The 72,089-nt window shown below is 35.5% G+C and overlaps 4 protein-coding genes across 4 annotated transcripts; 2 read left to right on the forward strand and 2 right to left on the reverse strand.

Moving 5' to 3' along the window:
* Window positions 1-11,322: 11,322 nt before the first annotated feature.
* On the forward strand, window positions 11,323-14,829 carry LOC126974645 (uncharacterized). Its single transcript, XM_050822179.1, has 2 exons — window positions 11,323-11,615; window positions 13,309-14,829. Exons 1-2 carry the CDS (start codon window positions 11,323-11,325, stop codon window positions 14,225-14,227), a joined length of 1,212 nt encoding a protein of 403 aa, XP_050678136.1. The 3' UTR covers window positions 14,228-14,829.
* On the reverse strand, window positions 11,610-15,696 carry LOC126974649 (uncharacterized). Its single transcript, XM_050822184.1, has 2 exons — window positions 15,330-15,696; window positions 11,610-13,272 (listed from the first exon to the last, which is right to left on the reverse strand). The coding sequence occupies exons 1-2, from the start codon at window positions 15,505-15,507 to the stop codon at window positions 12,677-12,679; spliced, it is 774 nt and encodes a 257-aa protein (XP_050678141.1). The 5' UTR covers window positions 15,508-15,696; the 3' UTR covers window positions 11,610-12,676.
* A 45-nt stretch (window positions 15,697-15,741) lies between these two features.
* LOC126974648 (uncharacterized) lies at window positions 15,742-19,892 on the forward strand. The gene is made up of 2 exons (XM_050822183.1): window positions 15,742-16,172; window positions 18,230-19,892. The coding sequence occupies exons 1-2, from the start codon at window positions 15,995-15,997 to the stop codon at window positions 18,823-18,825; spliced, it is 774 nt and encodes a 257-aa protein (XP_050678140.1). The 5' UTR covers window positions 15,742-15,994; the 3' UTR covers window positions 18,826-19,892.
* LOC126974643 (uncharacterized) lies at window positions 16,673-20,179 on the reverse strand. The gene is made up of 2 exons (XM_050822178.1): window positions 19,887-20,179; window positions 16,673-18,193 (listed from the first exon to the last, which is right to left on the reverse strand). Exons 1-2 carry the CDS (start codon window positions 20,177-20,179, stop codon window positions 17,275-17,277), a joined length of 1,212 nt encoding a protein of 403 aa, XP_050678135.1. The 3' UTR covers window positions 16,673-17,274.
* Window positions 20,180-72,089: the final 51,910 nt, after the last annotated feature.

Here is a 72,089-nt window from a genome sequence, read left to right on the forward strand (position 1 = left end):
GGATCGAAATTGAATCTCAATTCTCAAACAAATCGAGCAAATTAATTTCGATAGGTTTGAAATGTTTTCTGATCTCGCTGTCGAAATAATTACATACATTTATTATTACAATATTCATAGCTACGCTATTATACGAAATACGATAAAATATTAATTATTTGCTTAACAAATATATTCATAATTAAAAAAAAATATGCTTTGAAGTGATAACCCTCAATAAAGCTTTTACTTGTGTAATTAATCTAATAACTTGAGAGTTGAACAAAGTATACAAGATTTTATCAACGATACTCGAACTGTTGGCTCAGTTGGAAGATCGCTCGCAAACGGAACGCGAGAGGTCGCGGGTTCGAGTCCCGCATCGTTCACAAAATTTTGTTTTCAAATTTTATTTGTGTCTATATTTTATTTATTTCATTTTCATAAATGGACAACCAGCAGTCTTAAATCTAAAGTGAAATATATCTCTCGTGTAACGGTTAAATCTGACACGGATAGAGAAAACGAGGCACGAATGTGTAAAAGCTTCGCTTCAAAAAACAAAATAATGCACCATTGCAAATAATTTGGTTTGAACATGACTACTTCAAGGCAGAAAAAGGAACTGATGTGAAATCTAATCAGCATCAATATGTGCAAAAAAGCCTTCCACTGATGATAATAGGATGTAGGATATTTCCTCAAAACGATTTTGAATTTGTAACTTATTTTGCTCAAAAGTTATAACAATTTGAAGGTGCCACTGACCAGTACATACACCACAAAATAAAGCAGTATGCTACTGATTCACTTTTAGATGAATATTATAATTCTTTAAGTGCGTACCAAACCAGTCTTTTACAATTTTTTTTATGAAAATAAGGGGCGAGAGGAGCAGGACGTTCAGCTGATGGTAATTGATACGCCCTGCCCATTACAATACAGTACAGTTCAGGATTCTTGAAAAACCACAAAAAATCTGAGCGTCATTACAACTGCGCTCGTCACCTTGGGACATAAGTTGTTAAGTCTCATTTGCCAATTAATTTCACTAGCTACGGCGCCCTTCAGATCTAAACACAGTAATGCTTACACATTATTGCTTCACGGCAGAAATAGGAGCCGGCATCCTGTGCAAAGTACCCTCCCACTTTACAATTTAATGCCATAAACTGATGCCTGTGTTCAACAGCTCTAAAAGTATTGCACCCTTGCAACCCTTGCCTTTTTAATTTAAGTTTTTAAAACTCCAAATGAATTAGTACACACGATTTATAATCGCGATCTTTTTCGCAAGCTAGTTAAGTCGAGGCCATGCGCGAGCCTTGATCAATAACAGTTTCCCATGCAGCAATTACATCGAGACCTTCTATAGGTTTCTACAGCATTCCCATGTTCCGTCCGCAAATAACTTCATACGTTCATACGTATGTCATCATGCCATGGCTATAATCATCAGTAAGAGTACTATCTGCAAAACTCTACCTTTTAAGTCAGATGCTTTGACTCACCATGGATTGGTGATTGATGGCCACGGGGTACGATATAAATTATAAGATGCTTATACGTCCAATTTTTTTCTTTCCTTTAGGGAATATAATAATAATGCTATAGTTATTATAAATTTTCCCCACTTGCATTACAATCTATTAACTAACACTAATAGGTAATTCTTCTGTAACTTAAATTGCTAGATAGATTAAACTAAGAATGTGTCCGTATTAACACATTAATTCTTAAAGTCTCTATTAAGGGGAAGTCACTTTGTTCAAGTGTCTTTTATATATTATCACTATTTTTATATTGTATTACACTTATTCACTAGCACTACACTAACTCAAAAGGTTTTGGGTGTTGTGTAACAAAATTCAAAATATTTTATTCTGGAAGCGTTGTATGATTTGAAAATGTTTGTTTGGTGCAGCCCCACAGATGGATTCCATAAGTCCATACAGGCATTAGGACTTGCTTGTACAATAAAACTTTATTTTATACTGACATTTTAGAGTGTCTTCCTAGAAGTCAGTCATATTTATAAAAACTCAAAAAAAAAATTCATCAAATCGAGGACGAAAATATATGTGTAGAGATAGACCGTATTAGGAGAGATTCTTGTTACTTACTTTTGTCATTTGTTTGATTGTAATAGAATACAGACTTTACTTCAGATATTATTTTATTTACAATAATTACGTTGCAGTTTTAAACTTTAGTTACTTTTAGTTACTTTATAAAAAAATAACTTTATTCAATAAACCCGATTTACAATGTTTACGGAGCTAAGAATACTTTATTTTACGGAAACTTACATTATATAGCTTATTCTAACAAAGAGAGTCATATTTCTGTGGGAAAGTAATTTGGTACATCAGCAATATTGTTTCCAGAAGGTTCTACACGTGTAAGGTAAATGTACCTACGACTTGTTGCTATGCTCTACTTTGGCTGACAAAGCATAAATCTATAGGGTTAGCACCCTTAACTCCTCCCCCCTTAAGAGAGAAATCAGCTGGAGACGAATCTTTTGGTTCCAGATGATTTCGACGTATCTGAAGGATTTTCTTAAACAACTTTAATTTAACAATTACAAAGGCTATTAAAATCACAAACATTATTACTATGATACTTATTGTCCATACATTTATATCCTGGGTCACTGAAATTCTATTTTTATCACCACTTTCACTATTGTATTTTGCACTATTGAGAATATCTTTGATATCGTTAAGGTCTACACCGCGAAGGTCGACCTGGCTGTCTTCTATTCTGATTTCTTGTTGCAGCTCTGGCATCGTTACAGGATTTAGCAGCAATTTCACCTCGGGTGTCCTTGTTTCAGCTACTTTACTGATAATCTTGTCGCCGATTTGTGTTTCACAGCTTTCATTGGGAATTACCAAAAATGTTCCTTTTAGGTTGTATTTCCTGGCTTCCTCTTTGCAGGTCTCAGTAAGAATTACGTTTTTCTTTGTGAAAAGTAACCATTTATTTGCTACTAGGTGACTTCTAAGGTCCTCTATTTGTACAACATTCTTATGACATGAAGAATAGTTTTTAAGAAGCATTATTTGTTCTATGCACGTAGTGTCAGCGTATTGCACGATGTTATCTTCCTTACAAAGTACTCGATCATTCTCTATTTGCTGGCATGGAGTTGACACGGGTCTGTATTTCAATCCATTCACTATGAGGTAAGGATACTCGGGAATTATAACAGATGGTTTTAAACAAATAGGATTATATATAGGTATCGGGATAATTTTGTAATAATTATATGTGATCGTGTCTCACAGGGGAACTTCCAACACAAAAACTAACTTATTATTATCAGAATACGATTTAAGAACTATAGTACTTTCTAATTTCATTAGGTTGTCTTTACCTACAGTATACACTAATCTATGATATTTTTCTATTTCTAATAATATATTAAATAATTCTGTAGAATTGATTATAGATTGGTGAAGTATATGTATTTTACTAAAGGCTATTGCTGTCTCTATCTCTTGTATTACATTATAGATAGTTCGAAAGTTATTTGAGATTTGATAAAGAGTATTCATTTGACTGACTATATTATGTATTGTTGACTGATTATACTGCAATGTTCGTAGCTGCGAAGTTTTAATATTCAGTCGAAGAAAGTTATGTTTTAAATCATCTGAAACATTAACAAGCTTATCGAAAGCCTTTTGCATAAGTGACAGTTTTCTTTCTACCGAATGTTCTCTGTCCTTGAGATGAGTAATCTCGGAATTATATCTAATAGCATCATCATTGTCTAAATTGCCTGAAATTAATTTAATAATAGAACCTAACGGGTTTATTAAGCCTCTTTTTAGCCTTTTACTGGGCATAATTTGTTTAAATCTATCTTTTGTAAGTTGCATAAAAGATTCAATCTGTGAAGCTAATCCTACAAGTTCATTATGATACTCATTTTGCGAGTAAATCATATCTTTTAATCTAAAATACTGGTTTATATTAGTTTCTAAGTATTTAGCTAAAGTTTCTACATCTAACGTCTTAAAAATAGTCCACTGGCTATTCTGAATCACTGCTGTACTTATCCGTAACGGCGCTATTCCCGGATTCTGATTCATATCTTGCAGGTTTACGCTGCTTGCTGATTCCACTAGGACCAGGAGCGTCAAGACTGCTTGCCACCACCTGTGGAGGGCGTTTTACGTTTTTTATTGCTACTTTTGTATTCCTTTTCCCTAATTTTACCGGTACAATATTCCTATCAATTTTCCCTATAACTTTGGCTTTTTCGTACCGTGGCATTTCCTTGCCTTTTCGATTCCTAGTTGTTTTCATGAAAACTTCGTTTCCTTCCTGTATCTCTGGAGGCTTTTCACCGCCTTTTTTCTCTACCACTTTACTTTTATTCTCTATAATCTTTTCGCTTACATATTCATATAATACTTTGAGTCTTTTCCTATGATCCTGAACTAATTTCTGTAATAAATTTTTATCTCTATCTATATCAAACGCATTTCCTGATTCTGTATGTCCAAATACTATTTCAAAAGGTGTGAAATTCGTTACGCTATGAATAGTGTTGTTATATGCCATAATAGCATATGTCATTACTGATGCTGCATCTTGGTCGCTTTTTTCATATTTTGCTAACCTATAAATTTCAAGAATTGTCGAATGAAAACGTTCAACAATACCCATTGAATTGGGGTTGTTTGGTGTCCCTACATGCATTTCAATTTTGTACAAGTTCAGTAATTCTTTAATTAGATTATTATTGAATTCAGTGCCGGGGTCGCTATTTATCTTTTTTGGGACTCCATAGATACTAAAGTACTTAATTAATGCTTTAACAATTTCCGGCGTACTTCTATTGTGTACATTAAATGCTTGCGCTATCTTGCTAAACGCGTCCACTATAGTTAAATAATAATTATTTTCTATATACAAAAGATCCATAAAAACTTCTTCAAATGGCATACACTGTGTTTGAGTGAGTTGTATTGGGGGCTTAATGGGTTTTCTATCATATTTCATTTTCCTACACTGCTCGCATGCATTTATTATGGCAGAAATCATAACTTTCATGTTAGACCACCAATAGTGTCTTCTAAGCTTTGTGAATGTTTCTCGTATACCCCGATGAACAGTTTTGCCCTCATGATATTTAATAACAATCTCTCTTTGCTCTTCTTCATTTGTTACATTAACTATTCTCTCTGTACATTCTATTAAATTTTGAGAGCCTTTTTTATATAAAGCTGTTACTACTTTATTAAAGATTTTCCTAAATATTTCCTCTTCGAAATAAATGAAATACTTTTGTTTAAAGTCTATATACTCTTTTAAAAACTGTTTAACTAAATGTTCATTATTAATAGCAGGCATGTGAACCTCAATTATTTTTTGGCTATTATTAGAAATGTCTTTCACACTGATGTCATTTTTATACCAAATGTAGATAAGTATTTGTCTAGGTTTGGTATCAATGGCTTCATTTAAAATTGGTATGCCTTCATGTTCCCTATTCGTTATTGAGTGAGCAGTAGCTCCGTCATCTGATTCCGATATGTCTATGACAGGAATCTCTTTTCTATCTATACTCATCCTATCTGAGTCCGATTCTGATAAGCAAATTGTTACTTCACTTTCATTTTTATCTTCTAAAGTTCTAGTAGTTTCTTTATCATCTATATTAACTTGCATTGATTTGCTGTCATTATCTAACATATTACCCTTTATTTCCCTAATTTGTCTACCATTTAAACTAACTACGATATTATTACGATCCGCTCTTAAGCTGTTTATTTTTACACGAGATAAAGCATCTGCATTTGAGTTCTGTGACCCTTTTTTATAATTAATTTCAAAATCATATTCCTCAAGTCTAAGGCGCCATCTAGTGAGTTTACTATTTGGTTCGTTAAGTGAATAAAGCCAGGCTAAGGGCCTATGGTCTGTATAAATGTAGAACTTTTTACCCCACAAATACGGTCTGAAATGCTTTACTGCCCAGATGACTGCTAAAAGTTCCTTCTCTATGGTGCTATACCTAGACTCTGTATCACTCAAAGTTCGGCTAGCATATGCCACAGGTTTGTCTGAGCCTATAGTGCCTTGTGAAAGTACTGCCCCGATTGCATAGTTTGATGCATCGGTGGTCAAAATAAAAGGCTTATTGAAATCTGGGAATTGTAATAATGGAGCATTTGTGAGAAGTTTTTTACAAGTTTCAAAGTTTTCTATATAATCAGCATTTAAAACAATACTTTTACCTTTTTTCAAACAGACTGTAAGCGGCCTTGTAATTTTCGCAAAGTCTTTAATAAATTTCCTATAATATCCTATAAGGCCAAGAAAACTTTTGATTTCCGTTGTGGTTTTCGGTATAGGATATTTTAGTACGGCTTCTATTTTATCATTATTAGATTTTAAGCCTTCGCTAGTTATCGTGTGCCCTAAATACAACACTTCCTTACGTAAAAAATTAGATTTATCTAGTTGCACTTTTAAGTTGGTTTCGCGAAATCTTTCAAATACAGCCCTAAGTTTTTCGTTATGCTCTTGAATGCTTTTAGCAAAGATTATTACGTCATCAAGGTATACGAGGCAATAGATACCTTGTAATCCCCTTAGAACGTTGTCCATTGCTCGCTGGAATGTAGCCGGTGCCGTTTTTAGGCCAAATGGCATTCTATTAAATTCGTAGTGACCAAAAGGGGTGCTAAATCCTGTCTTGGCTTTATCCTCATTTTCCACCTCTATTTGATGGTATCCACTCGCTAAATCTAAAGTTGTGAAATATGTACTCTTGCCTAACATATCAAAAAGATCATTGATGTTCGGAAGAGGGTATTTATCGTCAATAGTTATTTCATTAAGGCGTCTGTAGTCTATGACCATTCTCCATTTCTTTATGCCTGAATTATCTACTTTCTTGGGTACCAGATGAACCGGTGCACTCCAAGGTGAAAAAGACTTTTGAATCACGTTATCGTTGAGCATTTTCTCTACCTATGGGCTTTAATATGTATTGGATCTTCATTTTTAGTCCTAATTTTGTGCTTTACCTCATTAGTAAAAGAAAGAGGTACGTCCTCACAATAAAAAATATCTTTAAATTCTTTGCAAATATTAATTACTGATTGCTTTTCCTCCTCATTCATATGATCTACTCTTAACTGTGAGAGATTATCTGTTAACAGTTGATCTATGTTAAAATTAAACTTATCAGTAAAATTTAAATTTACCCTATCAAATTCTAAATTCGTTCCTGAGTACTGTTCGACTTTAAGAGAAGAAGTCACCGTTAATTTCATTTGCTCGGATCTGGAATTTTGAATAACAGTTGTCGCGTCACCATGTATACAGCTAAAGCTGTTGACATTCTAACACCTCCAGTAAATTCTGTGAAGTTTAATATGCCCTCACCATGTAACAAATTTACTGGAAGTTTGACCCTTAATTCGCTACGTGGAGGTAATACATAAATTTCACGTATTGGCGGACTATAAATAATCGGTATGCAAGTGCCCTTTGTAAATAATTTTTTATTTTTCATATCGATATTTGCGTGAAGTTGAGTCAATAAATCACTACCAATTAAGCCGTCATACCTATCATCAACACAGTAAATATAAAATTTGTGCCATTCATCACTTTTAAATAATCTAGGTAAAGGTATAAACACTACTTCATTATGCTTACTACTAGCATGAGTACTAACTACTTCAAAATTTTCGTTTCGCTTGAAGTGGCAAAAATATTGATTCGCTAACTTTGGGCTTATAAACGAGCGTTGACTACCGGTATCAATCATAAAAATAGCATTAATTTCTGGTATACGTATATGCGGGAGATTTAATATAGTACAATTTAATTTTATCCGTTCTCGTGTGTAGGGGCCCTTATGTAAAAATTTCCTACTTGTTCATTATCATTAAAAGTACCTGGTAACACATTATTTTCATTATCTTTATAATCGGTATAGTTTAAACGTCTCGAACTAGCTGTTCTCATGGTTACATCGGTATTGCAACCTGATCCCGTCGCCGGCGTTGGCTGTACGTGTTGCGAGCCGCGACGAGCGTTGTCAGCAAATTGCCGATGTGGGAACTGCGGCCTCGCTTGTTCCAATGTATTATAATTATTATAGGATGGATTATTTTGATTCAAAAGATTATTCTGGTTCCTATTATTGTTTCTTAATTGTAATGAATTATGCGGAGAAAAGTTATTACGGGGCCTATTCCCATTTTCTGTTTGAAATGTATAATGTGGTGAATTATTACGATGAGAGGTGAAATTATTAATAGACCGTTGCAATTTCGGCGAGTTATTGTATGTACTTGTCGATGCTTGTTGATTAAAATTATATTGGTTAATGTTTCGCCGTTGAAAGTTTTGATTAATTTGAGTGGACCTTGTTTGCTTTTGATCATAAACTTCTTGAAAATATTGTTCCTCTAGAACAGCTTTTAATGCGTCTTCTAATGTTGAGACATTTTTCAATCGCACTAACCTTACTAAATATTTCGGCAAATTAAACAAGAAAACTTTCATAGAAAGATCCGTGTATATATTTTGTTTAGATAACCTAACAGCTGCATCATCGACAGTTTCATTAATTTTGGCTATTAAAATACTCCTTCTTTGTTGTATTCGGTTACAAAAATCTTAATAACTTTCGCCTCTATTTTTTTTCAAACTTTTTAACTCAAGGACAAGGCAATCCTCCGTCCTTGGATCCCCAAAATGATCCTGTAATATTTGTTTTAATTCAACCCAAGTCTGTATTGATTCTCTTTCACCAATTAAGTTAGCTGCTTCCCCGCCTAATCTACTAGTAATTGCATTCAAAGATATTCATTTTGTACTTCAGTTCCTCTATATAAACTAATAATGTATTCTGTTTTGCGGATGAACAACGATAAGAGTCTTGTCTCTCCACTGAATACTGGAATTATTTCCAAAACTTCCGAAGGTACAACTACGATTCTACCATTTTTAATTATTAAATAAAATTCAAATACAAAATAAGTAACTAACGTGAGATTTTAATCACTTTACTAACTAAATTCTATATGCAACGTGCTGGACGGGCTTTTTCTAATCCCTATTATTACACGAAACACATATAAAGATCACCAGGAAAATATAAAAGGAAATTTGACAGGATAGTGAAAAGATTTACTCACATAACCCGCTTCTCCGCTCTCCTTCTGTGATCAGTGATTCTGGTCAGCTTGCTCCGCGCCGTGTCTTCTCTTGACAAATTTATTTTTGGTTCGTTGACCCGATTAATCGTTAAAACGAACGTTAGGAGTCTGCTTTGTTGCCCGAAAATTTTTATTCGCGATGGCACAGAGGACCCAAACGACAAGGTCACTTACCGGCTGCGCCAGTCAAGGAATAACTGAATGGTTACTTTATAAAAAAATAACTTTATTCAATAAACCCGATTTACAATGTTTACGGAGCTAAGTCTAAACACAGAATACTTTATTTTACGGAAACCTACATTATATAGCTTATTCTAACAAAGAGAGTCATATTTCTGAGGGAAAGTAATTTGGTACATCAGCAATAATTTCTGTGGGAAAGTAATTTGGTACATCAGCAATATTGTTTCCAGAAGGTTCTACACGTGTAAGGTAAATGTACCTACGACTTGTTGCTATGCTCTACTTTGGCTGACAAAGCATAAATCTATAGGGTTAGCACCCTTAACTCACGCGCTAATACAAGATGGATAGCTATAACATAACTCCGTCCATATTTTTTCACAATGTGCAATAAATACTTGACCGTAAAGAAAAAAGTTTTTTGGTCTTAGGTGAAAAGAGAGCACGACTAATTTCTTGAAAAGATAGAATGTGGATGGATGAAGCTACCTTTATTAGGTCGGCATTTACAAATTATCGAAATGTATACCATTGGTGCAATGACAGATTTTCCGCTTTGAGGCCAAGCTCTTTCCGTCACCTATTTTGCGCCCATATGGCAGGAATTGTGGACGAGTTATATGTATGAGTTACTTCAACCTTTGTGATCACCGGTGACTATACCCTCTTGCTAAACTAGTTCAACTACAGGAGCATTGTGGGGTTTAAAAGGGGTTCCGACCCACTTTGAAGTGGATTTTACACATTTTTTTTAGAGCACTAGAAATGAAAGGTGTGACATATCATGGTTTATGAACGTGACGTCACTCGAACGGCTGGCTCAGTAGAAGAAGAGAGAAGTGAGTTGGTGCACTGAACGCGAGAAGTCGCGGGTTCGAGTTCCGCATCGTTCATAAAATTTGTTTTCAAATTTAATTTGTGCAATTTTATCTTTTAAAAGAGGCCCGACATAATAATTTTGAATCGGTGGTAAGATTCTGCCAATCTTTTTTTTTTTAATATTTCAAATTTAATTTTGAATATTTAAACCATGTTACTACAGATACAATTACGAAGAATGTTAAATTTACTTATTGATGTATAATGTAACGATGACTGCTTAATATGGAGACTACATCTTAATGTTTCTTTAAATAAGTCAAAACGAAACCTAAAATTGCATTTGTTAAAATTTAACTGCGTTATTACAAACTAGTAAAACATGTGTTGAACACTGGTTTAAAAGTTCTATTACAAATCTTTCTGTTGTTTAGCGTTCAACAATCTGTAGACATTGATTGTACATATTTAAACACGAGTTAAAGCTTGTCTAAGATGTGTCTAACAGATAGATCATATTCTTATGAAAGATTTGGATTATATGATGACAGGTAGTTGACAGCTGACAAAAATTGCGTTCCGTTCCTTTAATTGTTGCTGTACACTTCAGTTTAGGTTGTGCTTAACGACGTTTTAGTTACACAAGATAAACACTGTTTTGTAATAGAAAAAGATAAACTCAATGTTAGGCGTTGTTATTGTTAGATCACTGTCTAGCAAAACACGTGTCTAAGCCATGTTTAAATCAATATATTTGTAATAACACCGTAAAAGTTAAATATGTTTCAATTAAGATACGCGCAGCAGTTTCGAATTGAACAAAAGTTTCAATATATGCACGAGTGCTACTCGTTAGGGGCACCTGCTTTAAACTTGATGTCTATTTACATACGAAAACACAAAACGAAAGTTTCAAGACTGAACTTCAACGAAAAGTTAACACATATTTTATTAATATTTTGAGATAAAATTTGAATCATTATTATTCAACAGCACCAGACTGGCTACAATAGTATTAATTGACGCACGCACGTGAGCACGTTCGCGTGCTTATGCGCGGGCATCGGCGCGTGCATCCGCGTACGCAGTTTTCTCAGTACAATTTTGACGTTGGAGGTGTACAGTCGAATAAGTAATAATGGATAAATTAATGTTGTATTATTTATCAAGACGACGGCGACGACGAATTGCCAAAAAAAGACGCCAGCCAGTAAGCCCGTTCGTTGAATCTAGGTTACTGTGCGGGGAATTCGTGGTGAAGTTTGGTATATTAAGAAAAAATGAAAGGTTTTTTTTCAAATATTTTAAAGTTTCATTACAAGTCTATGATGAATTATATTCAAAACTGGAGCCCTATTTGAAGACTAACAATCTACGATTGAAATCTACGTCAATCGTATCACCAATGGAACGATTTGCAATGACATTGCGGTAAGTAAAGACATTTCGATATTAATAATCATCTTTATTCATGTAAAAAAACAGTCATTATTTAACAAAAGTTTAGAACACTCATATTTTTTGCCAATTTATGTAAGTCACATTACTGTTTAGCCACATCAAGCAAGAAAGAAGAAGAAGTTCTTATTGTTTCGGCAGTGACACCTGAATATGGCTTAAAATGTTTTTCTTGATGTGGTTCACGGACCGAAACACATAACCGCACACTTATTAATCATCATATTAATCACAGTTTCTTATATTTATTAATTATATTTTGTTATTTCTAAATTACACAGTTTTATCTTTTTCGTTTTTTTTTATCTATACCTACTTATTCACTTATTTTTTTATATACTTAATCACAACAGTCATCACAGTGTCTTGCATAAACGCTACGTTACAATTAGTCATTGATTATTCATTTGAAATACACTAATAAAATCACAGGTTCAAGTTTAAAATAAAAAAACACAATAACAGTTAAAACAGTACAATAAGTCTAAATGTCTTAATTATAATAATATACCTACCTTACAAAGTATTAATTATAATGACGCATATTGATTGCAAGTTTTTACATATGAATATTTCCCTTATTAATTATTCCCTTCTATTACTAGATCGGGTACTAATATTATTTTAAATTCTTATTTATCATCACAATCATAATCACAGTTTACTACATAAAAGATTAAATTTAAGAAGAGGACATATGAAGGAGCAATGTTATGAGTAGGTTCAAAAAAAAGGTCCATTAAGTAAAAAAGGGGTCTATTGATACACTTTTTTATTTGACCCCAAAATAGGGTTTAAGATAAAAGTGTCCGAATCGACCCCGTTTCTTTCCTTATGAACATGACACCTCAAGGCTTGTAAACTTTTGGCGAATGCCCTTGTATATCATAATAATTGCACATGAGACCAGAAAAATATAAATATAAAATTGCGCTTTTTACTAACTTAAATAGTTCTTCATGTTCTTCTCTTTCTTTTGTTCTTAATAATTAAACAGTCTTAATCAAATCTTCAAAGTCTTTCTTGTTACCTATTTATTCATTGTTCGTATCTGATCTTACATTTAAGGATTCTAAATCATTCGTTACCGTATTTTGCGTTAATGAAAGGTCATCAATGGTAATAATCATTTCTTTTTCAATATCAATTAAAGCTTGTAATACTTTCGTACGAAATAATAATTTTTTAAAGCAACTCAATTTTTTTACAGTTGGTAATAATGACTTAAAAAAATTCAAGTCTTCGTCCATATTATCTGCAGTGTTATTCTTCACGTAATTTAACAACTCTAATTCGAAATCAGTTGGCGATTCGCACTTACGTTTCTTGGAAGATCGTGTTTCTTTGGTAACGCTGGAGCTGGTGCTAGGTACATTAATCAAATCTTCTTCAATAATCGTATTATTTTGTGAAGTTCTCGGTGACGCGTTTTGCTCTACTGACTGATTAAAATTGTCTGCCGATTCTTCTCCTTGAGTATTCGAGTTTGAATCTAAAAATGACAGCATGTTATAGTAAACGTATGTTTTATTTGCCCTGGAACCGGAGCCTGATTTAAGTTTTTTTTTAGTAGACCTCACTCTTATATAAGTGTCTCTTGCAGTTTTCCATCTTTGCTGCAGCTTTTTCACTGAAACAATAACACAGGTATTTTATTTTATTACAGATATTTAGTTAGTGGACATACCTTCGTCGATATTCATCTGGCGTATCAGACAGGACTAACCACGGTCAGAAAAATAGTAACAGAAGTTTGTCAAATTATAATTGAAAGGTTAAAGGAAGAATGTATACCAAAATTTTCCCGTGCGCTATGGGTAGAGACTGAAAAAGGTTTTTTAACGCAAGCCCAGTTTCCTAACTGCATAGGTGCAATAGACGGAAAACATATACGCATTATAAGACCTCCACATAGTGGTTCCCTCTATTACAACTATAAGCATTACTATTCTATTGTACTGCTTGCAATGTGTAACGCCAACTATGAGTTTACCTATATAAACGTGGGAGTGCAGGGTAAAGAATCTGACTCCGCAATTTTCACACAAAGCCGATTGTACGAACAAATCAACAATGACTTAATAGATATTCCTCCTGCCAAAGCATTGCCCGTAATACACAATGATAAACCAACCAACATTGCTGCAACCGCAGCTTTGCCCTATATTATTGTAGGAGATGAAGCATTTGGGTTATCTAGCCATGTCATGCGGCCATATGCTCGAGCTCTCGATTTAAACTACAAAAAAAAAATATTCAATTATAGGTTAACGAGAGCGCGACGTTATATTGAGTGTACATTTGGTATCATGGCTAATAAATTTCGCATACTCCATCGTCCATTGAACGTTGGAAAAGACAAAGCAATTTGTTTTCTTAAAACAATTTGTATTTTGCATAATTTTATAAGATCAAGAAGTCAAATTAATGACTTTCATGATATTGTCATTATACCAGACCATATACGTTCAGTTCGGGGGTTAATTGGAAATACCCACAGAGATTCGTATACATTACGCGATAGCTTCGCAGATTATTTCGTTGCAGACGGACAGCTGTCATGGCAAGATCGCAGTATTTATTGAAGGCTTTTTTATAATTTATGTACATTCAATAATTGAATTTTCACGGTTTTTTACCACACATTTTTTATTAACATAGCAGGCATATTTTGACAGCAGCATAGCAGACATTTTATACCTAATGATTTTATTTGTTAAATTCATCGGATGTAACCAGTTGCGCCGCCATGACAGTCGAAAATTATAAGAAATTCAGTATTCTTACATTAAATAGGTAAAATGTTATGTAATTACGCATAAAATGAAACTTTTTTTCTTTCATTACACATCCAGTGATGTGTAGTTTGTACAGTGTCTAAAAACACAAGTAGGCATCTTTTTTACTAAAATATTATTGGTACTCAAACACATGTAGACGCGACACCGATTGGAGCGTGACTAACTGCATGGTAGGCAATTACCTTCCATTGCTCTTGCCTTTGAAAGCGGGCGTATAACTAATCTAGTTATATAAAATCATAGGATGTAACCAAATAACTTAGATTGTTGTAAACTAAAGTTGAGAGATGTCAAAGAAAAACCTACAAAACTACAAAACGCACGCTTATTTTACAAAGTTACTAGCCCAATTCTAAAACCAATATAATAAATATTTTAGTTGATAATTGTTTTATTTATTTACCTACCGATCCACTGTTTCTGCCCTAAAATGATTTTGAACCCTAAATACACCGATAGTGTGAAGTAGTGTGAAGCTCGCAGTCGTGAACATACTGGTTGTCTCGTGACGCGCAAAATGGCGGCGACCGCGTGGCCGAAAGAAAGAACTTTGGAATTTATCGAGCAATAATTATATAAAACCATACCAATATTATGGGACATTGTTCACACGAATTTCACAATGTTCAGAAATACGCAGTATCTCTGCACTAGTTTTGAATATAAGCATGATTTTATATTTACATAGGTAAATTATTGTAAATATTCCGAGTTTTAATTTTATAGTTGGATTAATTGTTGAAAACATTTAATTGACACAAATACAATTGAAATAACTAATTATATATAACTAATTGCATAGATTATTAAAAATAAAAATTAGGCGCAAAGAATAGTTTACCTAACCTACGTTATTATAAAATAAAAAAAGAGTGTAGGTACTTACCTTGTATGTTTTTTTCTGCTTCACTCCAGTCATCAAAATTTTCAAACAGTACTTTACAAATGTCTAGCCATGCTTTTGATTTAGCGTCCCGGTCTTTAAATATTTCGCTTGATTGGTCCCATATGGCAGGACGACACTGAACTTCAACAATTACCCTTTCTGTATCAAAATTTGTCATTTTTTGTTATGGGCCGGGCACGCGCGTGCGGTCGGTTCGAGATAGCGCTGTCAACTGAACAAGCACGCGCGTGCACCCGCTAGCGGGCTTCGCGCGTGGACCCGTCCAACGTGATGCGTGATCACGTCGCGTGCATGCGTGCCCCATTGCACGGAAGTATCACGCGACGGGCTCACGAGCGTGTGCACGCGCATGGGCACGCGCGGGTCTTAGCCTTAGGGTATACCCTAAGGGTATAAACTGCGTTAAGCGTGCCTCTCGCGTGTCCATACAAAAACGACCCGCGCGTGCCCATGCGCGTGCACACGCTCGTGAGCCCGTCGCGTGATACTTCCGTGCAATGGGGCACGCATGCACGCGACGTGATCACGCATCACGTTGGACGGGTCCACGCGCGAAGCCCGCTAGCGGGTGCACGCGCGTGCTTGTTCAGTTGACAGCGCTATCTCGAACCGACCGCACGCGCGTGCCCGGCCCATAACAAAAAATGACAAATTTTGATACAGAAAGGGTAATTGTTGAAGTTCAGTGTCGTCCTGCCATATGGGACCAATCAAGCGAAATATTTAAAGACCGGGACGCTAAATCAAAAGCATGGCTAGACATTTGTAAAGTACTGTTTGAAAATTTTGATGACTGGAGTGAAGCAGAAAAAAACATACAAGGTAAGTACCTACACTCTTTTTTTATTTTATAATAACGTAGGTTAGGTAAACTATTCTTTGCGCCTAATTTTTATTTTTAATAATCTATGCAATTAGTTATATATAATTAGTTATTTCAATTGTATTTGTGTCAATTAAATGTTTTCAACAATTAATCCAACTATAAAATTAAAACTCGGAATATTTACAATAATTTACCTATGTAAATATAAAATCATGCTTATATTCAAAACTAGTGCAGAGATACTGCGTATTTCTGAACATTGTGAAATTCGTGTGAACAATGTCCCATAATATTGGTATGGTTTTATATAATTATTGCTCGATAAATTCCAAAGTTCTTTCTTTCGGCCACGCGGTCGCCGCCATTTTGCGCGTCACGAGACAACCAGTATGTTCACGACTGCGAGCTTCACACTACTTCACACTATCGGTGTATTTAGGGTTCAAAATCATTTTAGGGCAGAAACAGTGGATCGGTAGGTAAATAAATAAAACAATTATCAACTAAAATATTTATTATATTGGTTTTAGAATTGGGCTAGTAACTTTGTAAAATAAGCGTGCGTTTTGTAGTTTTGTAGGTTTTTCTTTGACATCTCTCAACTTTAGTTTACAACAATCTAAGTTATTTGGTTACATCCTATGATTTTATATAACTAGATTAGTTATACGCCCGCTTTCAAAGGCAAGAGCAATGGAAGGTAATTGCCTACCATGCAGTTAGTCACGCTCCAATCGGTGTCGCGTCTACATGTGTTTGAGTACCAATAATATTTTAGTAAAAAAGATGCCTACTTGTGTTTTTAGACACTGTACAAACTACACATCACTGGATGTGTAATGAAAGAAAAAAAGTTTCATTTTATGCGTAATTACATAACATTTTACCTATTTAATGTAAGAATACTGAATTTCTTATAATTTTCGACTGTCATGGCGGCGCAACTGGTTACATCCGATGAATTTAACAAATAAAATCATTAGGTATAAAATGTCTGCTATGCTGCTGTCAAAATATGCCTGCTATGTTAATAAAAAATGTGTGGTAAAAAACCGTGAAAATTCAATTATTGAATGTACATAAATTATAAAAAAGCCTTCAATAAATACTGCGATCTTGCCATGACAGCTGTCCGTCTGCAACGAAATAATCTGCGAAGCTATCGCGTAATGTATACGAATCTCTGTGGGTATTTCCAATTAACCCCCGAACTGAACGTATATGGTCTGGTATAATGACAATATCATGAAAGTCATTAATTTGACTTCTTGATCTTATAAAATTATGCAAAATACAAATTGTTTTAAGAAAACAAATTGCTTTGTCTTTTCCAACGTTCAATGGACGATGGAGTATGCGAAATTTATTAGCCATGATACCAAATGTACACTCAATATAACGTCGCGCTCTCGTTAACCTATAATTGAATATTTTTTTTTTGTAGTTTAAATCGAGAGCTCGAGCATATGGCCGCATGACATGGCTAGATAACCCAAATGCTTCATCTCCTACAATAATATAGGGCAAAGCTGCGGTTGCAGCAATGTTGGTTGGTTTATCATTGTGTATTACGGGCAATGCTTTGGCAGGAGGAATATCTATTAAGTCATTGTTGATTTGTTCGTACAATCGGCTTTGTGTGAAAATTGCGGAGTCAGATTCTTTACCCTGCACTCCCACGTTTATATAGGTAAACTCATAGTTGGCGTTACACATTGCAAGCAGTACAATAGAATAGTAATGCTTATAGTTGTAATAGAGGGAACCACTATGTGGAGGTCTTATAATGCGTATATGTTTTCCGTCTATTGCACCTATGCAGTTAGGAAACTGGGCTTGCGTTAAAAAACCTTTTTCAGTCTCTACCCATAGCGCACGGGAAAATTTTGGTATACATTCTTCCTTTAACCTTTCAATTATAATTTGACAAACTTCTGTTACTATTTTTCTGACCGTGGTTAGTCCTGTCTGATACGCCAGATGAATATCGACGAAGGTATGTCCACTAACTAAATATCTGTAATAAAATAAAATACCTGTGTTATTGTTTCAGTGAAAAAGCTGCAGCAAAGATGGAAAACTGCAAGAGACACTTATATAAGAGTGAGGTCTACTAAAAAAAAACTTAAATCAGGCTCCGGTTCCAGGGCAAATAAAACATACGTTTACTATAACATGCTGTCATTTTTAGATTCAAACTCGAATACTCAAGGAGAAGAATCGGCAGACAATTTTAATCAGTCAGTAGAGCAAAACGCGTCACCGAGAACTTCACAAAATAATACGATTATTGAAGAAGATTTGATTAATGTACCTAGCACCAGCTCCAGCGTTACCAAAGAAACACGATCTTCCAAGAAACGTAAGTGCGAATCGCCAACTGATTTCGAATTAGAGTTGTTAAATTACGTGAAGAATAACACTGCAGATAATATGGACGAAGACTTGAATTTTTTTAAGTCATTATTACCAACTGTAAAAAAATTGAGTTGCTTTAAAAAATTATTATTTCGTACGAAAGTATTACAAGCTTTAATTGATATTGAAAAAGAAATGATTATTACCATTGATGACCTTTCATTAACGCAAAATACGGTAACGAATGATTTAGAATCCTTAAATGTAAGATCAGATACGAACAATGAATAAATAGGTAACAAGAAAGACTTTGAAGATTTGATTAAGACTGTTTAATTATTAAGAACAAAAGAAAGAGAAGAACATGAAGAACTATTTAAGTTAGTAAAAAGCGCAATTTTATATTTATATTTTTCTGGTCTCATGTGCAATTATTATGATATACAAGGGCATTCGCCAAAAGTTTACAAGCCTTGAGGTGTCATGTTCATAAGGAAAGAAACGGGGTCGATTCGGACACTTTTATCTTAAACCCTATTTTGGGGTCAAATAAAAAAGTGTATCAATAGACCCCTTTTTTACTTAATGGACCTTTTTTTTGAACCTACTCATAACATTGCTCCTTCATATGTCCTCTTCTTAAATTTAATCTTTTATGTAGTAAACTGTGATTATGATTGTGATGATAAATAAGAATTTAAAATAATATTAGTACCCGATCTAGTAATAGAAGGGAATAATTAATAAGGGAAATATTCATATGTAAAAACTTGCAATCAATATGCGTCATTATAATTAATACTTTGTAAGGTAGGTATATTATTATAATTAAGACATTTAGACTTATTGTACTGTTTTAACTGTTATTGTGTTTTTTTATTTTAAACTTGAACCTGTGATTTTATTAGTGTATTTCAAATGAATAATCAATGACTAATTGTAACGTAGCGTTTATGCAAGACACTGTGATGACTGTTGTGATTAAGTATATAAAAAAATAAGTGAATAAGTAGGTATAGATAAAAAAAAACGAAAAAGATAAAACTGTGTAATTTAGAAATAACAAAATATAATTAATAAATATAAGAAACTGTGATTAATATGATGATTAATAAGTGTGCGGTTATGTGTTTCGGTCCGTGAACCACATCAAGAAAAACATTTTAAGCCATATTCAGGTGTCACTGCCGAAACAATAAGAACTTCTTCTTCTTTCTTGCTTGATGTGGCTAAACAGTAATGTGACTTACATAAATTGGCAAAAAATATGAGTGTTCTAAACTTTTGTTAAATAATGACTGTTTTTTTACATGAATAAAGATGATTATTAATATCGAAATGTCTTTACTTACCGCAATGTCATTGCAAATCGTTCCATTGGTGATACGATTGACGTAGATTTCAATCGTAGATTGTTAGTCTTCAAATAGGGCTCCAGTTTTGAATATAATTCATCATAGACTTGTAATGAAACTTTAAAATATTTGAAAAAAAACCTTTCATTTTTTCTTAATATACCAAACTTCACCACGAATTCCCCGCACAGTAACCTAGATTCAACGAACGGGCTTACTGGCTGGCGTCTTTTTTTGGCAATTCGTCGTCGCCGTCGTCTTGATAAATAATACAACATTAATTTATCCATTATTACTTATTCGACTGTACACCTCCAACGTCAAAATTGTACTGAGAAAACTGCGTACGCGGATGCACGCGCCGATGCCCGCGCATAAGCACGCGAACGTGCTCACGTGCGTGCACCAGAAGCGTGGCCCGCGACGTGCTCACGTGCGTGCACACGCTTAACGCAGTTTATGCCCTTATCTGTTTGTACTCATGCTAAGTTTATTAATTAATTAATAATAAGTTTTTCATGGGCATGCATACTGCATAGATATTTATCTGCATAAATTACGCGGCAGTTGTAAAGAGTTTTATTTAAAGGTCTGATACGTGCCCCAAACAGTCTACGAGTGGGAGGCTCCTTTGCACAGGATGCCGGCTAGATCATGGGTACCAGAATGGCACCTATTTCTGCCGTGAAGCAGTAATGTGTAAGCATTATTGTGTTTCGGTCTGAAGGGCGCCGTAGCTAGTGAAATAACTGGGAAAATGAGACTTATATTGCCTCAGAGTTTTTGGGTTTTTCAAGAATACTGAGGGGCACCGCATTGTAATGGGCAGGGCGTATCAAAAACCATCACTTGAACGTCCTGCTCGTATAATCCCTTACTGTCTTAAAAAAAACCTATATATAAATAATAGTCAGAAAGAATATAAAAAGTCAGTCTTAGTCGGATCTTTTATATTTGATATCGTTTAAGTCTAGTACGAGTATGATTGAGCAAACTAAAAGTTATAGAAAGTCAACTTGTGCTTGAAAGTCTCGAACCTCCTTCAAGTTTAGTACTGATCGAACTGATCGAACCGATCTAGAAACTCGGAGTTTGTCTGATCATAAGCTTGGAAACCAGTAAACTCAAATTGTAAGTCTGAATACATATAGCTTATCACAAAACTTGAGCAATACCATTTATAGAAGTTTTGTTAACATAAATCTCAGCAAGTTGAAAGCCTATATTAAACGTTTATTAACGTTTTGAAGATGTTTTTGACGTTCAGTAAGTGATTTTGAATCCTATTTTGATTAAAAATATTTGAATTTGTAACAAAAACTTATAGAAAAACCTTATAACAATTGAAAGGGTTATTTAAAAGATGAGAAGGCTTGGATATGAAATGCCTTATAGGATTTGATTTGATTTTTAATAACTCTTAATAAAAAATATAATGTTACTAATAATTTTGAATTATAACAAATTTAAAAATGTAAAATATTCGAATGGGGACCACGTACCGGAAGACGCAGTGTTGGTGTGTGGCTTGTGGCTTGTGGCTACAAGATGGACCGACGATCTGGTTAAGATCGCCGGAATACATCGGATGTGGGCAGCGCAGGACCGATCGTCGTGGAAGTCTTTGGAGGAGGCTTTTCTCCAGTAGTGGACTATAGCAAATATAAACAAAATGTTCAAATTGTAAGTTGAGGTATGAAGTGAGTATTGCATAATGTTTCTTTGTGGTTATTTGGTTGAGTTTTCCTGATAAGCTGCGACATGATCGCTTGTGGCGCCGACGTGGGGCGGTTCGCTTCCTTCCCTAAAATATGCTCCCTTTATACCCTGTTACTAGAAACTCTGCTTCATGTTTTAAGATTAAAGTTATTATAATTTAAAAAAGAAAGTTGTTATAAAAAATAAAATTAATTAAATCATTATATTTCTACGCGGGTATGGCTAAAAAGCCTTATACATTATTTTTCTTTTCAAAATCTTGTTTTTAAAATATCTTTTGTTCTTTTAAATTTATCTCCCCCGCAGACGGTTTACGAAAGTCAACGGTAGAAGTTACAGATACAAACTGTCTGTTGTCCTGGTGTTAGTTGGTTCATTCAGAATATGAATTTTTTTTTCAATTTTTCCTTTTTTGCTGCCAATATCATTGCTACCCTTCCAATCAAATTATATAACTGTGGAGAATGCATAAAAAGGCATAAAAGGCATTTATTTTCTCAAAATTGATTCCTTTAGAATTCTTTTTGATGTCATTTCTTATACTACTAGATACTACTACCGCTTCGGAAACAAATGGCGCTCTGAGAGAGAAGAAGCGGCGCAAGAAACTCTCCCAGCATTCTTTTTGCGCTCTTTTCAATAAAAATATACAATATTGTACAGTCATTTCTATCGCTATAAAATAATCACAATCTAGTCCCAGGCTGTCCGATCATTTAGATATTCAGCAGTGGAGTAATAGGATTTACGACAGAGCCATTTTTTTTATAAAACATTTAAATTTATTTATAGATAATGCCTGAACACTGGCTGGGACTTTATTGTAGAAGTGTATACATTTACCCTTAAAGCTATTATGTAATTAGTTACAAGCAATCCCTTATTTCTAGTGATAAGATAATGAAAATCACTATTAAGAGCAAAAAGGTGACGAACAGTCAGCAGTCAACAGGTGGCAATGAACAGTCATAATATTTATTTCTTTAAATTTTTCTTTGAGAGACTGTCTATAACCAAGTTGATATATAGCACGAACAGCTCTCTTTTGCAGTGCAAACACTATATCGATGTCAGCAGCATGACCCCATAGTAATATACCGTACGTCATGATGCTGTGAAAATAACCAAAGTACACTAATCTAGGGGTCGCAACATTCGTGTACTCTCTAATCTTTCTAACTGCATATGCCGCAGAGCTAAGTCTATCTGCTAGATGGGTAATATGTGGACCCCACTGAAGCTTTTTATCTAACGTGATACCCAAGAAGACCGTAGTGTCCAAAAGTTCCAATCTCTGGTCGTTGGTTTGTACCTCCGTTGTGTTTGGTGTAATGAACCGTAAACACTTTGTTTTTTTACTGTTTAAGTGCAGATTATTCGTCTCAAACCAACGCACTATCTTTGAGAGTGCATTGCTGACCTCGTCATCAATATCCGCACGTCGCTTCACTTTAAAAATAAGTGAAGTACCATCAGCAAACAATACAATCTCATGGCTATCATATGTCATATCTATATAAGAAACAAGAAAGGACCGAGAATAGAACTCTGTGGAACACCTATTCCCACAGGTTTACCCGAAGACCGTTTGCCATTTACATCGACTATCTGAACTCTTTCGCTTAAATATGATTTTAACAGATTTAGGGCTCTATTTTTCACTCCATAATGTTTTAGTTTTAGGAGTAAAGTTTCATGGTGGACGCAGTCAAATGCTTTTGACCAATCACAAAAAGTGCCCAATGCATCCTGTGACTCTTCCCAGGCGTCAAAGATGTGCTCAATGAGTCTAGTACCCGCATTAATTGTTGATAAGCCCCTAGTGAAACCAAACTGATTTTTGTTCATTAATTTACAAAAATGCATGTGTAGCTGTTGAAGCAAAAGTTTTTCAAAAATTTTACTAAAAACAGGCAGCAATGAAATTGATCTGAAATTAGCAGGGTTAAAAGAACTGCCCGATTTAAACAAAGGTATAACTTTGCTGTATTTCATGAGGTCAGGGAACACACCCTCATCTATGCATTCTTTAAATATTATTGCTAATTCAGGTGCTATAATGTCAAGTATGTATTTTACAATATTAGTCGAATGGCCCCATAGGTCTTTTGTATTTTTTAGGTTAATTAATTTGAAGATTTTTATTATATTGCTACCTGTAACATACTTAAATTTCAAATCAGTGGAAGATACTGGTTCGTGTAATTTAAGCATATCATATGCTGCTTTTGGCGAAGAGTTAAGGTCTTTGGTCGTGACGATCGGGATTTCGGAGAAGTATTTATCAAATTCATTTGCAATTTCTATTTCCGAATTTATAACGCGATTAATAATATTTAAACAGATAGAGGTGTTACGGCAATTCGATCTACTAGTTTCATTGTTAATTACACTCCAAGTCGCTTTTACTTTATTATTGCTGTTTTAACAATAAACCACAGTAGAGGCACACGTCGATATACCCGTTACGTATTTAATTCAATTTCACACTGTCAGAGTTATTCACAAAAGCGGGTCAATAATTCCGTGTGAAATAACAGATGCTTTCAAATTATGTATAAGCTACTAATACTACATTAAACAGATGCGTAATATGTTTCTAAATTATAACATTATCAGGCATAAAGGTTTCATTCTAAATTTTCTGTAGTAAATTACTCCATTTTTATCTAACGTCAATGGGATAGTAATATATCTATGATTTTTATACAATTTAAAGTTCTTATTTCATTAACCGATTTGTTTAGTATATGGAATGGGCATGTTTATTTGATTTAATTAAATTATATTAATAAAAATATAATCGAAACCAATATATAAATTCAAAAAATTAATTAAACATTACATTCTTAATAGAAAACCAGTTAAAATGTAATCCACACCCTAAACATACAGGATATATTAATACTATTACAAAGTTGACTTTGGCACAGACTACATCTACGCCTAATGATTTGACGCAATACTTTTCTCTGCCTATGCGAATATTGAGTATAACTTAGGTAGATTTTTAGTTCTCATATAAGTGAATTGTAAAATTTTTATGAGAATAAATATCTTAAACCTAATTTAACCCACTACTAATTCATATTATAACTACTGTTATAATATGAATGGCGATATAATTTTAGCTACCTACAAACACTTTTATCATATATCCACAAATAATTTTATAGATAGTATTGTTTTTACACTTTTTCACAACGCACAACGGTATTTTTAAAATATTTTATTGCGACGCAAACTGATCTGTCACAGACGTTGGCAAATCTCATAATGGCGGCCGATCGGCTTGTATTAGTGTAATAGAATGCGTGGGGCTATGTATTCACACGTTTACCGGTCTGTTTTGGTGCCTCACTGTTATGTAAGGTGACACGGAGTCCTTCTTATTTTACTCGTCCGCGCCTACAAACTATGTTTTTTGACGTTAAATCGTGTTATCAATCGATGAACGCCGGCTGCTCGCACAAAAAAGTGTCAAGTTCCCCGTAATCCGAGCGTGGAAGCGAGAGCGAGGAACAACCGACAGAGAGGCACGATTTTTAATTTAAATTGAACATCTTTGTATTATACACTAGCTGACCCGGCAAACGTTGTTTTGCCATATAAAGTATAATTCACGCGATAGTTTTATAAGTAATAAAATATTGCCTATATTATAGCCTGTACATCATTTTGTTCTATTGTCAATAGTTTTTGCAGCGCACGCAAAAATAGGTTTTCGATTTTACACCTTGTGTTACAAAATAGCAATTTTATTACGGATCCCTAATTTTGAAAAAAAAAATAAAACATAGCCTATAGCCTTCCTCGATAAATGGACTACCCAACACTGAAAGAATCATTCAAATCGGACCAGTAGTACCAGAGATTAGCGCGTTCAAACAAACAAACAAACAAACACTGCAGCTTTATAACATTATACATAATAATGATAATTCAGTGATAATAATACATTTCAATTCACCATCATCAGCCGGAAGACGTCCACTGCAGGACAAAAGCCTCCCCTAAAGATTTCCATGACGATCCGTCCTTCGCTGCCCTCATCCAACGTATTCCGGATATCTTGACCAGATCATCGGTCCATCTTGTGGGGGGCCTACTAACACTGCGTCTTCCGGTACCTGGTCGCCATTCGAGGACTTTACTGCCCCAACGGCAGTCTCTCCGTCGAACTATGTGCCCTGCCCACTGCCACTTCAGTTTCGCAATCATCATCAATATGTCGATGACTTTGGTTCTCTTACGGATTTCTTTACTGGTTGAGTACTTTCGCCTTCCGACGCTGTGCTATTTGGGACGAAAACATTTTACGGAGCTCCCCATTCGAGTTGGATTCGACGAGTGACCTCTTTCGCGAAATTAGACATGCCTAACTGGATTCTTTGTTCGAGGTAGACGTTTTCGTCAACAATTTCGAGAGTACAGTTCCCAATTGTTACGTGAGTAGGTGTTACATGGACATTTGATATGATCTTCGTTTTCTCCACGTTCATTTTGAAACCTACTCCTTGGGAAGCTGTGTTGAGGCCATCGAGCATATGGCTTGAGTCTTCCATGGTTTCTGCCATGGTGACGATATCATCTGCGAATCGAAGGTGAGTGATTTAATTCATAAAAATATGCAACTTTTCATCAATGTTTTCATAAGACATTATCACTTATAATTATCGTCCATAAACCTACTGTACAGACAACCAATATGCTCTTATGATACTAATGAATTATTAATCTAAATTAAAAGCCGATGTAATTATAGTCTCCAAAGAGTTTAATTAATTTAAAAAATCAGCCACATGACATGTTACTTCAGAAGTCTCAGTGGCCAGTTGTATCAAATTACGCAATGCCTTGTGTCTTTTGTAAAGCAATTAGATCATATTGCAACTTCAATAAGGCATATGCGTAAGGCATAAAGGCATACTTTATGCCTTTATTTTAAAGCATTTATTTTCTCAAAATTTATTCCCTTTGAATTCTTTTTGATGTCATTTCTAATATACTAGATACTACTATCGCTTCAGAAACAAATGGCGCTCTGAGAGAGAAGAAACGGCGCAAGAAACTCTCTCAGCATTATTTTTTTGTACTCTTTTTAATAAAAATATACAATATTGTACTGTCATAGCTATTTGCTATAAAATAATCATAATCTATTCGCAGGCTGTCCGATCACTTAGATTTAATAATAGTAATAGGATTTACGACAGAGCCATTTTTTAATAAAACATTTAAATTTATTTATAGATAATGCCTGAACAGTGGCTGGGACTTTATTATAAAAGTGTATAAATTTACCCTTAAAGCTATTATATATCTTATGAAGATTAGAATTAGTTACAAGCAATCCTTTATTTCTAGTGTAATAATAATGAAAATCACTAATAAGAACAAAAAAGTGACGATATAATATAGTAACATGAGGAACAACTTTGAGGGAACTATCTGTTCATTCTGTCTCTCAATTCATAAAAAAATATTTCAAGTGCAATGATTTTAATTAAACATACATAAATGAGAATGGGACAATTCTAGCTTTTTAATTCACTAGTAAACTCAAAAGGGATAAAATGTTTCAAATTATTTATTACAGGGAAGACTAGGAAACTAATATCTCCTGATGTTTTAGATAAATCATTTAATAGAATCGTAACCTCAATAGATTTGCATTTCTCAGATCAGTCGTCTCTTGCCGTCTCGTCAAATTAACAAGTTAACGTGGATCCATTCATAAGTTTCCTAGCTAGAGACTTATCAAACCAGAATTGTTTATTGGAGTGTTAATAATAATCTGTCCACAGTCTTGTTATAACCATTCCCTAGTCTTATTCACGGTCACTGGAACCTGACACATAAACTCACTGAACTTGGTTATAACATAATGACATGCTCACGAAGCACTTTATTTATACTTTTGAGTTAAATCATGCGTATGTCCACAGCTGGTTCATTCTCATCAGGCAAAGGCCTACAGCCGATATTAAAACGATTTTTGTGCTGCAGAAAAGCATTTCCACGCAATTTATCTTGGTCCTGTTCAGTACTTGAACATAAATTAAAGATGTGAACTTCTAATATGTATATATTATAGCTCTGACAAATTTCTTAATACATTTGGAAGGCCAGTGGGAGGCTCCTTTGCACCTGGCAGATTATGGGTATCACAACGGCGCCTTTTTCGCGCCGTGAAGCAGTAATGTGTACGCATTACTGCGTTTCGGTCTGAAGGCGCCGTATCTAGTGAAATTACTGGGCAAATGAGACTTGACATCTTTTGTCTCAAGGTATAGGTTTTGGGTATTTCAATAATCTTGAGCGGCCCTGTATTATAATGGGCAGGGCGTATCAATTACCATCAGCTGAACGTCCTGCTCGTCCCTTAATTTTAATTATAACTAGTATGCGATGCGTGGAGATTTGATACGGAATTAATTGGGCTTGTGACTTCATTGGACTTGTCAACTGTGAACTGGTTCCGCGCCTGGTGGATCGTATCATTCGTAAAGTGAACTATAAAATATAAATCACAGGTCCTGAAGAATCATTAAGAGACTTTAAGGAAATAAATATTTAGGATATGTTCGCTAAGGCCGGAGTAATAAGATCACGAACAGCATCTTTTTGGAGTCATCACTGTACTTCTAGTAACGAGATTCTCAGTACATTGGCGGAGGATTTGAACTGTTCCATTTTCAAGCACTGACACTCAGTGCATCGGGAGGCGAACAAACAATAGCCCTGATACAACAGGTACCAAACAGGTACAACCAGTTTGCATGAAGAGTGATGACAAAATGCTAATTATGATAAGCTTATTGCCATCGGCAATTTTACATTATTAATTTTTATTTTATATCTTTTATGTTGATACGGAACCATTTATTAGAGAGTCTGTCTCACACTTCACCGGTTTTTGTCAATTCGTTTGAAAATAATTGGACGATACATAAAATCCAAAAAGGATCAGCATTTCAATTTAGCGGACACCACAAGCTAACGATATCATTACCCCATTCATTGCTTAACGTCAAAGCTTAATTAAGTTTCGTGTCGTAAGACGGTATCTGGTAGCTCTATCTAATTATATCTTCAAGCTAGAATTCTGCGTAAATCAGTTTTATTATCTTAATCTTTCCCGCCTTAGTTGAGTGCCTTAATAGTTTATGAAATCTAAAAGTTAAATATTTGAGATCGCTAGTGTAGTTTAAAATCACTCAAGTTCGATTTTTTTTTTATAGAATTGGAGGTCTAACGAGCGTACGGGTCACCTGGTGTTAAGTGATCACCGCCGCCCACATTCTCTTGCAACACCAGAGGAATCACAAGAGCGTTGCCGGCCTTTAAATTTTCGATTAATATACACGTAAAAGTATATGTACATAAAAAAACGAAACGATAGAAAATTAAGATCAATTTTTACTTGGTGTAGGACGTGACTTCCGTCGACATCTGGCACCTTCTCATGTCCAAGCCACGTCTGTTGGTGCTGGGGCTGCTGCTTCGACAAACATGACGGTCTCAATGAGTCATCTTTGTGCCGTTTGGTGTCGAGACACTTAGCCCACGGGGCCCGGAGGCGCGAAGAATGTTCAAAGTAACCTAAGCACTGGCAGCTATTTCGGTCAACGGATCAGCCGGACGGTATTCTTGTACGCTTCCACGTTATGATAGTTTTAATTTAATGCAGTCATAGTATTGTAAATACAGTTAGAGGATTGTAACAATATGTAGTTATATTGATGAACCTTTCGTAATGGGATCGCTGGTGCAACAGTTGTTAATTCTCACCAATTTCCCCTGTGTTCGTTCCCCACCCGCCACGTAGTAAAATTATTGAAATTTTTGAATTCATATATACCTACTTATTCAATGCTTTGTAAGGTCGGTCTTGTGATTCTGATCACAGATTCAAATAAATATCAAATAAATCTGAGCTGCTAAAATGCAAAATAAAATCAAATTCAATCAAAAATCTAGAGGGATGCTCAATGTAAATACTTTCAATGTACAATCTTTATAAATTATTATTTTGAAATATGTTGACTTCCTAGATAATTTATAGTCTCTTGCTGTAAGACAACCGATAAAACAGGCCAGGAACATTAGATAAGTGTGAGTGACAAACTACGTCCTACACTCGCGATTTGTATGACACTTTGTGTTAGTGTTCGTGAATTGCTCTAAATAGAGTTTAGGTCTAAGCATAATTTTTTTCGACGTTTTCACAGTTTTCATAGTCTATCTAGGTCTAGACGTACAAATATTCTAAGGTTAACTTAATGACTGATGATGCATCTCTAGTAATATTACCCTCAACCACTGACGTACGAATATGTTACGTCACCCAAACGGTTTTCCGTTCAAAACTTCATATTACGTAGAAATTTCTGCGCGTCCTTTTTGTAAGTATCCTCGTGTTGCCACGACGACGTCACCAGTGACGCATGTGTAGCGGTAAGCAGGTGAGTTTGAACACCCGACGTATGTGGTACGTTGCGTCAGTGCTAGTGTAACTTAAAAAAAGTAGCTTCGTAAGCCCTAAACAAAATAAAACTTTAATTTTAAACGACGCCTGCCCGCGCTTTTTCCGCGCGCTTGGGTTGTTTTGTTCTAGACGAAGCTATCCCGCTAAAGTCACGCGTGGCGAGTGTTAGCTTGGCACCGACTTCAAACGTATCAGTAGGTGGCACATACAAATTATAGTAGATATTGTATTAATATTAAGGTGGTTAAGTTTGCATAGGAGGTGTATTAAATTAAATGTTTTTTAAGCTATTTCATACTTTTTAAATTTTGAAGACTGTATTTTAACTGTAGATTTATTTTATTTTTTTCTTATTAGTGACTGTAATAAGTGGTTCTGTAACTTACAGTAGAATTTTTCTAGATTACAATTACATCAGGAAAACTATAACATTTCAAATATTGAAGAGTATACTGTGGGTAAGCCTACGAAAGGTGCCAGCTGCCTTAAACAATATAGATCCCAAAAAACGGGAACGGAAAAAAGAAAAGTCTATTTCACGTTCTTGTGAGACAGTGAAAGATCGTGAAGAACGTTTGTTAGCTATGAATGACAGGTAGCCTAAGACCCACTTATCGCGACACGGGTTAATAATAATATATAAGTATAAACTACCCAACTGAAAACTCCTAAAAAGCAGTACACAAACTATTATAACATCATCCATGTAAACAGAATTTAATAATTCATAAAAACTTATCATAAAATTAAAACTACTGGGCCTATATCAAATTTTTATAGGACCAAATGGCAAACATTCTGCAACAAACTAAAGAATCACGAAAATCAAATTTCAGGTTCAAATCTCAACGTAATCTGTGCATACACATAAAAAAAATACCAATCGAATTGAGAACCCCCACCTTTTATGAGGTCGGCTACAAATAGATTCCAGTCAGAAATATTTATCATTATAATATTCGACCGTTGCATAATTTGAAGCATATTCGAATGCCACAAATGTTATTTCACACTTAATAATTGGCACACTTTGGTAAAACCGCAGTGTGAAATTGAATTAATTATGAACATCGATTGTCAATATTCATTTATTACATTTTTGCATCGCCCACACTTTATTGTAGGGTTAAAATGTTGCGCTACCAGAACAAAGAACATAGTATTATTCTATTTGAGTCGAGAAGAATAGACAACAGATTTTGTACTTAGATAATTTTATTTATTTTTTCTTATGCCATTCTAAGGGACGAGAAGAGCAGGACGTTCAGCTGAAGGTTATTGATACGCCCTGCCCATTACAATGAAATAGGCGTCTTCACAATTGCACCCGTCACCTTCAGACATTAGATGTTACGTCTCATTTGCCCTGAAATTTCACTAACTACGGTGCCTTTCAGACCGAAACACAATAATGCTTACACATTACTGCTTTGCGGCAGAAATTGACGCAGTTGTGATACCCATAACCAAGAAGGCATTCGTGCAAAGGAGCCTCCCACTGGTTATAGATAGAACCTCTTTCTGCTAAACAACAGGTTTATTACTTTAGTATGCGTGACAAGCTACGTCTTACTTTATGTTAGTGTGCGTGCATTGCTCAAAATAGAAGTAAACTGGCAACCTCAATTTTTTTCGACGTTTTTACAGCTGTCACAGTCTATCTATACGTAAAAATTATCTAAAATTTTGTATTTGACTGTAAAATTGAAATCTATCTATGTACTAGAAGTGATATAGCAACGTTAAACATGTTTCCTTATAGGTGATTGATTGTTCACGTGTGTTGTAAGTAGTCTGCAATGTCTCAACTCCGAAATTCATTCCATCTTCAGCTATGGGGCTGAAACATGTACACTAAAGAAGGCTTACAGAGATCGGATTGATACCTTTGAGGTGTGGTGCTAGAGGAAGATGGTTCAAATCCCTTGGAAATCATTCCGCACCAACCAATCCATCTTTCACACTCTAGGTGTAAAAACCAGACGGTCATCCATCTTAGACTTCTTTGGAGATATCGCCAGAAAATATGACCACAACCTCGAATAACTGATGGTTACTGGGAAGGTAGACGGACGACGCCCCAGAGCCCTATAAGATCGTCTGACCAAATCCGTACATCTCTGAATACCGGACGTCATGACGCACTGCACGTAGCCAAAGACAGACACAGATGGCGAACTATTGTCAAAAAGTTGAATCCTCAAAGAAATCACGACCCTCAGGTATGAGGAATACGACGCGAGGAGGAGGAAATGTAAGTAGTGATATAATTAATCGGAACGGAGGACGTAGAACAACGTGTAAGTGTGTTTGAGTTTATCTTCTTCTGCTGATACTCTTTCACAGCCTGTTACTTTACCAATCATAATATTATATTTCAAAGATGAGCATTTTTTTGGTATACTGCTGTTTCGTTTAACAAAATTAAAAATGGGACCATTCTTAAATGTGAGATTATTTTATTTGAACAAAGTTGCAGCACACGTCTTAAGGTCTTAAGAAAAAAGACAGCCTCTTTTCCATACAAACGTTCTCAACTCTTTTTTCCTTAGTTTTTAACTGACTGCACCTGAGCTAAGCCTCCACTGGTAAAAGTGTTTATTGAAAAGTAATTCAAAGTTAAGTCGTTAACAAAATAATTAACTACTTTTTTTTTATAATATTTAGTGGCTTGGTATCTATTGAATGGCGACATTTCTATTTATTTGAGGTCCTTGTCATGACGAAATCTATATTTGATTGAAATTCTGTCACTGCTAAAAGGGAGAGTTCGATATTATGTTATTGAACGCGACATTATTGCAATATTCCCAGATGATTCTTATAAATTTAATTGTGCCAAAATATGGCGACCATTTTGTGAAAACATCGAATAAAGAAAATCTTGAAGATGCTTGTTTCAATGTCAATTCTCCATGTCGGTTTCTAATATATACCATACAAAGAAGGATAACTGCGTAAAGAGTACTCCTGTTTTCGCGATCTATGAAGCGATTACTTTTTTAGTCTCTTCAATAGCAGTGACACGTGGCTCTAGAGATAAATGAATCTTAGAACTGCTCTCCATTATATCTGTGCTAATTTTCGATGGAAATTTCCTCTTTGTCCAGCACCTTGTCTATCAAGTCTCAGAAGTGTTCATTTAGTTTCGATGCATGTGTACGCATGTATGGCTAAAGAGGCATATATATTATGTTTTTTAACAGTGTTGCTTTTTTTTAAATGAAAATAAGGAATGAAACTAGCTAGACGTTCAGCTGATGGTAATTGACACGCCTTGCCCATTACAATACAACGCCGCTCAAGATTCTTGAAAAACCCAAAAATTCTGAGCGGCACTACAACTGCACTCATCACCTTGAGACATAAGCTGTTAAGTCTCATTTGCCCAGTAATTTCATTAGCTACGGCGCTCATCAAACCGGAACACAATAATGCTTACACATTACTGTTAACGGTAGAAGTTCGCGCCTTTGTTACCCATAATCTAACCGGAATCCTGTGCAAAGGCCCTCCCACTAGTAAACTTGTTCTTAAAATATCTTTTTTTTATTTATCTCTTCTATATACGGCTTACGATAGTCAACGACAGGAACAAACTGTCTGATGTCCTGGTGTTAGTTGGTTATTGAGAATTGAAAATTTTCTGCAATGTTTAAGTTGTTCAACGCCATTACTGCCCTTCCAATCAAATAACTGTGGGGAATGCAAGAAACGATCAATAAACTACCAATAGCGGCACACGACGACGACAGTAACGTAAAAAATGAAATTTCACACTGCACAGTGCACACGTTATTACGACACAAAAGCGTGTCCATCATTCAGTATAAAATAACAGATGTTGTCAAATTATGTTTAAGCTAATACTTCATTAAGTAAATGCGCAATATGGGCTTCGCGTGACTGGTATACTGGCCACTGTGATCGGTTCGGTACGCAAGCCATGTGAAATGACTAGCAGTTTGCTGGTTATATTTTTGATTACTACCCTCCAATAAAAATAAAGCAATTCTACTTCCGGTACGTCATCGCCATTTGAGTACTTTACTGCCCCAACGGCAATGTGTCCGTCGAACTATGTGGCCTGCCCACTGCCACTTCAGTTTCGCAACCACCTGGGCTATGTCAGTGACTTTAGTTCTCCTACGGATCTCCTCATTTCTGATTCGATCTCGCAGGGAAACTCCCTCTCCGTTCCCCGCTGAGCTACAATGAGCTTCCTCATCAAGCCCATAGTAATAAAATATAATAAAACATAATAAAATAAAAACATATTTTTTTATCAAAACGTTTCACAGATCGATTATAGAAATGTAAAAAGCAGGTACGAGTATTGGATTATATTATCTATCTATAAATCAATCACCAATTAAAGATTACTAAAAAGACTCACAGTAAATAAATTCAGCAACGAACCACCATACACAAATATATATTTTGACAAAAGTTTGTGAACTTGAGTGGTGTAGAACTGAAGGCAAAGCGAAGGGAATGGAATGATAAATTAAATAAAAACTGAATGCATGAGGTTTCCTCAAATCAAGTTATTTAAATTCACTCCAACTTGTTGGCCGAGTGTGAGCCATTGAAGCTGTTAACTCAATTTACGGATTCCATGGGCACATTGCTAAGTTTTCTACTTTAGAATTTTTTGTATACTCCCAGTATTTGCGTCCATTTTATTGCAATACTTCGTAATGTAGGCCAATAAGGTACCCTTACTTACACTGAAGTAATTCGTGGTAACGCTTAAATGTAAGGTGAAGCGTGGATTGCACAAATTCAAATATTTTTATTCAAACTAGGATGTGACATTACTTATTGTTAAGTCAAAAACCATTCCAATCGTTCAATCCATACCAAAAAGAAGGCCTCACACCTGAAAAGAATAGGCGCAACAAACTCTTTAGAATAGGGTTTTTCTTTCATAAAAAAAATTTTTTACAAAGCAATATGGTAAAATTAAACTTATTATTTAATAGCCCTCAGGCTAATTCTCTCTCTCTCAATCAGTTTATTTTAGTTAGGATGGTCGCTCCATTCCCAGTCTGTGGTATCATTAAGAAAGTCATTTATGTTATAATAACCTTTACCACACAAATTATTTTCACAATCATTTTGAATAACGTAATACTTTTGTTTTGAACATTTTCTGGGATCTTGTTGTAGAAGCACATACATCGCGCAACAGTCGGTTGTTCGGTCGATAATCATCGACCGAACATTGAAGTCGTGCAAACTAGCTCCGTATATTTTATAATTTTTTAATTAAATTCGTTAATTTTGTGGAATAATTATTAATTCAATTTGTTACTACAGTTAAAAATTTTAAGTGTAAACGTTATCTGTGTGTAAATGTGAAAGGTAATGTGTGTAAGTACTAAACAAAAGTAAAGAAACCGAGTAACTTTAAACCCCGTGGTGGAAACTTTCAACTTGCAAGTGAAAAGATAATTATTGTTTACATCACCACGCATAGTATTCATCACACGAGTCAGTTTAAATTAATATTTTCACCATTTTATGCTTAAAATAACTCCGAACGTCAAATATACAAATAAACTCTACTTCATTAAAATTCACATCTTCATATTTTGACCCTATCGTAAAAACTCTCAACATTAAAGTGAAAAGATAATTATTGTTTAGATCATCCTGCATAATATTCATCACACTAGGCAGTTCAAATAAACACTTTCGCGACATTACTGGAACAAAAGATTCTTAATTTCACACAAAATAAAGAAACCCTGCTTCATTAAAATTTTTGCTCGTACCCTCATCTTCTTCTATCATCAGCAAAGCCCCTACAGAAAAATAATAGGCAATATTACAATTCCATATATTTGCCGAAAAATCACATAAAGGCTGTAAAAACACTATTGTTGGAGAAGTGACGTCCGAGCGCTGAGTAATTTTTTGTGCACAATTTTTAACGTTCAATCATGGCAAAATTTGAATATGCTGGGTGCCCCAATGCACTAGATAACACCATGTCATTGCAATGTCGCCAATGCAATGATAATTATCATGTTGCGTGCACACGAATTTCTATCCAAGATTTTAGTGTGATGAGCCCTGAAATGAAAAGTTCATGGATATGTGATGTATGCAGATGTAAACAACCAAGAGGAGATAGTTCAAACACTCCAGTTCGAAACTCACCGGTAGATATGGAGTTCGTAACTCAGCGCGTAAAAAGTCGTTCCACTTGCTGTTCGTCTGTTTATCGGCTAATAATGTACGAGAAATAATCAGTGACGAATTACGAAACATTTTCAGTAATGATTTACACCCCAAAATTCAAGAAATAAAAAATACACTTGCCTCATTTGAAACTTCCTTGTCGTCATTAAATCAAGACATAGATAAAATAAAATCTGAACATGCAAATCAATCCACACAAATTCTACACGTTATTAAAGAGAACGAAACTCTGCGAGCAGCAAACCAGACTATTACAACTCGTCTTACGCAGCTTGAACAGCAGACACGAGCTTCCAACATTGAAATCCAATGTGTTCCAGAAAACAGACAGGAAAATTTGGTCAACACAGTACAACATCTAGGCAAAATCATTAAATGCCCAATAGCCCCAGAAAATATACATTTTTGTGCAAGACTAGCGAAGATGAATTCTAAAAGTCCCCGACCAAGATCGATTTTAGTAAAGTTCAGTAGTCCTAGACTTCGCGATGAGTTTTTAGCAGCTACTATTAAATTTAATAAAAAAAATAGCACCGCTAAGCTGAACACTAGCCATTTGGGAATCACAAGCGTCAAGAATACTCCAATATACGTTGCGGAAAATCTCACGCCAGAAGGAAAAAATCTACATGCTGCAGCTCACCTTAAGGCGAAAGAGCTCGGTTTCCGTTTTGTTTGGGTTCGTGATGGAAAAATATTTGTCAGAAAATCGGAGGGATCTAACTACATCCATATACGTAATCATGATACTGTGAATAATTTGTCATAGAGTGGCGCTAAATTTGTATTATTTTCTTATTTTTTACAAAAGGGCACTTTTCAGAATAACATTTCTATTTATTACCAAAATGTTCGGGGTCTCAGATCCAAAACAATTGATGTATTTAATAACATAGTTTGTAATGGATATGATATTGTTATTATGACGGAAACATGGTTAAATGTGAGTGTTTTCGATTCAGAAATTTTTGATGATCGTTATCATGTATATAAACGTGATCGGGAGAGTAATGGTTATCACGCTTCAAAGAATGGCGACGGTGTACTTATTGCAATTTCTAAGCAATTAAATTCTGAGCGGCTCTTTAATTTCGAGTCTGAGTGCGAGGATCTTTGGGTTTGCGTAGAAGTAAAAAATGACCAAGGTAAGCCTCAAAAATCCTTTATATATGTGCTGTGTATATCCCCCCACCCGTCCAAAAACACATTCTTGAGCATTTTATCAATAATGCAAGTCGAGTATTGGAGTCAGTCGATGACAATATAATTTTTGCTGGTGATTTCAACCTAAGTAGTATAACATGGTCTCTGGAGCCACACGGGCATCTTTTGCAAATCACTCCAATAGTTATCTACAGAATCTTTTAACGGACTTCCTCTCGTGCCATGAATTGAACCAATTTAATCATATCTCAAATTCTAAAAATAAGGTACTCGATTCTCGATTAACATTGATTATATTCTACCATGTCCTGATCCTTTGACACGTGTTGATCCCCTTCATCCACCATTGGTTTTCACAATTCATTTAACAAACCCGGCATTACTAGTCCCTAATTATACCGTTACAAAATTTTGTTTTCATAAGGCTGATTATGAAAACATAAGGAAAGGTCTCAATAGACTGGAGGGAATTTTTGAGTGAATGTTCTTGTGTTGACGATATGGTTGTACTATTTTATGGTGAAATTCGTAAATTAATTTTGAAATATGTACCTAAAGCAAAATCACGCAGTTTGGTTCACTCCGTGTCTGATCAAGTGCATTAAAGAAAAATATAAATATAGGATGAAAGTTCAAAAATATAACAATCCTCGCGATAAACTATCCTTTGATTTATTGAAAAAAAGATGTGAGGTACTGCTAGCAAGCTCCTACAGAGGCAAAAGTTCTTATCCTTCAAAAATTAAAAACGATAATAACTCTGTTTCGCTGTATTTTGTAATGTATTGTAATTTGTAATGTTTTCGCTGATTATTTCTCGTCAGTATACAGTTCCAATAATAGTAATAGTAATAATCAAAATTCTAATAGTATTTCAAATCTTATCAACCCTTGTTGTAATGTGTACCTTGATTATATATCTTATACAGAGGACCAAGTTTATAATGTTTTAAAAAGACTTGATATTAGGAAAGGAGCTGGAGCAGACGGTATTCCATCGATATTTGTACATAATTGCGCTAGTGCATTAGCTTTACCACTTGCACTGATTATCAACAAATCTCTTAGGACTAGTACATATCCAACCTTATGGAAAAAAGCCCTGGTGTTGCCTTTATTTAAAGCCGGTGACAAAGAGAAGGTAAAAAATTATAGACTTATTTCCATAATTTCTGTTTTTGCAAAAGTGTTTGAGCTACTTATATGTCCTGTCGTTTCATGGCACTTTAAAAGCTTTGTTACATCTGAGCAGCATGGGTTCGTGAAAGCTCGATCAACAGTTACCAACCTTATTTCCTTTGTGGAAGACATTACTGAGGCTCTTGATACTGGCAAATCCGTTGATGCAATCTACACAGACTTCAGTAAGGCCTTCGACAAGGTTGATCACTCCATTTTACTAATGAAACTCAAAGGTTTACCTATAGTAAAGCAGACCCATTGCTGAACTGGTTTAAATCGTATCTTTCCAATCGGCCATCAACTGTTGTTGTTAATGGTTATGCTTCTGAGCCATTTTTTGCCTATTCTGGTGTACCTCAAGGGTCTCATCTATGGCCTTTGTTGTTTAACATATTCATTAACGACATCAGTGATTGCCTTACGAATTCTAAGTTTTACTTATTCGCTGACGATCTTAAGATCTTTAGACCTGTCTCTTCAAATGCAGATGCAGAGCTTTTACAGGAAGAATTAAACAATTTGTTATTGTGGTGTCGTAACAATGGCATGATTTTAAATGCTAACAAGTGTCATGTTATGTAATTTTCTAGAATGAAAACATCTCTTGCATCAACATATTACATTGATGGTAGTCTTTTGTCTGAAGTTCCTCACATACGCGATTTAGGAGTTACGCTAGACAAGAAGCTCCGCTATAATATCCACATAGATAATATTGTTAGCAAGGGTTTTAGGACTCTTGGCTTCCTCTTTCGTAACTGTAAGCAATTTAAGGATGCTCGCACTAAAATAATTATTTACTCAGCTTTGGTACGTAGTATTTTGGAATACTGCAGCGTTGTCGTTGTCTGTCGTTGCAGTGGAATCCACACTTTAATATTTACTCACAAAGAATCGAAAGGATACAAAAGAGATTTCTTTTGCATCTATCTTACGATCATAATCTAGTTAAAACTCTTAGGAGTTACGAGGATAAATTAAAGTACTTCAAGCTTCAGTCACTTTCGAATCGAAGACTCCTCGATCTTACTTTCTTATATAAGTTGGTGGCGTCATTGGTAGAAAGACGCTATTCTCCAATTAATAGATTGATGTTGAGTTATAATGCTATATATAAATTATCACATAAGAAATGTATTGGTGTCATAACAACTACTGTTAATAAATAAAAGGATAAAGAAAAAGATAAAAAGTTGATATTGATATATTTTCAGACCATATTTCGTCATTTCATTTATATTCATGATTTTTTTTTGTAAATTATAGGCAAAAAGTATATTTTATTCAAATAATTAATAAATACTGATAAGTTTAAGTCTGTTTTATATAATTGTGAAATGATGCATGTTTTAATTATTATATAATATTATTGATCTCTTATTCATTTACATTTAATATTCCGAAAATGTTTGCATTTATTTTAATTAAATATGTTTGTGTCTTTGTTTTTGAAATGTGTGTAACACCTATAATTAAGTCAACACTTAGAATTTATTATTGATTGTAATAATGTTATTATACTTTTGTTAGTGTTTGTCTTGTTGGTGTTAAATAAATAAATAAATAAACGAGTAGTAGGCATTATAAGTATATGTCTGTTCCTTATTATGACTGTTCATAATCCATCGTTATGGATTTCAATATTATTAAAAATTAATATTCGTTCACAAATATCGTCAATCGTTTTCTCGAAATAGTGATTTTCGCGGCTACAACACTAGAAAAGGAAATGTTTTTAACTAGCAAGCAGTCTTTATTAGGTACAAAATAGCTTTAAGGGTAAATGTATACACTTTCATTATAAAGTCCCTGCCGCTATTTAGGTGATAATTAATAATTTAAATGTTTTATTAAAGAAGGTACGGAGCTTGTACTGCTGTAATGTTAATATCATTATTCTAAGCGATAGCTAAGCCTGGTACTAGATTATAATTATGACAATATCTCAGCTCTCTATCAGCATGCCATTTGTTTCCGAAGCGGTGGTACTAATTTAATTGTTATCAAAAAGAATCAACTTTCAGAAAAAAAAAATACTTTTATGTCTTTCGCGCTCAGTTTCGTTTACAGTTCGGATCCGGCAAACTACAGGCCTATAGCTATTACCGCCCTGCTCTCCAAAATCATGGAGTGCATAATTAACCGCCAGCTCTTGGTATACCTGTGGGGTCACCAGTTGATCAACGACCGACAGTACGGCCTCCGCCATGGTCGGTCGACTGGCGATCTTCTGGTATACCTAACACATAGATGGACGGCAGCTATTGAAAGCAAGGGGAAGGCCTGGCAGTTAGCCTGGATATAGCGAAGGCCTTTGATCGTGTATGGCACAAGGCACTCCTCTCAAAACATCCATCATTTGGGCTTCCCGAGATCTTATGCAAGTGGACCTCCAGCTTACTCACTCGGCGCAGCATACAGATCGTTGTCGACGGTTATTGCTCGAATCACAAGCCCGTGAAAGCGTATAAATCAGCATGGGAGATAGCACACGCTGTTTCTTCTGCATATCAAAGATATGATGGACACCTCCAACATACATTGCTATGCGGACGACAGCACTAGTGATGCCGTATACACGGGCCATGCAGGTCTCTCTCGGGAAATCGTCGACCAGTGCCGGGAGTACTTGTGTCTTCTATCGAGTCCTTCCTCGAGAAGGTCGTGGAATGGGTTAAATTGAACCTTGTCCAATTTAACCCCCAGAAGACTCAAGTTTGTGCGTTTACCACTAAAAAAAACCCATTTGTCGTATAACCGCTCTTCGACAACACTTCCCTTACAGCCTCGCCTAGTATCGGAATTCTGTGTTTCGATATGTCGAGCGATTGCCAATTCCGTGGCTATACAGATCCAGCTCTCCAGAGAGCCAAGCCAAATTGGCTTCAAAGAAGCTGGGCGTCATTAATAGAGCACGGCAATACTTCAAGCCGGCCCACATTCTAGCGCTCTACAAAGCGCAGGTCCAGCCAGACATAGAGTACTGCTGTCATCTCTGGTCAGGCGCATCCCAGTATCAGCTTGATCCATTTGAAAAGTGCAACGCAGAGCAGCTCGGGACCCAGTGCTCTGTGAACGGCTGGATCACTTGGCGTTGCGTAGATACGTCACTTCATTGTGTGTCTTCTGCCGCATTTATCACGGGGAGTGTTCCGAAGAGCTGTTTAACCTGATTCCTGCCGCCAAATTCCACTTTCGCACGACACGCCACAAGTTAGGATATCATCCCCCTCATCTGGATGTGTGGCGGTCCTCCACAGTGCGGTTTTCAAGGAGCTTTCTTCCTCGTACTACAAAGCTGTGGAATGAGCTTCCTTGTGCGGTGTGTCCGGGACGATACCTTCAAAAAAAGCGCGTACACCTTCCTTAAAGGCCCGCAACGCTCTTGTGATTCCTCTGGTGTTGCAAGAGAATGTGGGCGGCGGTGATCACTTAACACCAGGTGACCCGTACACTCGTTTGTCCTCCTATTCCATTAAAAAAATAGCATGCTTGCATGCATCTTAGATAAAGGATTAGTCTCCACTGCACTCCAACCAGATAACGCACTACCTAAGAGAAATAGCTTTTTAATTACGGCAACTATTAGATGCTTGTGTGCGTGGCATCTTGACACTCAATGGCATCTTTCAAATTTTATAACATATGCTTCGTGTTATTTAACATTGATATTAATAAAATACAAATTACTTACTGATGATATATGATCCCAGTGTCATTCTTATATCATGTAATATTATTTTTACAAAGTATTACGAGCGCAGCAGAGCGAAGACCAATCCTTAATCTAAGCTAATAATATTAAAATTCATTACTTTAGGTAGAACGCAAATATTATTGAAGTGTATATATTTCTATATAATTCCAGTAATATTATTCCAATTTAATATGTATTAATAAAATTAACTCGGTAAAGTAATAAAAATAAATATCTACCACTGTTAATATAAGACGTAACCCGCACAGAGCATTAAATATAGATAGATGTCCTTCACGTAATATAGAATTGTCTCCAAGATGCATTTGTTGATGAGCATTAGATTAAGTATCTAATGTGTGTTCCCATTACTTTAAAGTTACACAACATTAATTTTCTGTCACACTTTATAATGTTTATAGCGTAAGTATAACAACAAAGCTGTTTTCTGTTTGCTTTTATCTGATTGAATTAAATAATTAAAAAAAAATGTAGAATTGTATTGTATCCTATTTTATTTATTTGTACGACTAAATATTGTGATATGGGATTTTATGCCTGCAATCGCATTACTGCATAATCAACTTAATTTCAATTATTACTTAGCAGTCCCGCCTCTTATTGCGTAGATTTAATATCCTCTTTGGTGTGGGGTAAAATCACTAAACTTGAGTGACCGTCACGCATTTGAAAATCGAAAATTGAATAAATTTACTAATGTCCTTAAATATAAGCTGTTTTAGAGACTGAGCGTAATATTAAATTAATTAAATAACGTACATGACTTGTTGATGTTTCGCAATATTGTTTGGTACATTTATTTTCTTGAAGGTTAAGTTTGGTTGTTGAATGAGTTGTGTTATGCTGCTGTCTCGCTCTTGTGCATTTGCTATTTCGCTGTAGTCGATCGTAGTTGATACGGTTATTGTTTCTATGCGACTTAATGCGTCGGCAATAATATTGTTTTTTCCACTGATGTGTCGAATATCGGTTGTGAATTCACTGATGAATAATAATTGGCGCGTTCGGCGTGGCGTTTCGTTTGCAGTATGTGTTTTATTCATAGCGAATGTGAGGGGTTTGTGGTCTGTGAATATAATTAATTCACGTCCTTCAAACATCTTACGGAAATGTTTCACTGACTTATAGACGGCTGAGAGTTCTCTGTCATACGCTGAGTATTTCTTCTCCGCCTCTGAGAATTCCTTTGAGAAGTAACCGAGTGGTTGCCAATTATTTTCGATGTATTGTTGTAGGACGGCACCTACTGCATTGTCAGACGCATCGCAGAATATTGCGATGGGCATCATGTGATGGATGAGCAAGTAGGGTAGCTTTGGATGTACTATTCTTGCACTCTTCGAATGATTGTGATGCTTCGTCGGTCCATTCAATTATTGTTTTATCACGTTTCTAGACATGGTGTAGGTAAGCGTTTAGCGGAGCTTGTATTGATGCAGCATTCGGTATGTGGTCACGATAGAAATTTAACATGCCTAGAAATCGTCTTAAACCTTCTATAGTTTTCGGTTTTGAATATTCGGTAATGGCTTTAATTTTCTCTTCTGGTGGCTATATACCGTTTTTTGATACGATGTATCCAAGAAATTTGTATTCCGTTTGGCCTAAGTTACACTTCGCGGGGTTGATAGTGATACCGTTTTCTTCCAATCTTCTAAGAACTGTTCTTAGGTGATCGCGATGCTCAGTCTCGTTTGCTGAGGCTATGAGCAAATCGTCGATGAATGGGAAAATGTAGTCTAATCCACGGAGCACTTCTTGAATAAATCGCTGAAATGTTAGTCCCGCATTCTTCAGACCAGGACACATGCGTGGAAATTCGAATAAACCCATTGGTGTGATGATAGCTGCCTTCTCTATGTCCTGTTCCCTGGTCTTCAATTGTTGGCAAGCGCGGTTGAGGTCGATTGTGGAGAATATTGTTTTGCCAGATAGATGATGGGTGAAGTCCTTGACTCTCGGCACTGGATAACGATTGAGTTTGGTTATGCTGTTCAATCGTCTATAATCACCGCATACCAGTATATCGCCATTCTTCTTAGGTACTATATGGAGTGGTGAAGACCATGGACTTTTACTCGGTCTGCAGAGTCCTTGTTGCATCATGTTTTCGAATTCTTTCTTCACTATTTCATAACGATGAGGTGGAATGGGATGAGCACGGCAATGTAATGGAGGTCCTTGTGTTTCAATATAATGTTCCACGTTAATTTTTGGAGATAATTGCATCGATGTTAATCTCGTGGTACCGGGGAATCTGGCGAGTATCGCGTGGTACCCGTACCACGTACGTATATACAGGCCCCGGCCTGTATATCGATACTTCGTATTGTGGGTGAGGTCGTTGACATTATTGGCGCGTTGATTTTAAGATTTGTGACGGCATCAAGTAATCTTCGATTTTTTAAGTCTACGATAAGTTGGTGGTGGTTGAGAAAATCGGCACCTAATATTGGTGTCATGACGTCAGCTACAATAAACTTCCACTAGTATGGTCGACGGAGGTTGAGATCGAGTTCTAATGTTTTCTCACCATAAGTCGATATTGTTGTGTTGTTTGCAGCGTACAATTTAAATGGTAGAGGCGTTGCTTACAGGCCTAGTTTTCTTGGTAGGACGGATATATTAGCACCGGTATCTACTAAGAATGACATCTTTGTTTTCTTGTCTGTGACAAAAGGCGGTATGAAGTGTGAAGGGCGCCGGGTTCCGCCGCAGCTAAAATCCGTTCTAGTTTCCCGATGGCTCTTTCTTGAAGCTGCAGGGCGTAGTACAACATCGTGCTTCACTACCAAACTGGCGATGGTAATAGCAGTAAAGTGTTGGTGAGCTATTGAGTGTGCGGGAACGGTGTTGTGATGAAGTTCTATTGCGAGATCACGAGCGAAATCGGTGGCGATGATAGTGTTGAGATGGCCTTGACTTGATTTCGGCGACTTCTAGTGATAGTTTTCGTATCTCGTTAATAAGGAATTATGTGTGATCTACCTGATTTGACGTCGATGATTCTGGACCTGATGCTGGTGGCTGGCTGGAGACGGCTGGTGGCTGGCTGGAGACGGCTGGTGGCTGGCTGGAGACAGCTGGTGGCTGGCTGGAGACGGCTGCTACCTCCTGGATTTGCTCCATCATCGTGTCAGCAAGCAACGCTAGTTACTCCAGCGTGGACTTCGCGCTGAATGACTCGCTGACGGCGAGCACGGAGCGGACGTGGGCTGGCAGCAGCTTACTCCACATCATGCGGAGAGTGGAGTCGGTAATCTTGTCCCTTGCAAGGTTACGCATGCGTCGCAGTAGCTGTGAAGGCTTCTGGTCTCCAAGCTCCATCTCGGCGAGTAGCTTCTGGAACTTGCGGCTGTCGGATTCTTCATACACCGATATGAGACGTTCCTTGATTGCTGAATATTGTTTCTCTCTCGGTATATTAAATAGGATGTCGGAGATTTGTTCGATGTCAGCCTTTTCTAATTGGACGAGCACCATCTGTGTCAGCTGGGCTTGACTCCTCTTGAGATCATCGGTGGCGGCTTCAAAGCTGTGATACCACAATCGCGGATTTTCCCGCCAAAATGGTGGTATGCGCATCGACAGTGAAATGCTGGAGATTTCTGTCGCGGTTGACGCTGGGAGTGGTTGAGCCTGGTTTGTGTCTTCCATTTCTTCGTCGGGTAGATATTCCTCGAGCAGGGATTCGTCGAACAGGAATTCGTCGTTTCGGCGAGCTGGTGAAGCTGTTCTTCGATGTGTAGCCGGACAGAGGTTCGGTGTTCTTCTGTTCTGGCTTCCTTCCGTCGGCGTTCTTGTTCGGGTTCCTTCCATCGGTGTTTTTGTTCGGGTTCCTTCCGTCGGTGTTCTTGTTCGGGTTCCTTCCGTCGGTGTTCTTGTTCGGGGTCACCACTTTAGAGACTGAGCGTTTGGCGATTAAATAAAACAACTGCTTGACTGTGAGGAATATAGTGTAGAAGATATGATTCAATTGTTTTTTTAATCTTTGAAAGTTACATGATATATATACAAAATCCTTAAAAATAGTTACCCAATTACAATTGTTACTAAAAAAATATTTACAAATCAGAAAATACACACCAATACTAAAGCTTACATTTTAACCAATAGTAAAACGTTTCATTCAATAAGAATTGAGAATAATATTATGTGTTCTATCTCTCTCTAAAACTAATGCTATCGCAGTAAGCCGGCCAGCGAACGCGGTTTGTGTAAACTCGCGTCGAACCTCGATCATACGATGTCAATGAGCATTCAGCGCCTACTCTGTCGCTCATTGATTAAAATTGCATGAATAGCGATCGACCCCCGAGTCCCGACGCGTCAGTCGAGAACGCTCGGCCCTGCTGTGCGGTTGTGTAACGCGGATCATATGACTGATCACGTGAGTATATCTGCGGTCGTCGAGAGAACGTACGATGCTTGTACTTAAATGAGATGACTACTGGTGATCTGTATGATTCTATGAGTTGATGTACAGCATTATGAAATGGTTCTTATCAGAGCTAATGTTACGTTATATGAAATAAAATGTTCTTTTCAGAACGGATCTTTCGGCATGCTCTTATTACAGTTATTATGCACGATTAATATTTCTACGATCTATAATGCTACGTTACAAGTTAGATATTAGATATTTGTATTAATTGATATTATTGGTTGTAGGTACAGCTACACTGTTATGCGTTCTGTTGTGTTTCGAATATGATAACAATGATTGTACTTATGGATGATAATTGGTGAAGACAATGTTGAAAACCCAATCGATTAAATCTTTTGAAATTGTTGTGCACTATAAATTTGTTTGTGTTATATAGGTAATGTAGATTATTATAAGGATATTTAAAAAATAGTATAGCACAAACTTTAATTAAAAAAAACTCTATCAAAATAATATAATATACTCAGTCATTGTAAAATAGGTCCGTAATGTTTTATCACTGTCTTTGTATTTCGTACCAGCATTAGATTTAGACTACATTTTTCAATTACAGCAACGCATACATAAACAAAAGTAAAGCCTCAATAATAGTAAAGCCTTTATTACAGTTAACAAAACACAATAGTGGGAGGCTCCTTTGTACATTAAGCTGGCTAGATTATCTACCACGGCGTATAACTACAACAATGCCTATTTCGGCCATGAAGCAGTAATGTATAAAACATTACGTTGTTTCGGTCTGAAGGGCGCCGTAGCTGGTGAAATTACTGGGCAAATGAGACTTAACATCTTATGTCTCATGGTGACGAGTGCAATTGAAGTGCCGCTCAGAATTTGGGTTTTTCAAGAATCCTGAACGGCTGCATTGTAATAGTAGTAGGTAGGGCGTATGAATTACCATCAGCTGAACGTCCTAAATACATTTTAATTAATTAGCTAACACATCTATATTATTAACTTAATTATTAATTATATGCAGTAACTTTTAAACAGTCTGTGTCCTCTTTCTGTTAACTGCTTTTCCTTCGACAAAGGCCTCCTCCAAGGTCTTCCATTCTTTCCTGTTATTTGTTATTTAAGTCCATAGTGGTCCTCCTACCTGTTTAAGTTCATTCTCCCATCGTATGACCTGTCTTCCTCTATTCCTCTGATCTCCTCTGGGGTACCATTCGCTCTTAATAGAGATTTTCATTATTATAACACTAGAAATAAGGGATGGCTTGAAACTAATTCTAGGCTAGTAGGCTTCATAAGATACATAACAGCCTTAAATGTATACACTTCTATAATAAGGTCCCAGCCACTGTTCAGGCATTATCAATAAATCAATTTAAATGTTTTAATAAAAAATGGTTCTGTCGTAAGTCCTACTACTCTACAGCTGAATTTATAAGTGATCAGACAGCCTGGGACTAGATTATGATTTTGTAGCAATAGCAATGACAATACAATATTGTATATTTTTATTAAAGAGCGCAAAAAAAGGAATGCTGGGAGAGTTTCTTGCGCCGCTTCTTCTCTCTCAGAGCGCCAAATGTTTCCGAAGCGGTAGTAGTATCTAGTATATTGGAAATGACATCAAAAAGAATTCGAAAGGAATCAATTTTGTGAAAATAAATGCCTTAATGCCTTTATTCAGTTATTGCTCTGGTCTATTTTTGTGTTTCATCCCTCATAAAGTGGCCTAACCATCTCCATTTCAATGTGCGTATTGTTTTCTCTATGCTTTTGAACGATAATATCACGAAGATATTAAATGTTAAACATTGCTTATAATACAAAATATACATGATAACAGTTTCAGTTTATAATAAGTTAATCTCAACGGATTCGGACTTCTACACGAAATTAATTAAAAGCTCCAACGCTCGACAATGAACGGGTAATCATATCCCAGCTTAGGGTCTCCTCTAAATTGAAATGATCTACTTTTTTCTCTTTTGAAACGATATGAATTCATTTTGCCTATTACACTTAAGACACATCAGCCCAGGCGCTTGCAACTATTTCGGTCAACAGATCACCCTAGCTGTCCAACGTGGAAATACTGCCAGTATTCTTGGTACGCTTCCCTGTAATGATAGTCTTATTTAATGTAATCATAAGATTTGTTTTGTTTGAATAAATTAATGATAAACATATAAATAAATAAATAAATAACATATCTATTGTAACATACATAAATAATGGAAGTGTGTGTTGGTAACATTTATTTTTATGGAAGAGGAGGACAAAAGAGAGTACGGGTCACCTGGTGTTAAGTGATCACCGCCACTCACATTCTCTTGCCACACCAGAGGACTCACAGGAGCGTTGCCGACTTTTAAGGATTGTGTACGTGCTTTTTTAAGGATACCCATGACATATCGTCCCAGAGAGAATCGTCCCACCGCACAAGGAAGCTCATTCCACAGCTTTATTGTACGTGGAAGACGGCACTGTGGAGGACCGCCACACATCCAGATGGTGGGGATGATATTCTAATTTGTGACGTGTCGTGCGAATGTGGAATACGGCGGCAGGAATCAGATGAAACAGCTCTTCGGAACACACCCCGTGACAAATGCGGTAGAAGACACACAATCAAGCGACGTCTCTACGCAACGCCTAGAGATCCAGCCATTCACAGAGCACCGGATCTCTGACAATTCGAGGTGCTCTGCGTTGCACGCGGTCAAATAAATCGAGCTGATATTGGGGTGCGCCAGATCAGAGATGACAGCAAAACTCCATGTGTGGCCAGACCTGCGCTTTGTCGAGCGATAGAAAGACGGTCCGGCTTGAAGTATTGCCGACTTTATTTATATATCATATTTATTCGAAGCCATGCGGAATGCAATCCAAACCCAGTATTCCGATACTAGGCGTGGTTGTAAAGGAACTGCTGTCGAAGAGCGGTGACACGACAAATGTGTTTTTTTTGTGGTAAACGCGCAGGAGCCTTCTGGGGCTTTAATTGGAGAAGGTTCAATTTACCCCATTCCGCATCTCAAGAGAGAACTCGATAGACTAGATAGATTGTATAGAGAAACGTAGCGGAATTTTACGGCAGAAATAGGCGCCGTTCTGGTTCCCATAATCTAACCGGCATCGAGTGCAAAGGAGCCCCCCATATATGGCTTTTGTATGTTAACATGGAACGTTTCACATATTTTGTGTCCATTCATCGTACATTAAAACTGCGTTGCGTTATACCGCATGATAATGTATTATTACCATCTAAATCTTAGAAGTATTCTTGGATAAAAAATATCTTGGCAATGCCCTACTTATCTTGTTTAATGCTCAAAATGTACAAGTTTTAAGACTTTAATTTATTGTAGATTCTGCTTAACGACTACTTTAAACGAGATGTTGTATATGTTAATTGCCACCGCAACTAATGCTAGTACAAAGCATACAAAGTTGTTGCTGACCCCGAAGATACAGTTTTAACTAGTTTCGGGGTCAGAGGTCTTTTAATATCACTGCAAAACCAAATTTTCAATGTTCAATGTATTGTTACAATTGTTACAAAAAAGTAGTGAGGACTAAAGTTAACCAACTGTGTGGTTAAGGGTTAACATTTTTTTATATATAATTTAATCGTCTGATTTTTATAAATATTTTTTTTTATATTCCCTTTTCTCCACTGTGTAATAAAAATTCGTTTTACGTCTCGTTGTTTCAGTATACCAATTCTATGATTTTTGAACATTTTGACTGTATGTTTGCCTGTATGTCATCTCTCTCAACTCAAGACCGGCTTGACTGATTTTAATGAAAATTGGCGTGAAGTAAGAAACTAAGAACAGATGATCATGTAAATCATCAATCTTGCAACAGCCTGCAAATATATAAGGCACAAATTCAGAGTTCCTCCATGGAGTACTGTTCTCACCTCTGGGCGGGTGCTCCCCAGTACCAGCTTCTTCCATTACACCGCATACAATGAAGAGCGGCTCGAATCATCGACGATCAAGTCATCTCCGATCGGCTTGATTTTTTGGCGTTGCGTAGAGATGTGGGTTCTCTCTGCATCTTTTATCGCATTTATCACGGGGAGTGCTCAGAGGACCTGTTCGGGTTAATTCCAGCGGCCGAATTTCACCACCGTACATTACGTGCAAAGTACCACCCGCATCACGCTGACGTCTGGCACATTTTCCATTCTATGTAACTTTTAAATTCTGTTCCTTGCTGGTACGGAACCCTTCATGGGCGAGTCCGACTTTTTAATTTAAATTTACTTTAAATATGTTCTTTTCAGTCATTTTCACTGAGACACCATTATTTCAATGGTAATGTACGCTAAGAAGAAAGAATTTAGATTAAATATTTATTATTTCCTTTTCAATGCTTAAAATTCTAATACATTTCAGTTATATTGCTAGTCAAGTTCTGTGGACATATTGGAACAACGCTATAACCTCAAACACCACAATATATTACATTTAATTGAGCTTACTCTAACATCAAGCTTACTGGATCGCTAAGGCTAATTAATATCAAATATCAAGCGAACATCCATTGTCAAAGGTTTATTACAAAACTTAGTACGTGTTGAAACCACATACTCAGCTGTGCAAATTAAATATAATATAGATGTTAACATGTGTTTAGTAATGAAAATAATTACGAGTTGAAACTAAGTTAATTGAACCACTGACTTATGGCAAGGGATAGAGATTGATATGGATTATGGTAATTTGTTTCAATCCAACGATTGAAGTGCTGTTGTTCACAATGGCTTTCGCCCCCTGCAGCATTATCTTCTTCAGTTTGGATTAGCATTCTTTTCTTGCAGATGTGGAGGATGCTTTCGAGAGGAAAATTAAGAAAAATACTTTTTAATGTAATACTTCTTTTGGCGCGTTAGGGAAAAATTACCAGAGTGAATTATAAGATGCGCGAGAACACCGTCACGTAAATTCGACACCTTGACGTTAGCTGGTCAACTAGACCATTTGCACCACTACCTACTTCAGCTACTACAATTTAAATAAAAGTTACTTTAGTAAATTGGTTGTATTTAATATGATAAAATATTATAAAATAGCACGAAGAAAAATATTTTTATAGACTTTTGTGTTGTTACGCCAAAGAACCATAACTTCTTGCGTACGTACATAAGTACTCACACACTTTTAAAATAATAAACATTCATAAATGAGATTATGCTCTCCTTTGAGTCCTACCAGTGGAAGGCTCCTTTGCACAGGATGCCGGCTAGATTATTGCTACAATGGCGCCTATTTCTGCCGTGAAGCAGTATTGTGTAAACATTACTAAGTTGCGGACTGAAGGGTGCCGTAGCTAGTGAAAATACTGGGCAAACGATACCTAACATCTTATGTCTCAAGGAGACGAGCGCAATTGTGGTGTCGATCAGAATTTTTGGGATTTTCAAGAATCCATAGCGGTACTACATAGTTTTGGGCAGGGCGTATCAATTACTATTAATTAATTACAATTATTGTTATAATAAAAAATATTACAGGGTTGCCTGTTACTACGATTTAGCTCCACCTCAACTTAGCAATCCCTATTTTGATATCCCCCTCGTGAGGCTCAAAGCCTAAATAATATTTTTTCTTCAGTATATTGATAGCTGTGGTTGACATACGTTCAGTGAAATAGAACATGAAATATCTTCTACCAGATGAGTTGGTATTAACAGTATATGTAACTTATAATATTAATAAACCAAATCAAAGCTTACTCCAACTTACAAATCCTGTTCAAGTCTGAACCTCTTTAGCTAAGTTACAAATTAAGTTGTTATCCCTTAACTTATGCTATTTTTGATGCCGAACTTTGTAAGCAATCCATCCAAAATTGAATCGCTTTTGACCGCTTACTTGAACCGCCGCAAGATTGCTTTGAAATTGCGAATCTCGTTGCTTGTAAATACAGAAACTTGGTCATCACTAGTTGTTGTTGAAATATAGCTTTTTACAATTCGACAAAATAATTTTCATCTTTATGATAATAATCAACATTGTAATCTTTTGCCCTATTATTATTGCAGTGACATGATTACTCAGAACCCAGAACTACATATTTATCACGTTCAGTTCATCTTTTTTTTATAAGAGGGGTGGGGGGACAAACGGGCAAGAGGCTTACGGGATGGGGAGTGGTGAAGCTACCGCCCGCAACCACATGTTTTTAGAAATACGTTGCCGGCCTTAAAGGTGGGAGTATGCTTTTTTCTTGGAGGTCCCTACGTCGTATCACTTTGGGAAAACAACAGCTGGTAATTGATTCGACAAAATGGCTGTGCGGGGCAAGAACTTTTTTGCAAAATTCGTGGTTGTGGAATGCCAGACGTCAGCGTGATGCGGGTGGTACTTTGCACGTAATGTACGGTGGTGAAATTCGGCCTCTGGAATCAACCCGAACAGGTCCTCTGAGCACTCCCCGTGATAAATGCGATAAAAGATGCAGAGAGAACCCACATCTCTACGCAACGCCAAAAAATCAAGCCGATCGGAGATGACTTGATCGTCGATGATTCGAGCCGCTCTTCATTGTATGCGGTGTAATGGAAGAAGCTGGTACTGGGGACGGGTGCTCCCCCCAGAGGTGAGAACAGTACTCCATGGAGGAACTCTGAATTTGTGCCTTATATATTTGCAGGCTGTTGCAAGATTGAAAAGGAAATAATAAATATTTAATCTAAATTCTTTCTTCTTAGCGTACATTACCATTGAAATAATGGTGTCTCAGTGAAAATGACTGAAAAGAACATATTTAAAGTAAATTTAAATTAAAAAGTCGGACTCGCCCATGAAGGGTTCCGTACCAGCAAGGAACAGAATTTAAAAGTTACATAGAAAGGAAAATGATATTAAATTATTTGAACTGTAAAGGCCAAAAACCTCTCAATATTTATACGTATTAAAAAAAATCTACTTACTAGATCTCGTTCAAACCGGTGAAAGTGTGCATGGCAACATTTTTTTTTTAGTTTTATCATTCTCTTATTTTAGAAGTTACAGGGGGCGGGACACATTTTACCACTTTGGAAGTGTTTCTCGAGCAAAAAAATTATATATTAGAAACGTCATTATTATTTTCAACCCTACTAGACGTATCCATAGACACGGAACCTATACAAGGTTTGATAAAAAAAAATTGAGTTTTGGGGGTTCCCCATACTTAGAATTGAAATTCTAAAAGGAAGGGAACCCCCAAAATTTATTGTTTATTTTTTCTATTTTTAACCGACTTCAAAAAAGGAGGAGGTTCTCAATTTCGTCGTTACGTTGTTTTTTTTATGTTTGTTACCTCAAAACTTTCGACTGGGTGAACCGATATGATAATTCTTTTTATTTGAAAGCTGGTGCTTCCCGTAAATTGGTCCAATCTTCCAATCTGACAATGGGATCCATGAGAAAACCATAAAAATCTTAAATTTGCTATACCTACGTATAACAAAGTGGAGGATCAATTTACGAATTACTCAATATCGCGCAAACCGATTTCGATGATTCTTTTTTTATTGGAAAGTATATACTTCAAAGATAGTTCGGTGAGAGTTTGGTTAGGTTCTGATTACGGAATCCATAACAAAGTTACAGAACTCTACAATTCTTAGGAGCAAATCAACGATACTCGGCCGAATCTTTTTATGCTGTCTGGATATTTAAGTCTACCATAACATAGTTATGGTCAAGTAATTGTAGTAGTCGAATATGATGATCAATGGGACTCCTCTCCTCTCCTCTCGACTGGATTGTAAACATCGTTTAGTGAAGCTCCGCGCAATTTATAATTTAAAATAGTTAAAATTACAAATTGCATTGAATATCAGAAGTAAAATTTGAATACACATATAAAATAACAATTTATTAAATGTGTTTAATAAGTTTTTTTTAAGAAATAGTTAATATTTTCCTTACATTTACGAAATCAAAATTATAAGTGTATGATGTGTTCGCAGTAAAAACATTGACCTAGTTCGATCCAGCAGTCTTTTAGTGTTTTGTAAATTCAAAATAGTGTAAATTAAATACTTTTCTCTGTGAAAGTGAATGTATAAGAAGATAAGTACTAAAAAGTGTTATATACTATTTATTATTTACAAACCAAAAGTGACTATTGTGGGTTGTAACTTGTAGGTAGTTAAAAAACTTTGCCCTTGATTCGACCTAGTAAGACGTGTTGTTCGTTCTGCTCGAATACTAAACGCCTTTTACAGTCTTGACGTCACTGGCCTAGTGGCACACTGCATTACTAGAGAGTTTTCAATCAACACTGCATCGAACCGAGCTCGAATCCCATCCGCATGTTCCGTCCGTTAATTTAATATATTTTGTTTTTATTACATTATGGCAAATAACTGTAATGCGTGCAATAGCAAAATTATGTCACTTGAGTATTTCGAATGTGCCTCATGTGGTAAACTCTATAATCTAGAATGTCTCAAAGTCAATAGCAAGCAGTTTGACACCTTTTCTCAAGAATATAAGGACACTTGGATCTGCCCTGGGTGTGTATGTACAAGACCGAAAACTGATAATTCCACAACACCTATACGAAGCAATTTGAACTCAACCTACACGAACGAACAAGGAAATATAAACTTAATACGGGGAAGCCGAGGCAGTAAGGCTGAAGAGAAATCAGAGCTAGCATCTGTTTTAACCGAAATCAGACTTCTGAGACAAGAGTTACAAGCATTAAAGCAGCAAAACAGTGAGATATTTCAGGATTTAAAAACAGTTAAATGTGAACTACATTCGGTTACCATCAACAGACAGAGATCACAAACCTCAAAGGGTCTCTCCAGCGCATTGAGTCAACAATAAATAACTACGAACAAAGTCTTTTAAAAAACGAAATAGAAATTGTTGGTGTTAATGAACAGAAAAATGAGAGCATAACTCATATAGCCATGCTTATATCCAAAAAACTCGGAGTATCACTTAGCGAAAATGATGTCGACTACGTAGAAAGAGCTGGCCCAAAAGCCTCGCAAATGTCTAAATCCCGATCTTCTCCAGTTACGCGCCCAATTGTTATTCGCCTTGTTCGACGATCCAAAAGGGACGAAATACTACAGGCAGCAAAGCTAAGACGTAATCTTACATCCGAAGGAATAACTGCTGAACAACTATCATACATATTATATATTAACGAACGCCTTACGAAATTTAATCGGCAATTATTTCATGAAGCACGTCAACAAGCTAAGGAACATAATATTAATTTCTGTTGGGTCCGAAACGGAACTATATATGTCCGTAAAGCTGAAAAACTCCGTTACGTCACCATCAAATCTGGCGAAGATCTGCAAAATTGTTTCAAAAATAAGGAAACACAACAAAACATTTCAAACATTCAATAAAATACATCTTAAGAGTTCTATTTTGTTACATTTCATAAGTATTAGTTTCCCCACCTTGAGGTTATATAATTGTTATAGATACAATCTGTTCTCAATCATATTCAAAGTATCACAACAACGTTCACAACACACACACACCCTACGCACACAAAAAACATTATCTTATACACGCATTATCTTATACTTATTCACAAACCCATATTCACAAGCATTCACTATCCAACACAGCTCTTATAAAATTCAAAACGTAATTAAAAGAACCCGTAATTATTCGCTGTCCGACAACTTTTGTATCTCTCACTTCAGCAATTTAATAAATATAATTGTCTCTTGTCTTCAACCAACAACCCCAAAATACCAAAGAATATATTATATTTACCACAACTCAAATGGCTAGTAACATGATAAGTGAAATTGATAACATCTTGAATATAACGTGCCATAAGGTTGAAGACATAGAATCGTGTAACGCTCTGCTTCAGTTGGGAAAATATAATTTAAAAATTTTAACATTTAATATTCGAAGTCTAAATAAAAACTTTGACCTATTCAGAGTAAATCTGCAACGTTTTGTTAAAACTTATAACGATGTGATTATTTTGACGGAATGTTGGCTTGATGATTATTCAATAGTCATGCAGTTAGATGGATATGATTCGTTTTGAACTTATCGAGCATTAAACCAGTGTAGTGGTGTTGTCGTTTATGTCCTAAACGGAACTTCAGTGTCTGTATGTGAGCCTGAACTGAATGACGCAATTTGTTTACAAATTGATATTTACAAAGGTCCAAAAATCATAGCTATTTACAGATCCCCATCAGTAAAGGACACCACGAATTTTTTAGACGGCCTGGAAAGCCTCCTTAAGAAGGAATCCTCAAAAAGCTCACTAATAATTACTGGTGACATGAATATAGATATATGTCCTACAAGTGTGGACCCACGACGTCACGAATACCTGTGCCTGATGGCCGAGTTTGGTTTGTTGCCTGTATTTTTAAAACCAACTCACGGCAAAACTTGTTTGGACCACACTTTCATAAAGAACAACATGTCAGCAGAGGGTTTCATTTGCAGCGCGGATCTGACTGATCACGATATGACGATTACGTGTTTAAAAACTAAATACCCGGTTGGTCACAAACACTGTAGAACTGTGAGAAAAACTGACTATGACGCAGTCACGCGCGATCTACTAAATACAGACTGGACGGCAGTGTATGATACTATGGACGTCTCAAGGTCAGTAGAAATTTTCTCACATACAATTAATACAATTATATCTAGACACAGATCAGAGGTCACGCTCAGTAGGAATAAATTTAACATTAAACCCTGGATTACGCCTGGTTTAACCCAATGTATTCGAAACAGAGACAAACTCCATCAAAAGTACAAAAATAATCCAAACGATGAAATTAAAAAGGTAATTTATATAAAATATAGAAACTTCTGTAATAATCTACTACATCGACTAAAGTACAATTACGAACGCTCACTTTTGACAGAAATTAAACATGATAAAAAGAAGCTATGGAAGGTGATTGGAGATATTACTCATCATAAACGCTCACAGCAGAATGCTGAAGACTTAATTAAAACGTCTGATGAAGTAGAACATTGTTTAAAGTTGCATAACGAATATTTTGCATCTGTGGGTAGACAACTTACTAAGACAATTCTTGACAACATCAAAAAAACTGAGGAAAATTTAGCATCCGAAACAAAACATATAAACACTCCAATAAGATCATTTTTCATGAAACCAGCTGACGAGACTGAAATAAAACACTGGTTAAACGATCTACGAGTAGATAGTGCTTCAGGAATAGACCAAATAGGAGCAGTAGTACTTAACCAAAACTCGGACCATATTACTTTACCGCTGACTCGTATAATAAACTTGAGTATCACTACTGGAGTCTTTCCTGAATCATGGAAGCTAGGTAATGGTAATTCCAATATATAAATCTGGATCAAAAGAAGTGCCTGGAAACTATAGACCAATCTCATTGCTCAGTGTAGTATCAAAAGTTTTGGAAAAGGTAGTCAATTCCCGACTCACTTGTTATCTTGAATCTAAGGGCCTACTCTGTGATCGTCAATTTGGTTTTCGTCGAAGAAAATCCGCAGAGGATGCATGTTTACTGGCAACAGAATTGATCTCACGTTACATGGACAGTGGACATCGATCTGTTGGGGTATTCTTGGATCTGTCTAAGGCATTTGATACTGTCTCAGTTCCAATACTTTTGAAGCGACTGGAATCTATGGGCATCAGAGGCCTTCCTTTGAAGTGGTTTGCTAGTTATCTAACTGGCAGGAAACAGTGTCTGCGTGTAGGTAAACTCATTAGTGGATTGCAAAAGGTCACAGTGGGTGTTCCACAAGGCTCTATCTTAGGACCAACCCTGTTTTCAATTTACATGAACTCCCTACTTAAATTGAACATTGAAAACGCGGATATCGTTTGTTATGCTGACGACACCGTAATATTATTTAAAGGTAAGTCATGGGAAGAAGCAAAACACATGTCGGAAAAAGGCCTCTCCGTAGTAGCTAACTGGTTAGATAACAACCTCCTGACTCTTAACCCCGGGAAAACGAATTACCTGTCGTTTCACATAACAAAAGCTAGTGCTCCAACCGACTGCGAATTCATTCAAATACATAGATGTGATAAAGCAGCAGACGCACCATGCTTTTGTCCAAAGATACAGAGGATGACAGAATTACGGTACCTGGGAGTCCAATTGGATGAAAAACTCACCTTCTTGCCGCACTTTTTATCCTTATCTGGAAGAGTTAGAAAACTCATGAATATCATAAGGCTACTCAGGAATTCAGCTGACTGCCAATTGCTTAAATCAATCTGTATTGCACTATGTCAATCAATCATTATGTATTGCATAACTGAGGAGGAGCTGCAAAATCTCATCTAATAATATTAGAGAGAACTCAACAAGCCTTTCTAAAAGTCATGTGCAGGAAGCCACGACGACACCCTACGGACAGTTTGTATACGGAATGCGGCGTGCTAAGAGTTCGACAATTATTCATATTGGCTAGTGTTATGAATGAACACAAAAATGTTCTCAATACTCCGGGTTTTGCCACTAACAAATTGAAACGCACGTTTAACATAACTCGCCCAAGAATTAATACCAAGTTTTCGGAACGACTGGCACCTTATATATCTAAATATTTATATAATTTTATGCATAAACATGTTGGTATATTAGACTTAAGTACAAAAAATATGAAAATAAAAATCAGTTAATACCTAGGAGAATTAGATTATGAAAAAACTGAAAATATTTTGATTCCTTGTATTTAATTTTACACACACATACACATAAATACACACACACACACACATAAACTTACACACACACACACATGTTGTTACTTTAATTTTATTTTACTTTCTTTTAAATTTAGTATTGATAAATTTGTAGTTTTTTTTAATTAAATTATTATTTTACAGTTGTATATAGTGTCTTCAAAATTTGTAATAGTAATGCCAATGATGACAACCAAGATAATGGTTTACTGTTAATCATATCTTTATTTGATCCCACGATACAGTCTCCGACTAGTGTGGTGATTCAATGGCAATAATAATTTAGTCATACTTATATATAAGCTTGTAAAATATTTAAAGTAAATGTGATTTATGTAAAAAGATCAATTTAAATAAATTATTCTTATTCTTATTCCTTAACGAGTTACAGAAAGGGTGCAATCTGTGGCAGAATTTCCAACTGTCTGTAATCAAATTGCAAAGCGCTTACGTTCATTTCAGCATTGAAAAATTTAGTATATCTACACATATTTAGACAAATTGTTAGTTAGTGTACTTCAATTTCACTAAAAACCAAAAAAATAAATAACAAAAAGCAAACGACCCACTCCCGCCTTCTCACGACTCAAGCACATCTCATCACATCCTATTACTATGTATGTAGTTACACACCTGTCTTGATGAAACCGATTCCAAAAATAACAATAATCGTAACTAGAATTAGATTTATTCATTAGATTGTAAAAAAAATATACAATAATTTTATATTTTCTTTATATATATATCTATTGTTTTGGAATAGTGGTTTTGAAGTCGCTTGTTTTTTTGTTAAATTTATATATTATATAATAGAAAAAATGATTTACTATAAATATGTACACATATAACGTATAAGGCATGTTACATTGTCATTGGTTTTGCTGCATTAAACGCACAAAAATTATAGAAATGTTTCACGAAGTCACGAAGCAACAGATTGTCAATAATAGTGGAGATTCCATCGCCTATTTATTATTATGGGTCCAGTAGATACCCTTCAGTGGGAATAATTCACGCATTCTATTTGTCATTTCCTTTATTGCGAATATCTTAGGACTATCTATATAAATAATACTGATTCAAAACTGTGATGTAAAATATACGCGGCTCTGAAAGCTAACGTTTTCTTTTGCTAAAGTTTTTTTTATTTATACATTTACTGTAATTACATCAGATTTATGTTAAATACAATAGCTTAAATCATCTTATCACTATCCAAGTTTTGCAAAAACTTAAGAAGACTGAAATTATAATTGTTCTTTTTGGATAGCCAACAAAATAAATCGTTAATATTTTGAAATGAATTAAATTTAATTAATGAATGCAATTATATTGTTAACATATTGTATCATGTTTCCTCATTATAATTTATTAATACTGAGCGTATGTTTTTGTTTAAAAGCTATAAGATTCATAATGTTTTTAAAACCAATCTTTGGAATTATTTTCTATCGAGCCGATTTTGTACAATTATGTATAGAGTCCGATCACTGTCTTTGTACTAGAACAAATAGTTTGTCATAAAAAACTCCTTAAGTAACATTCAACAAAATAAGGTCTTGTCAACCGATTACAAACTGTTTGTAAAACATGCTTAATATTTATTATGCTTCAAAGGAGAACTAATGATGTATTTAAAATTATTATTTAATTTTATATGCATTTGTGGTAATGGCGTTTAATGTTTCAGTCTTAGTTAATTTATATGTTTAGATAGTCTGTGACAGTTGTGAACACGTCGAAAAAAATAGCAGTGTACTGTCAGCCTCTACTTTCATCAAATGCACGCAGTAACATAAAGTGTCTAACGTATCGCGTCAGACGTAGCCATCATGTACACTAAAGTAATAAACCTGGCCTGAGTTCATGCGTTGCCTAACAGCAAGAAGATCTATCTAGACGTATATATTATTATCTATTAACTATAATAACATTTTTCTATTTCTGGTAACTATGTCTGTTAGTAGATCCATTCAGTTATTTATCTGTCTTATCTATACTTTATTGCCATTTAATACAATTTTTAATACTCACTTAAAAAGAAACAGCTTAGTAACTTTACCAAATAATATTCTGAAAATCTCTGGCATCACAAAGGCTCAACAGCTTATTTTGTTATTTAATATTCTAGAAACATATTTTTTCCATTAAGCAAACACTCCAAAATCCGATACGTAAATAACTAAGTTTTATTCGTCATATGTGGCAATATTTATATGATATAATAATGCAGGTTGAACCGTTGACTCTCACCATGAAGCTCTCGGTTCGATCATAGCCCGCCATGTAACAAAGTGTTTTCGGTTTTTGAATAACATATGTTCGTTTATTGGACCCTTTATAAAGTCGACAACGCTCTTGTGATTCCTCTGATGTTAGAAGAGAATAAGGGCTGCGATGATCACTTACCATCAGGTAAGTCACATATTATGTCATACAAACGCTTGTTTGTACTCCTCTTCAATAAAAAAATAAAAATAATGAATTGAAATTAATTGTTCGTTTTCTGTAACTCCGGCCAAACAATGTTTTAATAGTGCGTTAGTAGTAAATTTATTATAAATACTATGCCACGCCTAATACTTTGTTTATAATTTTCTTTTCTAAGTAAACTTACACTTGAATACAGGATAAGGGGACACCATCAGAACAAAACTGTGATTGTATTCCAAGTAATAGCCAACAGCTGCACCTATCGTGTGTGCTTCAACGGATCTGATTTATTATCAAAGGCTCTACCGAAGTTTCACTGAACAGTAAATTTTCTGTCACAAAGTCGAACGCGTTTCGCGTCATTGGAAAATTAATTAGAGATGAATTTCAACTGGAAACTCTGTTATACGTATTTCGAAGAATTTATATTTGAACTAAATGACGCAGCAAACGTTGTTTTGCCATATAAAGTAATTAAAATAAATTCAATAACTAAAATTTTGGGGTGTAAAAAATAGATGACGACTGATTCTCAGACTTATATAATAATATCGTACTACAATATTTATTATATTCAATCACCATTTTGCAACCCTATTGCGGATCTGTGGATGCAACAGAATAATATAAAAATAGCGAATAAAAAATAGGTGTTGATCGTAGACGGGTGAAAATTTGAATTTAATCTGAATTTGAAGCTAGGAATTAGGAGCTGGGAGTTTAGAAGTATGAAAAATAGATCGATTTCATACAAATCTGTTCAGCCGTTTCGGAAGAGCTTGGAACAAATACCGAGACACGATAATTTTATATATTGTTTCATCTGTCAAATTTTGTTATGGTATTTATATTTTACGATAGAAATTATTGTTAACATTGATGTACAATACATAACTAGACTCACAATCACACTCAAAAATTCAGAAAAAATCTGAAGCAAAACTCTACCTACTCATTAGGCAGAGTTTTCGTTCAGTTGTGTTCTGACCGCGCTTTGAATACAACGCCACGCAATGACAAAGTGCTAAGTAAAAACTGTCCAATTAACAGCATATACAAACTTAAAAGGAATGGCAACTCTACTGACATCATTTCTTATTTCACGTAAGTGCCGATTTAAATTAACAAAATTATGTAACTTGACGTTTTATACATTTTGTTAAATTTTTTAAAGTTACACTTCAATTGAAAAAACAAAATGCATCGGCCACGATCGAAATGTTTCGAACATTTCAAACCACAATCAACGAGCTTCTTATGAGCGTATACAAAATACTTTGAACATTACTGCCACGATATAAGGTGTTAATTTGAATGAATATTTTAATGTTAAAGGTTAATACGTATATATACAACGCCTATCGGAAATTTTTTACGGCCTTTTATTAGCCGATTGTGAGTCGTTTATAGTAAGTCAACTAGCCGTTCCGCCCGCTTCGCTGGACGAATTTTAAAAGGAATAAATTAAATTTTAAATACAATAAAAAATAAGTAGCTATAAACCATCTAGGAGAAATTTCGCATCGAATGGTGATAGTTTCATGTCGATACGATCTGTGGTTTAAGCGTGAAAGAGCCTCAAACAATGACAATTTTATATAAATGTTGTTATAACTCCTACAGTTTTTAACGGGTAACGCATGAATAGCTCGTAGATTGCAGATTTTTTTCCTTCTTACTGACACTTATCATATTATTTTTAATAATTGACACTTTATCTTTATTAATTGTAGTCTATGTTCTTCAAAGAATCTCTTTGTGGAGAACACATGGGGAGTACAGTAAATTATTATAAAGATACTTTTATAATATAAGCCTGCACCTGTTAATAAAGGCTATTATTATTATATTTGTAGTTCTGATGTGTAAGCTATTTTCAGTTTCAGTATTTTCTATTTTCATTCAGTAGTTTTTGCGTGAAAGAGTAATAAACATACATCCATACATAAACTTTCGCGTTTGTAATATTAAAAGGATTCTGCCTGATTTTTTGTAAATAAGAGGGGGCAAACGGGCAAGAGGCTCACGGGATGGGGAGAGGTGAGGCAATCGCCCATGGACATCCGCAGCAACAGGTGTCAAGAGTATGCTTTTTTCTTGATTGGTCCCTAAGACATATCGGTTCGGGAAAACCGCAGCCGGTAATTGATTCCACAAAGTGGCTGTGCGAGGCAAGAAATTTTTTACGAAACGCGCGGTTGTGGCATGCCAGACGTCAACGTGATGCGGGAGGTACTTATACGTAATGTCCGGTGGTGGTATTCTGCCTCTAGAACCCGAAAAGCTTTTGATTTGATTTGATTTGAGAACACACATCTCAACGCAATGAAAAAGAATCAAGCTGATTAACAAATCATTCATTCAACTCAGGTTTCATTTCATTTAAAAAAAAATGTGTACGACTTGGGACGGCTGACAGAAGTTATAACTTCAACTAATCTAAGTTGAACTATTTAATATTGAAATTGTTTAACTTGAGAAAAGCTCAGGTTATTACCAAAATTTTATGCATATTAATATGATAACGTAAGGAAAGTTTATTTATTAATAAAATATTTTATTGATTATGTAATATATTTTATTCTCAGTTACAATTCTTGAATATAATACATACATTATAATTTTGTGTATGAACATTAATAGTATCATTATATAATTATATGAATGGCCTCGCACGCATACGGCAGCAGCCCGCCTGCTGCTGCCGTATGCGTGAGCGAAAGGGAAGCCAGACAGAATGGCGCCGTAGCGCGTTGCTTTACAAAGCGTCTTAAACTATTTTTTCAAATTAATAAGCGAGGCAACTATGTACCACATAGTAGGGACATATATTTGTATTGTCTTATAGTAAATTACTTGTAGAAATGAAGGTGACTAAATGTTTTTGCCCATAAAGGCTCTGTATCGCTTCACATTACTAGTCGTGCAATTGAATATATATGAACGGCTACATAGAGTAGATTAGGTACTTATAATAGGAGAAAATAAATGAAATCATTAGCTACTAATATTTAATATTTAAAAAGTTTTTAACTTTGAACATGATTCAAATATTGCATGCACCTTACAAACTAATTTATTTTGTATATTACAGCTATTGTAAAATACTCTATTGATTGAAAAGAGTCGCCATTGAGTTTCTTGTATGTTCTTCTCACGAGCTCTACTTTTTCTGAACATATGGTAAATTGAGTAATTTAAAAGAAATATTTATAGAGACAATTAAAAAGCTCTTTTTTAAGCCTATTTGAATAAAGTTTTTGATGTTGACTTTGACTACTCACATCATTTCAATATTTCATTTTACATTAAAGGTACAGCATTCAAAATAAACGCTACACATAATATCATTTCAATATAATGAATAGGAATCACGTATCAGATTCAAAATATTAATACTTAAACTAAACAGTATATTGAAATGAAAAGCTGATATTATGCTTATTTATTAAAATATTTTAGTTTATTATATATATAAATATAGCACGCGTAACAAACAAAAACTTGTTATGCCTACTCCCCGGTTAAGTCGAGTTAGTAAGTCTTTTATTGGGCGATGTATATGCTTATACAATATGATCCCATAAATTTGAAAATAAACAAATTAAATTTAAAAGTTTTTAAAAAACGTTTGTGTGGGAAAGGTTACTATAACAAAACCAATTTTATTAAAACACGTACACCCTCAGGCCAGGCTATTTAATTATAGATGTTTATTATACGATAATACATTGTTATCCACATTTTTATAAAAAAAAGCCCACTGAGCTTCTTGCGCCCGTTCCTCTCAGGTCTGAGGCAGTCTATTTGGAATGGGTGGTAGTTTTTGATGATCAGTAAGTGAAGATTATGTATGACGGAGCAAGCACGTTCACACGGTCAGGATCTTCATGATTGTACATTGTTGTGGCATTTAACAAAGTCCACACAAAGGTTCACTTCACAAAGTTTTGTGTTCCCGGCATGTGCATGCGACACAACCGCCTCGCTCGATAGCTCTTCCGTGACTGCCAGCTCGGCGCTCGGCGCTCGCCCGTCGCCTGATCTCGAACGCACTTGCACCGCACGCCGATTACACCACCTTGATGAGTACTGAAAAATCTTCGTACTCGCTCGTGACTTGACGTTTTTGACTACGATATATATTATAAGTTTGGGACTAAGAAAAGTAGAAGGAAGTACATCCAAATCACAGTAAATTGATTTAGTCATTAGCCGGGTCTCCACCGGGCGCACACGCTCGCGCGGCAGCCTCAACCTGCGGCTCGCGAGCTTGGCCTCGCGAGGCAGCCTCGGTAGTTTGCCTAGAAACACCGAGGCTAACCTCGCGAGCCATAGTTCCTCGAGCATCCAAAATGGCTAGTTGTGTAATTTCTGCTGCGACTTTCATAGAAGCTTTTTGTAAATTTTATAAATCCCACAACATCTTGGATGCACTATATAATTGAATCAGATGAATTGATTGCTCTTGAGTGTTCATTTTTCAACTTTTCGTAACAAACACTAACAAGTCTGTAGAATAACTTCGCGCGCCGTAATGACCGTCCACATCGAACGTACAGCGCACACTGAGGCACCTTTGAGCGCGACCAGTTTACCGACAACAATCGGCTCACTCCCGAGGCACGCTCGGCCCAGGAAACGTGCGCTCGAACGACCCCGAGGCACGTCCACACAGACCGAGCATTTGGCTCGCGTGGCTGCCGCGCGAGCGCGTGCGACCGGTGGAGACCCGGCTATTACGTTTCTACGTCGTACCAGTAGGACTGCACATCACAATTGAAAACTTCTTAGATTCATAAGATCGTAAACATTAATTTTGGGCTGTTCACAGATATGTCTTTAAAATAATAATAAATTAATTTTATCAACGTATTGCCACAGTAGACATATGTATTAGTATGGAAACTAAGCCATGTTGATAAAGAAACTTAACTACATGCTCACTCCATTGAAGCAATAGGGTTTTCAGGCAATTTTTCTAACCGACTTTAAAAAAGGAGTTTTGGAACGAAGTTCCTCATGGGGCGTTGCGGGGCGTAAAAACTTGGAAAGTCATTAACTGGAAATCTGGAAGAGCGAAAGACTGCAAGTTTGAATATAATCTAATAATAAACAATCCAAAAATCCACTCTGAGCAGGAAGTAACTTCTGCTTTTGAGAATTTTTTTTCTGACATTCCAGTTTCCATTTCAAGCACCCTTGTCTCCTCCACCAGTGTTGCCCAGTCACTTCTTTTGGAAAATGTTAAGGAATGTAAACAAAATTTCAAATTCAGTGTTGTTAGCCCAGCAGAAATATTTAAAACTTTCAGATCCTTAGAAATGAAAAAAACTGCTGATATATGGGGCATATCTGTTAAAATAATAAGTTCTGTTATTGACGTCATAGCACCATATCTAGCACTAGATTTTAACAGCTGTATTGAACATGGCGTGTTTCCTGACCTTCTGAAGTATAGTAAAATTACACCAATATTTAAATCGGGACTCACTTCTGACCCGAATAACTATCGCCCTGTTTCGGTGTTGCCGACCCTTAGTAAAATTTTTGAAAAAATTATTTTAAGCCAAATGCTTACTCACTTTAACACTTATAAGTTACTTCATATAAAACAATTTGGCTTTACTAGGGGACGCTCGACAACGGATGCAGGTGTTGAACTCATCATGAATATTTTTGAGGCCTGGGAGGAATCACAGAATGCACTTGGTATCTTCTGTGATTTATCTAAGGCTTTTGATTGTGTTCAACATTCAACGCTGGTCAGGAAGCTATGCCACTATGGTATAAGAGGATATGCACTCGATCTTCTGATCTCATATTTAAATAATAGGATTCAGAGGGTCGAGGTGAATGGCACGGGATCTCCTGGGACTCCTCTCGGTATGGGGGTACCACAAGGGTCTATTCTTGGACCCTTCCTCTTCCTAATTTATGTAAATGATCAACCTAACCGTGTAGAAAAAAAAAACACGAGGTGGTATTGTTTGCGGATGACACTTCATTTATATTCAAAGTGAAACGAAGCCAAGTTTTGTATGACGAAGTAAACAATGCTCTATCTGACATCGTGTACTGGTTTAGCGCCAATACCTTATTGTTAAATAATCATAAAACCAAATATATTAAATTCACCGCGCCAAATGTCAAAAATATAGATGCGAATATTTTATTAAATGGAGAGGTGGTAAAACCAGTGGAATCTGCTATATTTCTTGGCATTACTCTTGATTCCAAATTGCAGTGGGGCAATATTGAAGGATTGGCGAATAGGCTTAGTTCTGCAGCATATGCGGTTAAGAAAATTAGACGGTTAACTGACATAGATACGGCGAGATTAGTATACTTTAGTTATTTTCATAGTATTATGTCCTATGGTATATTGTTATGGGGCAGTGCGGCCGATATTAATACTATCTTTGTGCTGCAGAAGAGGTCTATTCGCGCGATTTATAACCTAGGTCCTAAAGAATCATTAAGAGAAAAATTTAAAGAAATAAAAATTTTGACTCTTGCTTCTCAATACATTATTGATAATTGTTCATAAGCACATTGAGGAATTTTCTAGAAACTGTGACATTCATAATGTTAACACGAGGAACAAACATAAACTTGTTATGCCTACTACTCGGTTGGGTCGAGTTAGTAAGTCTTTTGTTGGGCGATGTATATGCTTCTATAATATGATCCCAGAAAATGTACAAAACAAATGTGTTACGAAATTTAAAAGAATTGTTAAAAAACGTTTGTGTGGGAAAGGTTATTATAGGATAAACGATTTTCTTAATGACACCACGGACTGGGAATAAAGCGAACACCCTCAGGCTCTTTAATTATAAATGTTTATTGTGCGGTATTACATTGTAATCCATATATTATTATATTTAAAAAAAAGCCCGTTGAGTTTCTTGCGCCCATTCTACTCAGGTCTGAGGCAGTCTCTTTTGAATGACGATTTTGACGTTCAATAAGTGATTTTAAATCCTATTTTGAATAAAAATATTTGAATTTGAATTTGAAAAAAGTAAAAAGCCTAAGATTTTTATTTATAGTGTATGTATGATAGCTATTCAGTGTATAATGCAATATTATAGTCTACATGATGACTGTTATGTAATATTTTAAACAACATCTTATTGAATGTTTTTCTTGAAAATATTTTTTTTATTGAATTTTTTGTTTTCAATTTTCGTTGAAATATTTTTTTTGAAATATTGACGGGAAACTTTGAAATATGTGTTTTTAAACTTTGTCCGTTGAAACGTCCTGAGTCCTGCAGTCATCACACGAACATGTCTAGACGGGGCAATGCGACGGGGCTTTCGTGAGTGTCAATAACAAATATTACACTCATTTCAATATCCGGATGAATGTAGATGGCGGATGTGACATATTCAATAAAATCAATATGGGTATTATTTTTGAGATTTTCGGGAGAAGAATTATTAATTTTACTCTTTATTACAAATTTTATCTTATTTCTTACAGCAAAAAACAGTATTATTAATATAGATATAAGAAATAGAGTCCCGCCGAGGTAGTTTATAACAATTCTATCGGTATTTAGGTTTGGTCAACTTTCAAACACACATCGAAAGTCAGATGCGTGCGTAGTTTTGAATAAATAGGATAGTCCTTGGCAATTTTTTTATTCAACAAAATGTTCTTGTTATCCACTCTATGTCATATATTATATACCTTAATCTTAAGATGAGTGTTTTTCCCAATCCCAAAAATGCCAACGTGCCAAAAGATTTCACTTTAAAAAAAGAGATAATTTTTGTATCACTTCCTCACCCTTCAGTAGTCTGAGACATTATTTTCAAATGGATATTATCTTTATTTAAGTCAGTTTACAATCCTATCTTCAATGTACAGGGTGGTTTTTTGAGAAGGGCGGTGATGGCCAAGTCGGAAACTACGAGACTGAAGTTGTGAAAGGAGTCCTGCCCTGGATTTATAAGAAACCCATAACTGGTTGGTTGGTTCAATAATACAGCTGTAATTTTTTTTGCCAAAAAAAAAGGGGTCGATTTCCGTCAAAGTTCAAGAAATTTAAATAAACTAAATATACAGTTATTGGTTTCTTATAAATCGAGGGCATGACTCCTTTCACGAATTTTCTCTAAGTCTCGTAATTTCCGACTTGGTCATCACCACCCTTCTCAAGAAACCACCCTGTACATGTTTTAATTTGAGTAGAGATATAAGTACTATGCTTAATTAGACACGTAGTTAGCTCCAATTAAAAAGTTACAAGTCTTGTTTGTTTTAATTAAAACTCCAAGTAAGTTTGAAAGGTCTTAAAGTCAACAGGCAACTGTTTTTCATTCTGAAGCCAAGCTCGATCTAAATGGCTTCGTTCCATCCATTCTAAGTAGGTTATTTCCTTTAAATTACACGTGCTATAAAGACGAGAGGCACATAAATGAAACAATTCCTTTCCTAAATGATGTCATTTACAGGACTGCATGATTTATCGTGTAAATTGTTCTAAGGCCGTTGGAAATTTCGTAAGCATTTCGAGGATTTCCATAATTTTCTTAATAGGACTAACTGAAGTTTTTGAGCCGATATAAAACAAACGATATATTTTTTGTTGGACTGATCTATTAGTAAAATTTTATTCTATAATATTCTGAGCACTTTATTTTGTAGCTTTTAAAACTGAGTCAATACGCTTGGAAATTTAACCCTTGTTCGGGTGGGTGGGTCGACTAAGAAAGAATCAAGAGGAGACCACTTGAACGCAAGTGATTAGGAGATTTATGATTTAAAATAAAGGAACACTAGATGTTCACAATTAAACATATTATAGATTAATAATGCATAGATAATTAAGAAGCGATCTAGTTATTTTATTTCATAAATACGGTTATTGTGAATTAGAAAATTGTGTGATTTTGAACAAGCGATTATATTATTAAGATATTTATGTACTTGCCGGCAGGCGCTAAAATAAAATTGAATTAAAAACATTATCTTATGACTTATCACTGCCACGAAAATAAAATTAAAAATTACGCCATTAATTGGCTAGAAGTAAGAAGGTATAAATTTAATAAGACTGAAATAATATTTAAATTTATTAGCTGTGGCTAAAGAGAAAATAAGGTACATTAAACAATGTAATTAATATTTCCATTTGTCTAGATACCAAGTTTTTATTCCAAAATAAAATAAAGTTAAGAATTATAAAATAAAAAATATTCATGTACGATTATTAAATACGAGTATATTTTGAAATAATTCACAATGCTGTTAATTATTAATTCCTCTTGAAATAAAAATAGATATTGTTTATCAAACGATATGCCTGAGATATTAATAGCTTCACCTAGATAATTTATAGACTGTGACAGCGGTGAAAACGTCGAATAAATAGGGGTGAACTGTTAACCTTTTTTTCCGCAACGCGCCCATGAAGGGTTCCGTGGCTACAAGTAACATAATATAAAATTTCTTGTAGTTCATTATAACGATTTATGACGTATTAAAAAAACTATTGACTAGATCTCGTTCAAATCAATTTTCAGTGGAAGTTTGCATGTTGATGTACGTCATATATTTTTTTTTAGTTTTATCATTCTCTTATTTTAGAAGTTACACATCTTACCACTTTGGTAGTGTCTCTCGCGCAAACTTTTCAGTTTCAGTTAGAAACCTCAATATTATTTGTAAAAACCTGTCTATATGGATTTGATGAAATTAAATTTCTGGGTTTCAGTTCTAAGTATGGGAAACCCCCAAATTCTTATAGTTTCGGAAAAAAGTAGCTGTGACATACGTACGGACATGACGAATCTATAAGGGTTCCTGTTTTTGCCAATTTAGTGCCCTAAAAAGTGGTATCCCGAGTGTAAGACGTAGCTTGTCATGGTCACTAAAGTAATAAACCTGGCCTGTTTTCATGCACTGCCTAAACGTGTATATTATTATCGAACGGCCGTTTTCAATAACCTATCTATTCTTAGTGTAACTTACTAGACGTAGACAAATCTACCCTTGTACGCTTACTTACATTTCAATACATATTGACAGATAGCATTGGACATAACTATGGATAGATAAGATCTTGTCATTAAAAGGTGACAGCAATGTATCCGTAAGTTAAACTAAGGGTAGATAGGTTATTGAAAACGGCCCTGTACTTTC

This window comes from Leptidea sinapis, chromosome 33 (assembly GCF_905404315.1).
Source record: "Leptidea sinapis chromosome 33, ilLepSina1.1, whole genome shotgun sequence".
Taxonomy (NCBI): domain Eukaryota; kingdom Metazoa; phylum Arthropoda; class Insecta; order Lepidoptera; family Pieridae; genus Leptidea; species Leptidea sinapis.

Excerpts from the sequence above, each read along its gene's own strand:
- LOC126974645 (XM_050822179.1), top strand. The coding sequence starts at position 11,323 with ATGGATAAATTAATGTTGTATTATTTATCAAGACGACGGCGACGACGA. Across the intron at positions 11,616-13,308 it reads CGATTTGCAATGACATTGCG|ATATTTAGTTAGTGGACATA; the intron begins GTAAGTAAAGAC and ends ATTTTATTACAG.
- LOC126974649 (XM_050822184.1), bottom strand. The coding sequence starts at position 15,507 with ATGACAAATTTTGATACAGAAAGGGTAATTGTTGAAGTTCAGTGTCGT. Across the intron at positions 13,273-15,329 it reads AGCAGAAAAAAACATACAAG|TGAAAAAGCTGCAGCAAAGA; the intron begins GTAAGTACCTAC and ends TTATTGTTTCAG.
- LOC126974643 (XM_050822178.1), bottom strand. The coding sequence starts at position 20,179 with ATGGATAAATTAATGTTGTATTATTTATCAAGACGACGGCGACGACGA. Across the intron at positions 18,194-19,886 it reads CGATTTGCAATGACATTGCG|ATATTTAGTTAGTGGACATA; the intron begins GTAAGTAAAGAC and ends ATTTTATTACAG.
- LOC126974648 (XM_050822183.1), top strand. The coding sequence starts at position 15,995 with ATGACAAATTTTGATACAGAAAGGGTAATTGTTGAAGTTCAGTGTCGT. Across the intron at positions 16,173-18,229 it reads AGCAGAAAAAAACATACAAG|TGAAAAAGCTGCAGCAAAGA; the intron begins GTAAGTACCTAC and ends TTATTGTTTCAG.